This window comes from Aristolochia californica, unplaced genomic scaffold, assembly GCF_029961685.1.
Source record: "Aristolochia californica isolate CCGP_79_NKW_82.1479 unplaced genomic scaffold, dmAriCali1.0.hap1 SCAF_2, whole genome shotgun sequence".
Classification (NCBI taxonomy): domain Eukaryota; kingdom Viridiplantae; phylum Streptophyta; class Magnoliopsida; order Piperales; family Aristolochiaceae; genus Aristolochia; species Aristolochia californica.
In genome coordinates, this window is record NW_027181881.1 from 37,250,739 (window position 1) to 37,322,827 (window position 72,089).

The 72,089-nt window shown below is 39.9% G+C and overlaps 2 protein-coding genes across 2 annotated transcripts; both read right to left on the reverse strand.

Moving 5' to 3' along the window:
- Positions 1 to 13,627: 13,627 nt before the first annotated feature.
- On the reverse strand, positions 13,628 to 15,020 carry LOC137955027 (26S proteasome regulatory subunit 4 homolog). The gene is made up of 3 exons (XM_068801905.1): positions 14,432 to 15,020; positions 13,863 to 13,989; positions 13,628 to 13,775 (listed from the first exon to the last, which is right to left on the reverse strand). The coding sequence occupies exons 1-3, from the start codon at positions 15,018 to 15,020 to the stop codon at positions 13,628 to 13,630; spliced, it is 864 nt and encodes a 287-aa protein (XP_068658006.1).
- A 28,219-nt stretch (positions 15,021 to 43,239) lies between these two features.
- Positions 43,240 to 44,393, reverse strand: LOC137955028 (pentatricopeptide repeat-containing protein At5g57250, mitochondrial-like). The gene is made up of 2 exons (XM_068801908.1): positions 43,901 to 44,393; positions 43,240 to 43,331 (listed from the first exon to the last, which is right to left on the reverse strand). The coding sequence occupies exons 1-2, from the start codon at positions 44,391 to 44,393 to the stop codon at positions 43,240 to 43,242; spliced, it is 585 nt and encodes a 194-aa protein (XP_068658009.1).
- Positions 44,394 to 72,089: the final 27,696 nt, after the last annotated feature.

Consider the following 72,089-nt stretch of genomic DNA (forward strand, 5'->3'; position numbering starts at 1 on the left):
TGTTTTCTGAATGCCCTCGGAATCAGTCCTAGTTAAAATAATATCATCCACATATACAGCCAGAATCACCTTACCTTTTGGTGTATTTTCAATAAATACTGAGTAATCTGCAGAGCATCTGTGAAAGCCGGCCCGTATGATGGCTTCACTAAATTTCTCAAACCATGCCCGAGGGGACTGCTTTAGACTGTATAGAGATTTTTTAAGGCGGCATACGGACTCCCCCTCAACCACATACCCAGGTGGTTGTTGCATGTAAATTTATTCTTTAATATCACCATTAAGAAATGCATTTTTCACATCAAGTTGATATATCGGCCATGATGAATTGGCTGCCAGAGATAATAATATACATACTGAGTTAATTTTTGTCACTAGAGAGAAGGTTTTTTCATAATCAACTCCATAGCACTGAGTATAACCTTTGGCAACAGGTAGAGCCTTATGTCATGCAATTGACCCATGCGTATTATGTTTGATAGTAAAAACCCACTTGCAACCAATAGGTTTTTTACCTGTGGGAAGAGGAACCAGTGACCATGTATGATTGTCATTAAGAGCCTTCATTTCTTCATCCATTGTTGCCTTCCACCCTAGATGTTGTAGAGCCTCCTGATATGACTATGAAACATATATGGAGGAAATAGAAGAAAGAAACTGAAAACATAAAGGTGAGAGATGATGATGAGACACAAAATTTGAAGTGGGTTGAGAAGTAGAAAGTCTAGTGCATGATCGAGATTCTTTCCTTATAGAAATAGGACAAGTATCATATTGTGGTCAAAAAATAACTAGTGATGAAGGACTCACCTCTGGTGGATCTATTAACTTGGCAGGTGTGGTGTCGGCCACACTCTCTGGGGGTTGAATAATCCCTATATCACGAGGCACAACTGGTCATGGAGAACCTGGTACTGAGGACAGACCAAGAGGAGTGATATTAGAATAAAATGAGGAGCCTTAAAAAAATGTAACATCCCTGGACACAAATAAATGTTGAAGAGGACTATAACAAACATAACCCTTTTGTGTGCGAGAGTATCCCAAAAAGATACACTTGATAGATTTAGGATCAAGTTTGTTGTGTCTAGGTAATGAATTATGAACAAAACATTGACATCCAAAGACTCTCAAAGGTAATGCAAACAGATCATCATTTGCTAATAATCTAGAGTAAGGAGATTTATTACCAAGAACGGTGGATGGTAGACGATTTATAAGAAAGCAAGTCGTAAGGACGGCATGAGGCAAATAAAAGTATGGAACTTTTATGGCATATAATAAACCTCGAGCTACCTCAAGAATATTACAATTTTTTCGTTCGGCTACACCATTTTGTTGAGGAGTGTAGGCGCATGACGTTTGATGGATAGTGCTATTTTCTTGACAAAAAGAGTCAAGGTCTTTGGAAAAATATTCTTTGGCATTATCAGACTAGAGAATTTTTATTTTCTGACCAAATTGTGTGAGTACCGTAGCATGAAATGACTAAAAAATAAATTGTATCTAATAGTGCTCCGTAAAGACAAATAACCAAGTTGTGCGAGTGAAATCATTAATAAATGTAATAAAATATTTTTCTTGAGAAATATTGGAAACACTCAAGGGCCCCCAAACATTAGTATGAATTAATGAAAATAGAGTGACACTTATGACTTTGGGACGAGGAGAGTATGTACTCCTTTGATGTTTACTCAATTGAAAAACCTCACAATGAAATTCTGACCTTACTTTAAGAGATGGAAACATATAATAAAGAAACTACGCAGATGGATGTCCCAACCGATTGTGCCATAACTCTGTCTCATTTTCAGTGGTAGAAACCATATTTATTTTTGGCATGTCCAAGTAGTAAAGCCCCCCTTGTTCATGGCCTCTACCAATCACCTGCTTCGTTATATATCCTAAAAGACACATGAAGTGGGTGAGAAGGTAACTGAGCAATTAAAATATTTTGTCAGCTGACTAATAGATAATAGATTCAAAGGGAAAGTAGGAACGAAAAGAATATCAGTGAGTGGAGCTTATGGAGTGAAAGAAGTGAAATATTTCTCTTGGACTTTGGTTTGAGAACTGTCAGCTATGGTAACAAACTTGTGTGAAAGACTCAGAGATAGAGAATGAAATAAATTTTTGTTACCTGTAAGATGCTCAGAGGCTCCTGAATCAATTATCCAAGATGAAGATGACGCAGATAGCATACCTAAAGCGGTAGTGGCAGCAATAGTTGCAGAGGAACTAGGAGAAGAACCTAGCATTGTCTTCATTTTATGAAATCTATCATAGTCTTCATCAGTCATATTTTTTTGTGTTGCTTATTTTATGGGATGTTCTTCTTTCGTATCACTTATAAAGGCTTGATTAGCCCTTGTCAATTCTGACTTTGTAGGGATCTTCCTGGACCATGGATCTCGTCACCCTTCTTCCCTCTCTTCCCTCTAGATTTACTGTTGACATTGGAAGAGAACCCCTGTTCTTTGAACATGTAATGGTGGAATCGGAATGGAATGGATTGAGCTTTGAAGGAAGCTCTACCTAGACCTCTGAGGGAGAATCCAACCTAGACCTCTGAGGGAGAATCCGACCTGGCTAAAATTAATTTACTCAATGCTTACCTTCCTTCCTTCATCTCACGTCCCTTATCGGGAATTAGGGAAAACACACCAAAGGTTATAAGTACAACAAATTACAAATAAAGCCCTAATGAATTGAATTACAAATAATTTAATTCCTACGCCTGTTGGACTTATTTAAAACCAAATGATGGGAGCGAAAAAAATAAATACAAGTTGAAGGTGTTGAAGGCGCTCGTCCCAGTGTTTGCTATACACCAATATATCATAAAAAAAACAAGAAAATATTTCTGCAAGAGAGAGCTAAATACCTCATTCATGAGGACCTGGAATGTGGATGGTGCATTGGAGAGACCGAAGGGCATGATGAGGAACTCGAAAAGACCATGGTGCGTGCGGAATGCGGTCTTCTCCACATCTGAAGGAAGATCTCGGATCTTATGATAACCTGACTTCAAGTCTAGCTTGGTAAATATAGTGGCGCCATGATCTCTCAACATTCTTGTCCCTCGACACCGCAACAAAATGGGATTACTGAGCACAAAAATCATCACCTTCTTGATATGGTCTGCGCCCTTCTCCTTGAGTCATCCGTTCCTCCCCGGTTTTGGTGTGAAACACTCTCTACCTCCATTCATTTAATCAACCTCCTGACCTCACCTACCTTGCATTGTGTCTCTCCATTTGTTAAGTTATTTGGTTATTCTCCGTCATACACTGATCTTCGAACGCTCGGTTGTGTTTGGTTTGTGAATCTACCTGATCATGAACAACATAAACTTACAACCCAATTAGTTATGTGTGCATTGCTTGGGTATACCATTTCTCAAAAAGGCTATGTTTGCTATGATCCCCAGGCGTGTTGAGTCCCTGTTTCTCGAAATGTGGTCTTCTTTGAGAATCAATATTTCTTTCCATCTCAAGTTACACTACCATCTGCATCTCTGCCTAGTCTGTCGAGCTTTGATGAGCCTCAACCCACTTCATCACTGCCCCCTCCCAATCCCAACCTGGCGCTTGCTCCTAATCATCCATATGCTCCTGCTCCCTTCACTCTTTTTAGATCTACTCGTTGGTTTCCCCTCCCATGTATCACTTTTGGCTACTTTATCTTCTATTTCCATTCCCTCTTGCTACAAACAGGCTTTGGCACCTGAGTGTGGGCAAAAGGCAATGAAAACAAAACTACAAGCGCTAGAGGAGAATCACACTTGGGACATTGTGACTTGCCCCCCAGCTATTCGATCTCTAGGGAGTAAGTAGGTATTCTCTATCAAGCTGCGTTCATATGGATCATTGGATTCGATACAAAACCCGCCTTGTAGCCCTAGGGAACAGGCAGGAATATGGGATTGATTATGAGGAAACATTTGCGCCAGTTGCCAATGTTGAATTTATGGAGAAGTGAAATACTTCATTGACATCAGTAACTTGTTGTAATCAGAGTACATGAACCTCTATTTATAATAGAGGAAGGTAGTAGAGTCCAATTACAATAAAACTACCCTTGTCCCAATTACACCCAAACTCTAGCTCTTAAAGATAAGTCCAAACATACTTAAATAACTCAATATTGATAAAAGACAATCAAACTAAAACTCTTATTGGTCGTGACCCTAAGATAAAAATACTTTTGTGAGTCCTTCTTGATCTTCCAATTGATGTGATAAGGATGCCAACTCATGGTAATCATTGTGGGTCCTACTTTTGATGGGCTTGGGCCCATCTTGTGGGCCTTCCTTGGTCTTGTGGCCCATATTATAATATGCTTAGATATGTGGGCCTTCCTTGGTCGTGTGGGCTTGATCTTAACTTCCAACACTCCCCTTCAAACTGGGGGTGAGATAACAACATCAACTCCCAGCTTGCTGCAAATGATGTCTAGAATATTTTTGTATAAAATGACACATCTTCCAATATGGCCTCATGTCATCATTTACTTCATCCCCGTCAAAAAGATGAAAATTATTTGTGGTTGGGAGTCCACGATGGAAGAACTTCATCCCCTTAAAAAAGATGAAAATTATTTGTTGTTGGAAGTCCATGACGGAGGAACTTCATCCTCGTCAAAAAGATGAAAATTATTTGTGGTTGGGAGTCCACGACGGAGGAACTTCATCCCCATAAAAAAGATGGAAATTATTTGTGGTTGGAAGTCCATGACGGAGAAACTTATGATTACATATACATTATCCCCCCCTGTAATGGCTTTTATGTCTCCTACCACATGAGAGTGTTGTCCTATGGTGGACACTTTAGAGCTTTGGGTCAAAGGCCTATCCCAAAATGACTAGTCACTTAGGAAAACTTTTCTCCCAAATAATAAATACATGATCTTTATACTCACCAATGTATGTGGGACTATCCTTTGAACACTCCCCCTCACATGTATGCACGTGGATAATTTGGGTAGAGGCCCCTCACATGGTGGCACATGGATAATTTTGGGTGGATGCCCACATATGAGAACCTTGCTCTGATACCATGTTAACTTTGGGCCAAAGGCCCTATCCTAAAATGACTAGCCTTCCTTGGTTGTGTGGCCCATCTTATTATAATCTTAGATATGTGGGCCTTCGTTGGTCGTGTGGGTTTGAGCTTATCTTCCAACAGATTTTTTGAAAACGAGTATGGACAAGATGTCTTTTTAAGTGATAAATATGACACTTATCATAAGCAAAATTTAAGCCAAGCTTGGGTGAAGAACCAGCCACGAGTTCTTCATTTTTTTAAGAAACAAAAAAGTATTTGAATTGATATTGAATGAGTAATCGATTTACTCCACTTAAGGCACAATTTTGTGTGTGTTTGGAGAATAGGAACTTATCTTTATTTGAAAGTGGATGGTATTTGAAGAAGATTGTTCAAATTTGATTAAGAGGATTATTTTCAAATTTGAACTACGGATTTTTTCAGCAAGCATGAGCTCCCAAGATTGAGGTCTCAGTTGGAATACAAGTTCGAAGTGTTTTGAACCCTTTAAAAAGTCCCTCTTGGGTTAAAATTCGGATTGGGAGGAAAATTCCCTTACTTGGGTTACCTAATTTTTTGGACAGCATTTGATTGCTTTAAATGGTTCTCAATCTTAACAAAGTAACCTTACTTCACTCCCAATCACCTCTTAAATAGTAGATTATAGCAATTGGCGCCACCTAAATTGGGATTTTAGTTTGATTGGATCTCAATCGAAATTATAGCTTTTCTTGTTTATGTTTTGCTGAGCATTTGTTAAATTAAGATGACTGCAAGAAATAAAAGTAGTAAGAGTGACATACTCAAAATTAATACCATTCCCTTAAGAGGATTATCCAATTATCTTAGTTGGTCTCAATCAGTTAGAAAGTTTCTTATTACTTGAGACTTTCTTTGTCACTTATCAAAGCCTTGACCACCGATTGATGAAGAAAGTCAATCCTATCTAAAGTGGGTTAAGGATAAAAATTTGGATATTAGTCAACTTATTAGTAGTATGGAAGAGTATGTAGCCAATAATAGTCCTCTTAGAGTTAGCCAAACAGATTTGGGACACTTGTACTAACTTATAATCTAGTATGACAATTTTACAAAAGTTATTTGAGACAATATTCATGAATAATTAGCTCGGTTTGGAGGTTTACTTCAAAAAGGGAAGTTTGAAAACCCTTGGTTAGTTTCTAAGATGTTGCGGTCCCGGATCTAACACAACGATTCATAGGGGAGAAGAAGATAGAAAGAAAATCAAGCTGAAGGAAAGCTTGAAAACCCTTGGTTAGTTAAGGAGAACACACACCTTCGAGCTTGTTTAGGAGAACTCAACCCTCTGTTTAACCTAAATTCAGACTTCCCTTCTCATTCCATTTCCTCTCTAAATAGGGTTCATATCCTTAAGGTTCAACAGAAAATTATAGATTTGACCCTCCGTGGCATTTAACTTGAAAAGCAAAATGTTCAAGGGAAAATTATAGATTTGCCCCTCCACGGTATTTTACTTGAAAATCAAACTTACTGACTCAGCCATGGCATCGGTACATGTTACTGTCCCGAATCTGACACAAGGAAGGAGAACTCAAACCTCTGTTTAACCTAAATTCAGACTTCCCTTCTCATTCCATTTCCTCTCTAAATAGAGTTCATATCCATAAGGTTCAACAGAAAATTATAGATTTGACCCTCTGTGGCATTTAACTTGAAAAGCAAAATGTTCAAGGGAAAATTATAGATTTGCCCCTCCACGGTATTTTACTTGAAAATTAAACTTATTGACTCAGCCACGGCATCGGTACATGTTATTGTCCCGGATCTAACACAAGGAAGGAGAACTCAAACCCTCTGTTTAACCTAAATTCAGACTTCCCTTATCATTCCATTTTCTCTCTAAATAGGGTTCATATCCATAAGGTTCAATAGAAAATTATAGATTTGACCCTCCATGGCATTTAACTTGAAAAGCAAAATGTTCAAGGGAAAATTATAGATTTGCCCCTCCATGGTATTTTACTTGAAAATCAAACTTACTGACTCAGCTATGGCGTTGGTATATGTTACTGTCCCGGATCTGACACAAGAATTCTTTGGGAGGATCCGAGATCTGCCACGGGTTACGGGTCTTCCAGGCACTATAGGGATAATAGGAAGACATGGGGAAGATGAAGATTAATGGAGGATGAAAGAATACGTGGGTTTTTGAGGACAACCCTAACCTCGGATCTCACCTCTTTACGCTAGATTTAACCTAATTCTTAATACTTCAATACTTTTATTTCTCATTACTCTTACCCCTTAAATAGGGTTCACCCTGTTAGGTTTATAATAAATATTCTGGCAATACCCCTATAAATAAAATATTCCAAATATACCCCTATGACCTAAAACTGAAATAAAATAAAGTAAATTAAAGAAAACAACAAAAATAATGATGTTATTGCGTGCATAACCTTACACCCCCAGGAAGACAAGCTTGTCCTCAAGCTTGGAAGTAGTGTCTGCGAGCCTGTGCCGATGGCGCCATCCCTGCACAAGTGTCAACTACGGTATCGGAGAGCCTCCAGCCAGAGAAAGATTTTTTTTTTCCGTGTTGAACTGGTCCGAGTTGGCCTGGGTTGACTCAGTTCGGTCCGCCCAGTCCGATGCGAGAGTCAGCGCAGTGCGCTGACTCTGATTAAATTTTCCTAACTTAAGAAAATTTAATCGGAACCCGTCTTCTTCCTTCGACAGCTCCCGAACAATGCGGTCGGTGGATCGTTTCCTCACGGCATCGACGAAGGCGGTCGATGGACGTCTCCTTCCTCTCTCACGGCACCGACGGAGTCGCCTGATTTTTCAGTGGCGAATCGCAGCCCGTTGGGGCTTTGCCGCCTGGATAATTTTCGAGATAGAGAACTCTCAGAAATGTGTGAATCATTGTTGCTCAGCTCCCGGAACCGAGATCCCTTGCGGAAAAGTAGCCTACGACGCTGACGAAATCTCCTGCTTCGCCGATGGTGAAGAGACGCTTGTTGGGGCTTCGCCGTTGGGAGCATTGTCGAGATAGAGAACCTCTGTTTCTCAGCCCCCCAGAACAGAGACCAACGGAAATTTCCCCTACAGCGCCGAAGAAATTTCCTATTCCCCTCTGATTTCGGATTTGAGGTCACCCCCAAATCGTCAAATGCCGATGATTTCAGAATTTCCTCTATTTGGAAATCACCTCCCCGCTGCAGCTTCGGTTCGGAGAGACACACGGGGTCCATTGGGAAAGGGTGAGTTGAATACCCTTCCATTTTTGAAAAATCAGTGTCCCTGTCGTTTGATTTTGGACGTTTGGGGAGCTTGTCTGAGATAGAGGACTCTCGGATTTCACACTTCTTCTGTTCATCCCAGAGAGCTTCTGTTGCGTCTTCTGTGCTGCTGTCGTGCTCCGAGAATTCAGGTCATGTGACCTATTTTGTGGCAGCGCATGGCTCCCTTGTCCAACATTCATGCAAATTTCATACAATGCTTGTGCTTCTCCAAATTCTTTGCATAGTTTGTCCGCGGAATTGTATACCTTCTCTATGCGAGCTTGTACCTCATGCAACTTTCTGTCGAATATCTCTTGACATGCGTCAATAAACTCCTGCAACTCCCGTTCACTTTTTCTGGTCTCCATCATGGATGAAGAATTCATCCTTGTGTTCCTGCTTTGATACCAGTTGTTACGGTCCCGGATCTGACACAAAGATTCTTTGGGAGGATCCGAGATCTGCCACAAGGATTCTTTGGGAGGATCCGAGATCTGCCACAAGTTACGGGTCCTCTAGGCATTACTATAGGGATAATAGGAAGACATGGAGAAGACGAAGATCAATGAAGGATGATAGAATACATGGGTTTTTGAGGACAACCCTAACCTCGGATCTCACCTTTACACTAGATTTAACCTAATTCTTAATACTTTAATGCTTCTGTTTCTCATTACTCTTACCCCCCTTAAATAGGGTTCACCCTATTAGGGTTTACAATAAATATTCTAAAAATACCCCTATAAATAAAATATTCCAAAAATACCCCTATGCCTAAAGCTGAAATAAAATAAATTAAATTAAAGAAAACAACTAAAATAATAATGTTATTGCGTACATAACAGTACATGACTTGGCCTGTTACTAGCTTCATAACATTACACCCCACCTGGAGAACGGGCTTGTCCTCAAACTTGAAGGTAGGGATGCATGCCAAAATGCCTCCACCTCTTCCCAAGTAGCAGGTGTGTCAATTCAACTGCTGAAGCTGTCTCATGTACTGCACCTGCAATGTCTTTGGACTTGTAAATGTTTTACCCTTTCCTGGTAAATTATCCATATTATGGATGGAGCAAGCAGGTGATTGTGGAGGATGCATGGTTGGCATCCCATTGCCAAACCCCATTGGATGCCTTGGAATCGAAACATTATTGGCAGTAAGAGCATATGTGGATCCCACAATTGAAAATGGCCCTGATTGAGGTGTGTATCATGTTTTCACATCACTCGAAGAACTCCCATGGGGAGTATTGTCATTATCAGATGGAGAGGATGATGCACCATTCTACTGTTTTGCTATAGGAGGTCATGGCTACTGTGGGCCTCCTATGTCATTTGGCTTCTGCATAGCAACAATCTTAGATCGCCAAAGTGGTAGGAGTTGGGCAATTGGATTGGCATTAGCGGGAGAATAGAGATCAATATTATTCTCTATTGGAAGATGGGCTCCAACCCACATGACCAAGGAATACCCACAAGATGGGCCCAAGCCAATAAGAAGTAGGATCCACCATGATTACCACGAGCTGGCATCCTTATCACATAAGTTGGAAGATCAAGACAGACTCACAAAGGCATCATTATCTTATGGTCACACCCTATAAGAGTTATAGTTTGAGTTATGTTTGATCTGATTTATCTACAAAGATAAATCGATATTTGAAGTAGCAAAGGTCAGATTGAAATAGAGGTTTGAGCAATAGTACAAAACCTCAACTTCTGAGGTATTTTATGCTATAAAGAAAGAGACTTTATATGGAGAACTATATATCAAAAGAAATATATGTAAGTTTATTTTCTTACCTATTCAACCAATTCTTGGTATGATTTTTTTATAAGGAGATACTATTCTTGGAAGAGTCAACGGTCATTCTAGAAAAAAGGAGAAATAGTACTTAGTTGGGCTAGAAGACAAAGACCAAAATTATCAGATTAATTATCTTTTGATAATTATATTTTATGAAGAGAAGTTATACTTGGATGAAAGGTATTTAAGTCTAGTTTTAGACGAAGAAATATTTATGTGAATCTAATCTATATTTAAAGATATATTCACATATGAAGAGTTAAAGGTCATGTTGGTATTCTATTGCATTAAAAAATCCGAATTTAAGCCCACTGTTTTGCGTCACTTTTTGAGTTGATATATCAGGAAAATAACTTCTCCCTGGTTTGAGGGCTTCTCTAGACATCTCTATTATTTTGGCTTATGACTATATCTATGATATTTGGTTCAAGTTGGGATCACAACCATTTCCTCCCAGCTTGAGGGGGAGAAGTAGAAGAAGTACAAGGAAGAAGTATTTAATTCCATATGTTGTGGATAAGTTTGAAGTGACCAAAATATTCAAGGAAGGGGGAGCACAAAAGATGAAGCATATGCATCTAAGAAAAAATATTTATATCGGATTATGATTATTTCATGGGTTCTTCTACAAGGTTTATTATTTTGGTTCTTTTTATATGTGTTGGAAGATGGTTGTGTTACATTACATCTACTACTATTATGTCTCTTTGGATGAGACACTATTATTGAAGAAGAGGTGGCCTTAGTACCTTTTCTCATACCATAATTTATTTGACTCTAAAAAGTATCACGGTTGGGACACCATGAGAGTCGGTGCCTAGATTGGGACACTGTGATAAATTTAACTATAAAAAATATCATGCTTGGGATACCATGAGAGTCAGTGTCTGAATTGGAAGAGTCAACGGTCATTCTGGAAAAAAGGAGAAATAGTACTTAGTTGGGCTAGAAGACAAAGACCAAAATTATCAGATTAATTATCTTTTGATAATTATATTTTATGAAGAGAAGTTATACTTGGATGAAAGATATTTAAGTCTAGTTTTAGACGAAGAAAAATTTATGTGAATCTGATCTATATTTAAAGATATATTCGTATATGAAGAGTTAAAGGTCATGTTGGTATTCTATTGCATTGAAAAATCCGAATTTAAGCCCACTGTTTTGCGTCACTTTTTGAGTTGATATATCAGGAAAATAACTTCTCCCTGGTTTGAGGGCTTCTCTAGACATCTCTGTTATTTTAGCTTATGGCTACATCTATGATATTTGGTTCAAGCTGGGATCACAACCATTTCCTCCCAGCTTGAGGGGGAGAAGTAGAAGAAGTACAAGGAAGAGGTATTTTATTCCATATGTTGTGGATAAGTTTGAAGTGACCAACATATGCATCTAATAAAAAATATTTATATCGGATTATGATTATTTCATGGGTTCTTCTACAAGGTTTATTATTTTGGTTCTTTTTATATGTGTTGGAAGATGGTTGTGTTACATTACATCTACTACTATTATGTCTCTTTGGATGAGACATTATTATTGAAGAAGAGGTGGCCTTATTACCTTTTCTCATACCATAATTTATTTGACTCTAAAAAGTATCACGGTTGGGACACTATGAGAGTCGGTGCCTAGATTGGGACACCGTGATAAATTTAACTATAAAAAATATCATGGTTGGGATACCATGAGAGTCGGTGTCTGGATTGGGAAACCATTATAAATAAACCCACTACGCCCCCCCACCCTCCCTTTAGCTTTTATTACTCCTACCACTTAAGAGTTGTTGTCCTATGGAGGGACATGGTGGTGGACATTTAAGAGCAATGCCGATAGACACTCTACCTACAGAAGATGGAGTTTTTCCTACATCTAGCATTAGGACTGGAGTATGAAGCAATGTCTTACTGGCTAGGAGTAATTTTTACTCTCTCTTATATTATGTCAGTTGGGCCTCATGGAAGGATGCAACAACGTGATGGGGAGTGTTGGAAGATGAAAGCATATTGGAAGATGTGCCATTTTATGAAAAAAATTATATACATCATTTGCAGTAAGCTAGGATTTCATGATGTTTTCTCACCCCCAGCTAGAGGGGGAGTGTTGGAAGATGGGCTCCAGCTCACACGACCAAGGAAGGCCCACATATCTAAGAGTACTTTGTAAGATGGGCCACATAAGCAAGGAATACCCACAAGATGGGCCCAAACCTATAAGAAGTAGGATCCACCATGATTACCACGAACTGACATCCTTATCACATAAGTTAGAAGATCAAGACGGACTCACAATGGCATCATTATCTTATGGTCACGTCCTAGAAGAGTTCTAGTTTGAGTTATGTTTGTCTGTTATCTATATTGAGTTATTTAATTATGCTCAAACTTATCTTTAAGTATTATAGTTTGGGTGTAATTGGGACAAAGGTAGTTAGTTTTATTGTAATTGGGACAAAGGTAGTTAGTTTTATTGTAATTGGACTATACTACCTTTCTCTATTATAAATAGAGGTTCATGTACTCTGATTATAATAAATTAATGAAGTCAATGAAATATTTGCTTGAGGAGGTATAAGTTCAATTGTCTGGCCTTGACCCATCTGCTTCTCACCATGACCAAAATGATCAGTAGGCTTCTTATAATTGGATAGTTGCCGTTGATTGGCGGCCCGGAGAGACATGAGCTCTTGCATCTTAAGATTGTGCATACGGATTTCCTAATCCTTCGTAGATGGGCCCAACATTATTCCTTGAGTCATTTATTGTAGTGGATTTCACTGAGCCTTTTGCTAAGCAGTCTAAAAAGCATATTGTAGGTAGGCCTGACAAACTGCATTCTAAGCATGTTGTTTTGGCCCTGAAACCTTATGCTGGTTCTCCTCACGAAATTGAGAAGATCCCTGTTGTTGAGACAAATCCATGAATTTCCTTGACTGTTGAGGAATACAGTAGCTTCGGATGATGAAGGAAGGCCACCAGTACTGCCGATAACTCCAAGAAGTTCAGTTTGTGACAAAAGAAAAGTGAGTTGCTGCTGCACCCGAAGATGCATTATCTTCAAAGAAACTTCCTGCTTCTCGCTACACTTCCAGACTGAGCTTTGTGAGCCCTGATAAATATCCGAGTCCACTAATGGCTCAGAGGCTCGTTCATCCATCCAGTTTAGATTCACATTGTCTTCCATCTTGTACTACTGCCCCTAAATTTCCTTCACATAGCAGATGTAGGGCCCATAAATTTCCATGTTGTTGAGCTTGACAGTTTTTCCCGACTGAAAGCGCTGTACAATAATTGGCAGAACACTAGGGGCCTCCTAGATGGTCAGCTGCTGCTCGGCCCTTTCATAGGATTTGCATCTACCACAGGGATGCTTGTTTTCTCCTTCCAAATTTTAAGTAGAGGTAAATTGCTGCAGTGCTACTTCAAGAGTTGCCCTACTTCCATCTATCTTCAAGGTAAGATCCATCATCCTTTCATAATGCTCCGACTTCCCTACGCACCTTATGCACTTTATCTTTGACTAAGATTATCACCCATAGTTAATTGGATCAGTGTAGTTTCTACTGCCTTTCGACTCCTGGCATTAGGCGTAGCCTCTTTGAGACAGGCAGATGGCACTGCATCCATTGCAGTCCTTTTATTGACCTCTTCTTCTTGTCTGTGCCCAAGATTAGTTATTTTGACAACAGATGGTACCGAATATACTTATAGTGGTATGTCCCATGAAGCAGAGAATTTTGCATGCCTTGCTTCAGCAAGTGGAAGTTTTCCCCTTGCTCTGGAGTTCAACATTTTAGTTGTACCTCCCATATCAGTTGGCACAATTTCCAACCAGCTGCCAACACTTAGCATTTCCACATCTATCTTGTAGGCTACATCAAATCCAACACTAAGTGGATCTCTGCATAACCCCTATGCTGCCAAATCAGCAGGTCCCTCTCTGGATCCACTCTTGTCCTTGTCAAAAATTTTCAAAGCCGTATATCAGAGATCTTCTTTTTCTACTCTATTCTGATGCGTCGTTCCTGTTATCAATTCAATATAATCAATTGTACCATTTCCCTCCACCTCAGCTGCTTCCATTAGTTGCCTAAGTTCAGATTCTGAATGGCATCATACCTCTTTGTGCCCATTACATTTATTTCATCAATAAATACAATAGAAGGAGAAAGATCATCAACCACCCTAAAAAGCTCCCTAACCCATTTTGGGCCATCACCTAGATATTTCTGAACCAACTCACTACCAACAACACACAAGAAGGTGGTAGTGTTGAATTGGCCACTATTTTCGCAAGTAAAATTTTGCCAGTACCAGGCTCTCCATAGAGCATAACGCCATACAGAGGCTTGATTCCATTGGCTTCATAGAGCTCCGGATGAGTTAGAAGAAACTCAATTGCTTCTTTGATTTCTTGTATTTGTGCATCTAATCCCCCAATGTCAGCATATGATTCCAATGTAGCCTTCTCAACCTTTATAACTGAAACCATAGGGTCCACTTCATCTTGCAGAAGCCCAACAACAGAAAGAACCTTATTGTGCATAAGAATAGCACAACCTGGCTCAACCTGATCCTTATCAACAAAAGAAATAATCCCCATGTAATAATCTGGACCGATGGAGGATGACACAATTGCGTGTTTCTCATCGATAAGCTCCTCATTATCATGAATTAGGAGATTGAACATACCTGTCTGCTCTGATAAATCCAAACTTTCCTCAGTACCTTCATTCGGATGGTTGTGAACACGTTTGGTCTTTCGGTGATCTTCTTTGTGGCCCTCAAGAACAAGATTGAAACCCTCAGACTCATCACACAATCTAGGGTTACCAGTGAACTCACCAGCGGAAGCACAAGATTCGTTCAAATCGGCATCAACGATTCCAACCCTGAACTTCATTTTTAGATTATTGTGGAAAATAGAGTCGACATTCCAGGAATTTTTGTTTTCCTCAATGGTATTGTGCTCCTCCGCTTCCGGCAATCCGTGGCCTTGTTTAATCTCCCGACACGGTATTCGATCGAAAAGTCAAATCTCATCAACTTACTGATCCAATGCTGTTGGGGCGAAGTCGTCAGACATTGTTCCAATATGAATTTAAGGCTGTAGTGATTAGTCCGGATGAGAAAGGCACGACCCCATAAGTAAGGGTGCCAGTGTTGGACCGCCTTGGCCAACTCAATTAATTCCCGTTCATACGCTGCGAAGTTGTGATGACGAGCGGCCAACTGTCGATTGAAATACGAAATTGGATGTGACTGGTGCTGTAAGACTGCCCCCAATGCCTCCACCAGAGGCGTCACACTCAACATCAAATAAATCTTCAAAATTGGGAAGTTGTAGGACGGGGGGTTGAAGCGAGAGATGCTTTGAGGGCCTCAAAGGACTCGATGGCCGCCTCATTCCATTGAAAGGAATCTTCTTCAGTAAAATGGTCAAGGGAGCAGCCAAAGGCCCGTAATTCTGAATGAATTTACGGTAGTAACCAGCTAGACCCAAAAATCCCCATAGAATAGAGCAAAACTGCGGTTGCGGAAATCATTAATTACCCGAATCTTCTCTGGATCAACCGTGACACCCTCATGTGATATAATATGGCCTAGATAAGCCACATGTGAAGCCACAAAGGAGCATTTGGATTTCTTCAAATAGAGTTGATGTGCCCGTAGTAGTTAAAAAATAATCCATAATTGAGCCAAATGCTCTTCGGTGGACTTGCTATATACGAGAATATCATAAAAGAAACAAGAACAAACTTCCAAAGATAATGGCTAAATACCTCATTCATCAGTGCTTGAAAAGTGGAGGGTGAATTTGATAACCCGAACGGCATGACCACAAACCCAAAGTGACCATGATGTGTGCGGAATGCTGTCTTCTCGATGTCAGAGGGGTGCATATGGACCTGATGATATCCAAACCGTAAGTCCATTTTGGTAAAGATCCACGACACATGTAATTCATCCAAGAGCTCTTCGACTACCAAAATCAGAAACTTATCCTTCACTATCTGCTCATTCAACTCCCGATAATCAATACAAAACTGCCATGTTCCATCATGTTTCTTCACAAGCAGGACGGGTGAAGAGAATGGGGACCGACTGCTACGGATAAGGCTCTGTTGTAACATAACCTAGCACTAGGGCTTGATTTCATCCTTCTGTAAGTGTGGGTATCGGTACGAACGCATGAGCACCACATCAGAACTTGGTTTTAAATAGATCTTTTGATCACAGTGCCTCAAGGGAGGCAACCCCAAAGGTTCATGGAAGAAGTCAGAAAACTCCTCTACAAAATTTTGAATAGTGAAGTCCGGTGGGTCCTGTGTGTGGATGGTGTGGATGTTGTGGGCTTTGTCCACCTGACAGCCCTGCAAGAGAACTTGACCACTGCCTAAGACAAAGCTCGTTGTTAAAGCCAAAAAGTCCCACAGAATGGGTCCCAATGTTTGCAACCATTTAATGCCTAACACCATATCAAAACCAGCCAAGGGTATGACAAAAATTCTGCATTAAATAAAGTAGAGCCAATGGAAAAATTTACCACCTTGCTGATCCCATAGCTAGGGACTTTCTCCCTATTAGCCACCGAAACGGTGGCTGTCGGATGAGGAAGGATCTGTAACTAAAGGTGTTACGCTGCTGTCAAGCTCAGAAAATTGTGTGTACTACTTGAATCTACTAGTCCCACTAGTTCCCGGTCGAGGACTTGAGCTCTGACTTGCATAGTTTTGGCAAATTTCTGCCCCATAATAGCATGCAGAGAAATCGCCGATGGTTCCTCCTCATTAATATCTTCCGTCTACTCAGTATCTTCTGATTCATCCACTTCGAGCCAAAACAACCTTTTACATTAGTGCCCTGCCCGGTACTATTCATCATAGTTGTTGCATAGAGTCTTGGACCTCCGTTCAGCCATCTCCGTACTTGTCAATTTTTTTATATACTGAGGTGGAGGATGACTAGAGCGCGTGTCAGCAGCCCGAGCAGCAGGCGGATTGTGTCTGGTAGAAGGTAATGCTGGAGGTAACACCTGAGACGAAGTATTTTGGCACCCTTGACAAGTAGAGGAAGTGTTCCTTTCCCCTTGCCACTCTGGCTTACGTTGTTGAAGCCATTGACATTGTTCCATTGCCCGAACCAAGTCTAAGGGAAAAAGAAGTTCTACCTTGATCCTTAGAGTTTCAATGAGGTCTGCTGTAAATAAGGGAACCTGCTGGTCGACTTGTACCAACCGGCCAGCACGAACCAATTTTTCTTGGAACTATTTTTTATACTGTTCAATAGATCCAGTTTGTCGCAATAGGTCGAAATCTCCCAAGGGGTTGCTGTGAGCGGGGCGACCAAAACGAATTGTACATAAATCTTTAAATTCTGCCCACTACACCACTTTTTCAAGTTCCACCTGGTGGAACCGTAGTCGAGCCTCCTCTAACATATGGAAGGAGGCAAGTTGCACCTTATCCTACTTAACCGTCCCTTGATTTAAAAGAAATTCTTGAATCTATATAACCAAATTAAAGGATCATTTGACCCAGTAAAGGTAGGAAAGTCTAAATTTTTATACCTTGGTATTGTGGTTCCTCTCTGCGGTGCCTGGACAGCAGTTCGCCCAGCCAATTGCCCCTCTCTTGGGTTGTGCGAGTGAGTCATCTCTCTTGCCTATGGATTAGGCTGCCTCTCTACCAATATAGTAGCCAACATGCTAGATATCCGTTTGATTTCCATTTCCAACCCAGGTATTTTTCCTAATAGTGGTTGTGCTGCATCCAGGTTATCTTCCATCTTTGACATTCTGATTTGAAACTCTTCATTGTTGGATGTATCCCCCATGTTACCATCTCTGATAACAAGTTTTATGGACCTAGCCAATACTACCCAAAAGATCAGCCTGTTAGGTAGCGGAAAGCCAAGTACATAACCTAGGACCGTTACAGTGCACTAGTTCTCCCCCCTTGCCAACCACTCCTATTCTGAATGTGTTGTCTTGCTTCCATTGCCCGAGCCAAATTCATAGCTCAGCCCAGTGCGTTGAGCTCCATCTCCAACTTCATGAATCATTAAGCTCTGGTGTAAACAGATTTACATGCTGGTCTCTTCGAAATAGGTGGCTTGCTCAGGCCAGTTTTTCGTGAAATTGAGTTTGGTATGCTTCCACCCAACCTGTCTGTCTTAACAAAACCAAGTCTCCCAAAGGGTTGCTGCAAGTTGGAGGTCCAAAGCGTATCATGCACATCTCTTTAAACTCTTCCCAATCTACGACCAGGGGGTATAATTCCACTTGATGGAACCAGAGATGTGCTTCATCCAGCAAGTGGAAAGCAGCGAAGCTCACTTTATCTATGTCAGATGTGCCTTGGTGGGCAAAAAATATTTCACATCTATGTAGCCAGATTAAGAGGTCGATGGACCCGGTGTAGGTGGGAAATCAAGTTTGGTGTACCTAGGTACTGACCCTCCACCTTGTACTAGTAGACCATTGTGCCCATAATGTTGTTCTCCTCCTCTGCTATAAGAGTGGTCTTGCATCTTTCGTGTGATGTCTGGGGGTCGGTTTAATCTAGACACAATCTCAGAGACTCTGCTTGTGATTTGTTCCATCATTTCTATCATTCGAGCTGCATTGTCTACCGTCAATTATCTGGCAATGTTTCTCAGCTCTTCACTTTGGGACAATCCCCCATGTTACCTTGCTTTGATACCAAGATGTTAGGGTCCCTTGTCATAGATCGTGTAACAGGCGTGGCATGGATAGATCCAGAGCTGAGAGGGTAAGTTCTTCCACTGCTGTGGTTGGTTAGAGCTGAACAACAGCACCCTGTTGTGCTCGACTAGATCTGAACAGCAGCACCCTGCTGTGCTCAGCTAGATGTGAACAGCAGCACACGGCTGTGCTTGCCTGGAACTGGACAGCAACCCACTGGTGTGCTCGGTTAACAGAACAGTAGCACCCTGCTGTGCTCGGCTAGATCTGAATAGCAGCACACTGCTGTGCTTGGTTGGACCTGGACAGCAACCCATTGGTGTGCTCGGTTAACAGAACAGCAGCACACTGCTGTGATCGCTGGAACGGGACTGCAACACCCTGCTGAGCTCGACTAAAAACTGAACAACAGCACCTAAAACCAGTGTACGAGTGCAGTGCTGCTGGTCTGGGCTTGCACTCAGAAAAATGGGAAAGGGAGAGGGAAGAAGGAGAGATCAATGGGGATAACCAGAGCTCAATGGGGAACTCCCACCCTGAGCTCGTCAAGGAGAACTCGGGATCATGTTTTTGGGCCAAAATAATACTTGTCTTTTCATATTCCATCTTCCCTCCTACATAAGCTTGACTCCAGCCAGAGTTTAGGGTGAAAATTACAAGAATGCCTCTGTGGCATATTTACTCCTAAACTGATATAAAGTGCAGTAATATAAAACTAAAGTCTTAGTACTTAGTGACTCAACCACAGTGTTGCTGAGTGACATGGCTCGCTATCGAGTTCCAAATTATTTTCCTAGCATAGAAAATCTCCAGTCCAAGTATGGGATAATATTATCTCAGAGAAAGTATGTCTTGGACCTCCTCGAAGAAACATGAAAAATAGGGTGCCGCCTAGCTGACACACCAGTAGATACGAATATTAAATTATGTGCCAGTTTTGGAGAAGATATTGATATTGGCAAATATCAAAGACTTTTGGTCAAACTTTTCTAGCTCACGGTAACTAGACCAGACATATCATATGCCGTAAGTGTGGTGAGTCAATACATTCATAAACCACAACTTACCCATTGGAAAACCTTGGAAAGAATATTAAGATACTTAAAAGAGCCCCATGAAGAGGATTACTTTATAAAAAAAATGTCTACTTCAACATTGAAGGTTTCTTAGAAGCAAATTAGGCCGGATCACTTGATGACAGGAAGTTCACTTCTGGATATTGCACTCTTGTTGGAGGAAACTTGGTTACAAGGAGAAGCAAGAAGCAAATTATGGTTGTGAGATCTAGTGTAGAAGTAGAATACACGGCTATGACTCACATAGTCCGTGAACTCCTATGGATCAGGTCCCTTATTACCAAATTAGGATTAATAAAGAATGTTCTATGGGTCTATATTATGATAACTAAATAGCTATTCATATCACTTCAAATATGGTCTTCCATGAAAGGATCAAACACATTGAGGTGGACTACCACTTTATACGAGAGAAATTTCAAGAGGGTATAAGCTCCCTCAGACATGTTTCAGCACAAGAGCAAGTATCAAATATTCTTACTTAACCAGTTATATTTAATATCCTATCTTTTATATGCTGCAAGTTGGGTATTTATGATGTTTTCTCTCCTCCCGCTTGAGGGGGAGTGTTAGAAGATGGGTTCAAGTCCACACATCCAAGAGGTGGTATATCGGTAAATAAGAAGATTTCTCATAAAGATGGCAAGAAAATGTAATTACTTGTCTATTTATTTATCTTCTCTTGTAATGTTGTAGCCCTAAGGGCATTTTAAAAACTATAAATAGAGGCCCTTGGCTAAGAGGTAAAGTAGTAAGTTCTCTCCTCACTTATTAATCTCGTCCAAACTCTCCTCTCCCTTCTATTGGACTCCGATCTCTAAATTGTCTCCTTTCTCTTTTCTTCTCTTCTTCCTCTCCTTCTCCTTCTTCTCCCCGTCTTTGTCTCGAGATCAATATGAAGGACTCCTAAATTCTACATATAATAAGGTGAACCATAAACTTCTAGAGATGAAGGAGGAGAACATACCTCGGGATCATCTGAAGACTCTACCTATGATTGATCAATGGGTGTTGAGAGAGGGTATTCAGAAGATTGGTCCATGGTCTAAAAGTCATTATCCACTGAAATAAAGGTTTTGGCATCATTATAGATGATGAGAAACCAAAAGGAGAGCAAGCCAAAAAATAGGGTTGATTCTCAAAAGCGAAAACATTGGTTGAGATAAACATTTTCTCCAAGGATGGGGAGTAGTAGAAACACTTGAAAGATTTTGGATCAAGTTTACTATGTTGCAAGGAGGTAATATGAACAAAGCATGTACAACCAAAGACTTTCAAGAAAACGAAAAAGGATCATCATGTGGAAACAATAAGGAGTATGGGGATTTATGACCGAGAACAGAAGATGGTAGCCTATTTATAAGAAAACATGCAACAAGGATGGCATGTGGCCAATAAAAGTATGAGACATTCATGGTATACAATAAACTGCAAGCTACCTCACGAAGATGATTGTTCTTTCTTCTGCTACACCATTCTGCTGTGGGATATAGGCACACGATATTTGGTAGATAATGCCCTTATCTTGACAAAAATAGTCAAGGTCTCTGGAAGTATATTCTTTATCATTATCAGACCCAAGTACTTTGATTTTCTGACCAAATAGAGTGACAACCATAGCATAAAAGGATTTAAATATAGATCATATTTAGATCGTTCTTTAAAAAGAAATAGCTATGTGGTACGAGTAAAATCATCAATAAATATAATAAAGTACTTGACATGGAAAATATTTGAGACGCTCAAGGGTCCCCATACATCTGTGTGGATCAATGAAAAAGGAGCAACACTTTCTAAGTTCTAAAGGAGGTGAGTATCTAGTCTTATGGTGTTTGTTTAGTTGGCAGACTTCACAATTTAAATTTGATCTATCCTTAAAAGTAGGGAAAAGATGATGAAAAGATTGTGTGGATGGATGTCCCAACCGATTGTTTTATAGACTTGTCATAGTTTCCTTAGTTGAGACAGTATTTATTTTAGGTACGTCCAGGTAGTAGAGCCCCACTTATTCATGACCTCCACCAATCACTTACTTCGTTATAAGACCCTGAAACACACAAGAAGTGCGTAAGAAGGTAATTGAGAATTTCAAATATTGTGTTAGCTGACTAACAGATAAACGATTCAAGGGAAAGGTAGGAACAAAAAGAATATCTATGAGCGGAAGTCATGGTGTAATAGAGATGGATCTTTTCCCAAAAATTTTAGTTTGGGAGTCGTCAGCTATAGTATCAAATTTATTCGAGAGACAATGAGAAATTGAGTGGAGTAGATTTTTGTTACCTATGAGATGCTCAGAGGCCCCTGAGTCAATTATCTAGGATGAAGAGGGGGAAGTGCCAAAGAGCATACCTGAAGTGGTGGTAGCAGCAGTAGTTGAGGAGGAACTTGGAGGAGAGTTCATCAATGTTTTCATTTTCTGGAATAAGTCATACTCATGATCGGTAAGGGTTTTATTTTCTGTTGATGGGGTAGACCAGCCCTCCTTTGTATTACTTACTAAGGCTTGATTATCCTTCATCCAATCCAGTTTGCCATGGATTTTATAACATGTATCTATAGTGTGGCCTTATTTCCCACAATGGGTGCATTCCCTATTAAAGCATGTATCTATAGTGTGACCATATTTTCCACAATGGGTGCATTTCCTACCATCTATTCTGAAAAAACCATTCCTTCCACGTCTTCCTCATCCTCCTCTATAATTTATTCCACGACTTCGGCCGCGATCGATTGATATTCCCTTATGCCTAGAGCACATAGCGGATAACACTTCATTTATAGTAGGAGAAGAAGAGTCTGAAATACAAAGTAATGTTGCACATACATCATCAAAAGTGGGAATAGGAGAGGTGCTAAGGAGTTGAACTTTAACAAATTTGAGATATGGCTTAATGTTTGCAAGGCAAATGGCAATGGCTAAGGCTTCCTTTTGCTTGTCTTGGACAAATACATTGGTGGAGGTAGGCTGAGCTAGTTTCCATTCTTGAAGAAAGCCTCTAAAACGAACCAAATATTCATTGATATTTTCTCCTTGTTTAGTGTTAAACATTCTTTGGAGGATATCATATGGCTTGTGTAAGTTGTCAGAGCTAGAGTACAACTTAGCACATGTCTCCCAAATAACATTGTTGGAGACAGGTTCTTCCATGTTGTTGATGAGCCAACTAATAACAAAAGTGTTATTTTTTAACCACTTAACATAAGCAATATCTTCTTCATCAATAGGCTGCCCAAGTTTGGTGACGTGACCAAGTAGATCATTTGTTATAAGGAACCATCAAATCGATGTGGACCAGCTCAAGAAATTTGATATCACTCACAAGGGTATGGTGGTAATCTTGAGAATATGTTAGGGTCCCGAGTCATGGATCGCATAACACGGCGAGGGATGGATGGATCCAATGCTATGAATGAGAGGGCCCACTGATATGCTGTGGTTTGGTTAAGGAAAAAGAGCCCTTCGGTCTGGACAAGGCTGAACCCTTCCTGGTTTCCACCCGTCTCGACAGCAGCTTACTGCTGCTCCTTGGTGAAATGATTTTTATTTAATTACTGTATGTTCGTCAATGGGGGAGTCGCGGTTCGCTGGAGGTTTACCAGATCGGACGGATTCCTTCCTGCTGTTTTGGTGGACTGGAAATCCACCCTGGTCGTGCTCGGTGGCTGGACAGCGTGGGGCTGCTGGTGGTACAACGTCTGAACAATAGCCCCCTGCTATTTCGGCGGAAATTCGACAGCACCTCCCTGCTGTCGTCGTGCTCAGGAATAATCCACAGTACGCACCTTCGGTTTCCTGCTCTACTGTAGGGAGGCTACAATTCCCTGCTGCTCTCCAACCACCTCAGCAACTACACACCGAGGTGTTGTTTTGTCTTTTAAGTTCCTTGTTTCTGCAGTAAAATTCCACGAACAGCAGCACCTGAAACCAGAGAAATTACAAAAATGCCCCTCAGACATATTTTAGTAGAAATATAATACAAACAGAAATATAATTAAAGGATTCAGTGCCCAGTGACTCAGCCACAGTGCCGCTGACTTACACGGCTCACTATCGAGTTCATAACATCACTCTCCCTTTGGTGAAAGAGCTTGTCCTCAAGCTCGATAAATAGGGCCTCAACTCCGGTAATTGTAGGGCCAGAGTGAAAGCTAAAACCTGCTTGAGGGCCATAATAGAAATCGTGACTGCATCCACCCAGATGAAGGCGTGGCGCTTGAGAAGATTGGGCAATGGACTGGCTAGTGGATCGTAATTCTTTATAAATTTACAATATTAGCCTGCTAGCCCCAAAAATTCTCGTAAGGCCGAAATGGTGTGTTGTTGAGGCCAGGAGGTGATTGTTGCAATTTGTTCTGGGTCCATTGTGACGCCTTTTGCTAAATTGATGTGGCCAAGAGAGGCGACTTGGGCCTTCCCAAAGGATCATTTGAAGCGTTTGAAATCCTTGTAGTCCACACAAAACCGCCATGTATGTGCCATCATGCTTCTGAACAAGTATAACCGGCGAAGAGAATGAGGAACGGCTGTTGTGGATAACGCCTTGTTCCATATCAAATTCGGCGAGAGGGATGACCAAAAATGAAGTGGTAAAGTGAGTGTTACCAATGGAAAATTGTACCTTCTGGCAGACCCCGTAGCTCGGAACCTTCTCACCATTGGCCACTGAAACTGTGGCAATGGGGTGCCGTTGAATCCCAAGTCGGAGGTGTTTCACCACGGTCATGCTGAGGATGTAATGTGTGCTGCCTGAGTCCACTAATCCCACCAGTTCCTAGTCAGTAACCTTGACTCTGACTTGCATGGTGTTGGCCGACTTCTATCTGGTAATGGCATGTAGGGAAATTTTTGGTTTGGCCTCCTCTGGAGTATCTGCTGGTGGTTCCTCTTCCTCTGCCCATGCTTCTAATTCCAACCAAAACAATCATTTACATTGGTGGTCCACGTGGTAAGGTTCGTCACAATTGTAGCAGAGGTTCTTTTCTCTTTTGTCAGCCATTTCCATCCCTATTAATTTTCTAATATATGGGGGGGTGTTGATGCTTTTAAGGGCTGCTGCCATAGGATGTCCAGGCATAGATTTGGGTGGTGACATTGGTGGCCCTATCACCGGAGGCGAATGACTCCTCCCCGCTTGCCCCTCGGGTGCACTAGTACTCCCCCCTTGCCAGCCACTCCTCTTATTCTGGATTTACTGTCTTGCTTCCATTGCCCGAGCCAAATTCATCGGTCGCCCCAAATCAGTAGGTGCATGGAGCTCAACCTCCAGTTTCAATGAATCAATAAGCCCTGTTGTCCCATGTGGCTTCAGTAGGGTCAATCTCCGCCCACTGGACTAAAATCTCCCACGAACCGTGGACACGTTGAGCCTACAAAACAAAAGCTGGAGTGGGCAGTAAACAACCATCCTCCAATGGTGGCAAGGGTGTATGAAACAAAGGCGAGTCTCCCTTGAATGTCTTCAAAAGGGAGACGTGGAAAACATCATGAATCTTGGCATCCGGGGGAAGTTGCAGCCTATAAGCAACACTGGCAACACGATCCACAATATGAAATGGACCATAGAATTTCGGAAAAGTTTATGATGCTTGGCGGCAGCAAGAGAGAGCTGGCGGTAGGGTTGAAGATGAAACCATACATAGTCCCCAGGTGCATAAGAGAGGTCCCGATGGCCCTTGTCATATATCTGCTTCATCCGAGACTGGGCTTGCTGCAAATTCTATCTGACCAGTCAAGCATACTATCATGTTCGCACAAAGCCTGATCGAGAGCTGCCACGCGAGAAGACCAACCACATAAGATAAGAAGAGGGGGGGGGGGGGGGGGGGGGGGCGGAGTTTCACGACCATGCACCACACTGAAAGTTGTAGTCCGGAGGGCTGTGTGGTAGGAGGTATTGTAAAAAATTCTGCCCAGGTTAGCCAACGGACCCAACTCTTCAGATGATCTCCCACGAAGCAACGCAAATACATCTCAATGGTCTGATTGACCACTTCCGTTTGTCCATCCGTTTGATGGTGGTAGGCTGAAGATAAGGCCAATTTGGACCCATGTAAACGGAAAAGCTCCTTCCAAAAAGTACTAGAGAAAACATTGTCGCGGTAACTCGTAATGGATTCCGGTAAGCCATGGAAACAATCTGGTCCATAAAAATCTTAGCCATGTGGGGTCGCCATATAAGGATGCGACAGAGGAAGGAAGTGGCCATATTTTGAGAATCGGTCCAGCACAACCAAGATAATAGATTTGTCGAACGACTTAGGTAGGCCATCAATAAAATCCATGGAAACATCCGCCCATACCTGAGAAGGGAGTTGGAGAGGCTGAAGCAACCTGGGTTCAAGGACTTAGTTTTGTTTCTTTAGCAAACCTGACAAGAAGACACATAATTAGACACCATGCATTTCATACCTGACCAGTAGAAGTCACAGTTAAGCCTGAAGAGTGTCTTTTGCTGGCCTTCATGAGTGGCGTCGTGATAGGTGGAGAGGATGGTGTTGAGCAATGCTGAGGTAGGTCGTATATAAATATGGTTCTTGTAGAGAATTAGGCGGTCTTGGATTATCCACTTGCTGCCCATGGCTTGTTGTTCAATTTGTACATATAGGTCAATGAGCTCAGGAGTTTGCTGAATTTCGTTCCAAAGGGAATCCAACAAAAGGAACTTTGGTTGACTGATGGCATGGATCTGTGGCTCGAACACCTCCCGTCATGATAAAGCATCGACCCTCCTATTGAGTTGCCCCAGTTTGTATTCAACCATAAAATTGAAACCCATCAATTTACTAAGATAATGCAGTTGGGGGGAAGTCATGATGCATTGCTCCAATAAATACTTCAAGCTGAAGTGGTCTGGAAGTGTCAACCCCAAAGATAGGGCCGCCAATGCTGAATTGATTTAGCAAGGCCGATAAGCTCTCATTCATAAGCGGCCAACTTGTGGAGCTGTGCGGGAAGGTGTCGGCTGAAATATGCAATAGGATGGCCCTACAATTGTAAGACTGCGCCAATGCCACCCTGGAAGCATCCCATTAGACAATAAACTGTTCTTCAAAATTTGGAAGTTGGAGCATAGGGGTTGTGGCTAAGGCGTGCTTCAACTGGGCAAAGGAGGAGGCAGCATCTTCAGACCAAGTGAAGGAGTTACGCTTTAGTAGACACGTGAGGGGAGCAACTAGCGGGCCATAGTCTCGAATGAACTTCCGATAGTACCCAGCCAGGCCTAAGAATCCCCGTAAGGCGGTGACTGAATGTGGAGGAGGCCAGTTGACAACCACCTGAATCTTGTTGCTGTCTGCCTGAACCCCGGAGGCAGATATGACATGCCCGAGATAAGCCACCTTGGTGGTGCCAAAGGAGCACTTGGAGTGCTTAAGAGATAGATGGTGTGAACGCAGCACTTGGAAGATATGGCACAAATAAAAAATGTGATCGTCCCACTGCTTTTTATAGATCAAAATGTCATCAAAGAAAACCAGAATGCACTTTCGTAAGAGAGGGCGAAATTGGAAAGCCCAAATGGCATCACGAGGAATTTGAAGTGGCCATGATGTGTTTGGAAGGTTGTCTTCTCCACATCTGAACGGTGTACCCGAATCTGGTGGTAGCCGGATCTCAAATCCAGTTTAGTAAAAAACTGTGCTCCATGTAATTCATCCAACAGTTCATCCACCACTGGAATAGAAAATTTATCCTTGATGGTTTTGGCATTCAGCTCTCTATAGTCCACACAAAAACGCCAAGTGTTGTCTTGTTTTATGACTAATAAGACTGGAGAAGAGAAAGGTGACCTGCCGGGCTGAATAATGCCTTGTTGTAACATTTGTTGACACTGCCGCTCGATTTCATCTTTTTTGTAAATGGGGGTAGCGGTATGGACGCACCACTACTGGCTTAGTTCCCAATTTTAAACGAATCTGATGATCACAAGCTCGGATAGGTGGGAGAGTTGTGGGCCCCTAAAATAAATCTTCAAATTCTGTTAGGACTGAATGCAACTCACAGCGGTCGGAGTCCAGAACTTGTAAATGCTGGAGAGTACAAGATGATGGTGCTTGAGTCCCATGAAGGATAATGGGTTACTGGGCAGAAGTAAAGCTTATAGTGAGGGACTTAAAATCCCATAAAATTAGACCCAACTACTGCAGCCATTTGATACCCAATACCAAGTCAAATCTGACGAGCAAAATGACCAAGAAATCTGCCACAAATTGGTGTCCTTCAATAACAAAGGGGACTACTGAACAAACTCCAGCACTAGAAATCTTGTCACCATTGGCTACAGAAACCAAAGTGCCAGAGTTATGCTGAATATGCAAACCAAGTTGTTGTGCCGCTGGATGGCTGATGAAGTTGTGCATGCTGCCCGAATCAAGGTCAGCAAGATGAGGTGTTGGAGGGTGGTGCGGACCTGCGTAGTATTTGTATTGTGCAACCCCATCATAGCATGTAGGGAAATGGCTGGTTTGACCACCACTGGCTCTTTGGCTTCCTCCAGTGGTGTGCTGTCCTCTGAATCATCCACCTCTAACCAAAACAGACGTTTGCATTGGTGCCCAGGAATGAATTGCTCATCACAATTGTAATAGTCTTTTGGCCCTCCTCTGTTCCCTCTCTGCTCATGAAAGGCGGCGAATGAAGGGGTGGAGCGGCGGTGACTTGTGTGTCTCTGGTGATTGAGATTTGTTCTATCCATGCCGCGTAGGGAAGCTAGGGGGGTTTGGCGCACCAGTGGCCACACGGCCTGCCCATGGGGGCCGATGCACCATAGACTCTTTCAAGACCCTCTGTTTGGCGTCAAGGTCACGTGCTAGATTCAGAGCATGAGCTAAGTCTGGTGGGTCATATAATTCCACTTCCAACCGAAGTGCTTCTACTAATCCCGCAATAAATAAATTAACATACCGATCAAGACGAACATACCTGCCATTCCTGAAATTTTTTCTGATAAGCTTTATTGAACCGGTTTGTTTTAGGTTCACCAAATCCCCCAGAGGGTTACTTCTAGCTGGGGGCCCAAACCTCAACATGCAATACTCCTTAAAAATGTCCCAATCATTGATGTGGTGTTCCGATTCAAATTGGTGGTACCATAACTGTGTTTCATTGATTAGGTTGAAGGTAGCTAAAGGGACCCGGTCATCCACTTTGCTTCTTTGATTCGAAAAAAAAATTTCACACCTATGTAACCATATTAAAGGGTCGGAGAACCCATCATAAGTGGGGAAATCAAGCTTGGTGTACCTGGGAACGGTGGTGTGGCTTGGGCTGTGGACACCCCTGCTGGTCGGATGGTCTGCTGGAACTACTTGGAATAGCAGCATCCCTAGCAAGCCACTCGCCAATTCAAAGATTGAGTTGTAGAACAGTCTCCCGGAGCTCTAGAAAATCAGTGTGGAGTGTTGCATTCTCTGCCCAGAGTGCTGCTGTTTGGTTTTGTCCTTCAATACGAATTTTCTCAATAATATTTCGCAAATCATTCGGAGAAGAAGAATCATCGACAGTGGTTCTGTCTGATACCACATTGTTAAGGTCCCTCGTCATGGATCGAGTCACTCGGTGATCTCCTAATGGTTCTAGATTGGAATTCGTTATTGAGTGAGGCTTGGGATTTTTTGAACGACCTATGGTTGAGAAGAATCAAGCTTTCGAAGGAAGCTTGCACCTTGGACCTCCTTAGAAGAGAGAGTATCTTAGACTAATGATCAAGCTTTTTCCCATTCAAGACATCGTTCCCCTTATAAGAGAGGACTAGGGTTCGATTAAAATCAAAGGCCAATAACAAGACCCACAAAAAGAAAGAAAATTACATCTAAACCAACCACATGCTTAACCTAGAAAATTACATGATTTACCCACGGTGTCTTCTAAGCACTCGACCTACTATGGAGTCCATTACATTTAGACCATACAAAGATTTTTTTAGGCGGCATACCGACTCCCCCTCAACCACTTACCCAGGTGGTTGTTGCATATAAATTTCTTCTTTAATATCCCAATTCATAAATGCATTTTCACATCAAGTTGATATATCGGCCATGATGAATTGGCCGCCAGAGATAATAATATACGTACCGAGTTCATTTTTGCCACTGGAGAGAAGGTTTCTTCATAATCAATTCCATAACACTGAGTATAACCTTTGGCAACCAGTCAAGCCTTCAGTTGTACAATTGACCCATTTGGATTATGTTTGACAGTATAAACCCACTTGCAACCAACGGGTTTTTTATCTATTGGAAGAGGAACCAGTGACCATGTCTGATTGTCATTAAGTGCCTTCATTTCTTCATCCATTGCTTTCTTCCACCCTGGATGTTGTAGAGCCACCTGATAAGACTATGGAACATATATGGAGGAACTAGAAGAAAGAAACTGACAACATAAAGGTGAGAGGCAATGATGAGAGAAGTAATTTGAAATGGGATGAGAAGTAGAAGGTCTAGTGCATGATCTAGGTTCTTTCCTTATAGAAATAGGACGAGTATCATATTGAGGGCCAAAAATAACTGGTGATGAAGGACTTACCTCTATTGGATTTATTAACTCGGCAGGTGTGGTGTCAGCCACTTGCTTTAGGGGTTGAATAATCTCTGTATCATGAGGCACAACCGGTCGAGAGGAACCTGGTATTGAGGATAGACTAGGAGCACTACCAAAATAAAATGAGGAGTCTTCAAAAAATGTTACACCTCTGAACACAAATAAAAGTTGAAGAGTGGGACTATAACAAACATAACCCTTTTGTGTGCGAGAGTATCCCTAGAAGATTCACTTGATAGATTTAGGATCAAGTTTGTTGTGTCTACAAAATGAATTATGAACAAAACATTGACATCCGAAGACTTTCAAAGGTAGAGAAAACAGATCATCATTTGATAATAATCTAGAGTAAGGAGATTTATTACCAAGAATGGAAGATGGTAAATGATTTATAAGAAAGCAAGTCGTAAGGACTGCATGAGGCCAATAAAAGTATGAAACTTTCATGGCATATAATAAACCTCGAGCTACCTCAAGAATATGATGATTTTTTCTTTCGGCTACACCATTTTGTTGAGGAGTGTAGACGCATGATGTTTGATGGATAATGCCATTTTCTTAACAAAAAGAGTCAAGGTCTTTAGAAACATATTCTTTGGCATTATCAGACCGAAGAATTTGTATTTTCTGTCCAAATTGTGTGAGTACCATAGCATGAAATGACTTAAAAATAAATGGTATCTCAGAATGCTCCTTAAAAATAAACAACCAAGTTGTGCGAGTGAAATCATCAATAATTGTAATAAAATACTTTGCTTGAGAAATGTTGGAGACACTCAAGGGTCCCCAAACATCAGTATGAATTAAAGAAAATGGAGTAACACTTTTGACTTCTAGACGAGGAGAGTATGTACTCCTTTGATGTTTACTCAATTGACAAACCTCACAATGAAATTCTGACCTTACTTTAAGAGAAGGAAACATATAATGAAGAGACTATGCAGATGGATGTCCCAACCAATTGTGCAATAATTGTGTCTCATTTTCAGTAGTGGAAACCATATTCATTTTTGGCACGTCCAAGTAGTAAAGTCCCCCCTTGTTCATGGCCTCCACCAATGATCTGCTTCATTATAAGATCCTGAAAGACACATGAAGTGGGTGAGAAGGTAACATAGGAATTAAAATATTTTGTCAGCTGACTAACAAATAATAGATTCAAAGAGAAAGTAGGAATGAAAAGAATATCAGTGAGCGGAAGTGATGGTGTGATAGAAGTGGAACCTTTCCATTGGACTTTGGTTTGAGAACCGTCAGCTATGGTAACAAACTTGTGTGAAAGACTCTGAGATAGAGAATGTAATAAATTTTTGTTACATGTAAGATGCTCGGAGGCTTCTGAGTTAATTATCCAGGATGAAGATGAGGCAGATAACATACCTGAAGCAGTAGTGGCAATAGTAGTTGCTAAGGCTAGGAGAAGAACCCAACATTGTCTTCATTTTCTAAAATAGCTCATACTCTTCATCAGTAAAAATTTTTTGTGCTTCTGATTTTGTGGGCTGTTCTTCTTTTGTACCACTTACCAAGGCTTGATTAGCCTTTGTCAATTCTAACTGTTCATTGACTTTATAGCATATTTCTTTATAATGGCCATATTTTTCACAATAATTGCATGCCTTGGAATCCTTGTAATAACATTGATCTATAGTGTGGCCAAATTTGTTACAATGAGTACATTCTTTCCCATCTGCTCTACCAGTACCAGTCCTTCCACCTCTTCCTCTGCCTCCTCTATAACCTCAGCCTCAGCCTCAGCCTCGACCATTATCAGATGATGATCCTCTATGATCGGAATACATAGAGGATGATACTTTAATAGTGGGGGAAGAAGTGTATGGAATACGAAGTATTGTTGCACATACATCATCAAACTTGGGACAACAGAAGCACTCAAAAGTTTACTCTTGGCAATCTCAAGATGGGATTTAATATTTTCAAGGAAAATAGCAGTAATTAAGGCTTCCTTCTGCTTGTCTTGGATAGAAATATCTCTGGTTGAAGGCTGAGCTAACTTCCACTCTTGAAGAAAGCCTCTAAAGCGGGCCAAGTACTCATGGATATTTTCTCCTTGTTTAGTATTCAACATTATTTGAAGAATATCATATGGCCTATGTAGAGTATCCGGGCAAGAGTACAGTTTAGAACATGTCTCCCAAATTTGTTTAGCAGTGTCGAGATGAATGACATTGATGGAGACATGTTCTTCCATGCTATTGATTAGCCAACTAATTACCAAAGTATCATTTTTCAACCATTTGTTATAAAAAGAAAATCATCTTCATCAATAGGTGGTCCTCAGGTGGTGAGGTAACCAAGTAGGTCTTTTGTTATAAGGAACCTCTGAACCGATGTGGACCAACTCATAAAATTTGATACCCCACGTAAGGGTATGGTGATAATCTCAATATATCACTTTTGATATTCATATTCTCTTCCGCCATGATAGGCTCTTCAAAAAAAAAACTTCTAACAATAACACCAAGTAGTATTCTTCAAACAACTCGATGTATGGGGAGTTTTAGCATTGATGCTAAATTATTATTCTGATTTTATTTCTCTAATACCACACATAAGAGACTCAATAACAATCTTCTATATCAGGGGACTCTTGTTCCCATGAAAAAAAAAATTCCAACAATCTGATCATAGACTGGTCTCGGTTAACAAAATTTCCAAACAGACAAAACTGTTTTGATAGCTTCTTCTAGATAGAGAGGCATGCATATCCACAACATAATAATATGAAAGTATTCACATACTCATCTTTAAATCATCTTCTAAATTCATAAACCAGTAACATGAAGGAATCAAATTTAAGCGCTTATCTCACAGTTTGTGATATTCCTTCACAAAAGAGCCTTCTTTGAGTGGTATTGATCATCACATCTTTAGAGAATTCCTTTTGACGAGGGATCCTAAATTTAATACTCTGATACCATGTTTAATTTATGATCCCTTTTCCATAATTCCAAGCAAGAGAAAGAAGAAAGAAAAAGAAGAAAAGGCAAGAAGATCTCTCGAGTAGAGAGAAGGAAAAAGAAAAGAGAAAAGAGAAGTGGCGCCAAGCAAAGAGAGAGAGAGAGAGAGAGAGAGAGAGATTAACTCAAGAAGGAGATGTGTAACTTGATTAATTTAAAATTAAAATACCTCTATTTATAGTAGAGGAAGAGATAGAGTCCTTATACAATTAGCCTTTCAATCTCCTAATTACATTCCAACTCTAATTCTCTAAGATAAGTCTATCAACACAATCTACTAGAAGACTAATATGAGATGAACTAGAACTCTTTCGTCATTCACGTGAATATATGGGAGGAGGAAAGCTCATGGCCTTATCCTTGTAGGTCCCACATGATCTTCCAACTCATATTGATAGGGTTGCCAGTTCATAGTATCTTTGTGGGTCCCACTTGATCTTCAAAACTTCTAACTCATTTCAACTTGTGCTTCTTAACTCCTTACCTCGTGCTAGCTTGGGTGAGGACTCTTCTTGGTGTCCCATACCTCATGGTAGATCCAACCAGCTCGTGCATCATGGTGGGTCCCATATTGTAACAATCGTCCGTAGATGATGTTATGCTTGAAGCTATTCTGAAACCTATTGGTTCAGGATTTTTGTTTCTAGGTGCTATGCACACTAATTTTTTAAGCCATCTTGTTATGTCAGGGAGACCTAAATGTAGTGGAGTTTCTAAATCTGATAGATAGAAAAACTCATTCATTTTATGGAGTTCAAGGGGTAAAAGGTTTTTTATACCTTGAGTTCATTGTGTTAGAACCTAATTGTTCTTTTAATACTAAGATTTCTTCTAAGATATCTTGTTTTTTTTTATCTTTGTTTAGATTTTATAAACTTTGTCTGAGTTTTGTTAATTCTTTAAAGAAAATAGGACTCGTTCCTTCATCTACCTTTTCTAGAATTGATTCTAGAATATTTTTGCATTTTAAAACTTCTTTATGTCTGAATTCATTATATAAGAAGTTTATTTTTGTGTGAATGTTGTCTACTGTAACTTCTATTTTTGTTAAAGTCTTGCAACCAGATTCTAACGTTTGTTGGGGATAAGTCACTATTTTGTACAGGAGCCAAGTCTTTTGTAAACTGATTATGTTCCATCATCTATATGAAGTTGAACATAGGCATTTGGACCGGGGTTTACTATTCCTTCAAATATGGAACTAGTAGAAGCTTTACTGGTAGAGGATCTATCTAGTTTGAAGGAAAAATTGTTTCTGGTGTTTGTGATTACTAGTTTTCCTTCTATCTCCTTTATGGTTTTTTGAGATAAAGGTAAATGTCTTGGTGCCATTGGTTGGACAACCAATTCTGTTGGCCAAGTTAATTCTCTTGGGTTGAGTTCTCCAACCGTTATGCTTTTTGAATATCCAATGTTTTTGGATAATTCTATGATTGTCATTGAATCTTTAATTGGAACCTTTCCAATGTTGATTCCTCTAGCTACTACACATACCAGTATGTGCATAACTCTTCTTCCTAGTTGAATTCCCTTTTTTGACCAGTTGTCTGTGTAGATTTTTAATGACAAAGTATCTTGGATATGTTTGTCATCTAGATCTATCTGAAGATTGGGCCCAGTCATAAAGGATACTGGGCCTAATCTTAAGTTTACTCTTACTTCTAGAAGAGCTTTTTCAAAATTATTTTTTACTGAGTTATTGACAATTGTTGTGATAAAAGGTAAATTTTGGTGGATTTAATCCTATATGTTCTAATCCATAATGGACATATTTGAATCTCTTTAGCTTGGCTAAGTCAGATTCTAATAATAATCTATAGAACAGGTATTGGAATCAATATCTTGACTTTCTACTATTAGTTCCTTTTGAAAGTCAAAAGATTTCTTTTGGAATTCTATCCAATCTATGTTATAGACTTCAATTATCCAAGGGATACTAATTGTCCATTTTTGTCTATCCTGCATGAGATTAGGATGTTCTTTATATTCTCCACTAATTTCATGATGAACATGAACACTACTTTGTCATCTTAGGAAGTGTAGACACGACACACTCTCATCTAATTTTTGGAATAAGACTATCAATAGTCATTCCAATTGATGAATTGAGATCATAGGGGTAGTATATTGTATAACTAGATCCCTAAGTTCAACTTTATCTATTAGAATGTTGATTTTGGTCAATAGTTGGGTCCTATCGACATTCTACAGTTTTTTAGTTTCAGCTATATAACAGCTTAAATTTCTTCTTTACTAGCTTTTGTTTTTAAAACCTTAGTTTTTAATTCTCTGATGGGTTATAGAATCCGAGAATTTTTAAATTGATTTTCTACATAGATTTTTAGATCAGTTAGAGTGTTTACCATTGGTTTGGTAAAGTTTTCTTGTAATTCTTCTAGATGAGTTATTAGTTCTTCTTCAAGAAATTTCATTACATTTTTTATTTCGATTTCTAAGCCAGGGCATAAGAAACCAACATATTTTGTAAAATATTTTTTTCTATAGCTTTTCAAGAAAAAGTTATGGTGTATGTCTCCTACTAAATCAACGATATTGTTTAATACCGGATTTTCTTTGTTATTCCATCTATGCAGATAACCTAGAATATGACATACTTGAGTTTGTCCTATTTTGAGCATAGTGCTACTTGAAGTACCGTTAAGTCCCTTTTGACTCATAAATTGAGACTTTTGATACATTTATATCAAATGTTTGGGATTTGACCTGAACTAGGTTGTAACTATTGAGAGTATGTTTTCTAACTAAACATTCTAATCCTAGGATCTGATACCATTTTAACATTATTGATAGTAGTTCCCTTTTGCATGAGAAAATGGATACGTGACATTGTTAAACCAGTGGTACGAGCCTTTTCAAAGCTCCTTCAGATCATTAGCCTTGTGGTCTTGGGTTTCCAGCCGATATACCCGTTTTTATTTCTTTCTAAATTTTGAACTATCAATGATAATTTCCTATTATCTTTATATGCCCAACATGTCTTCTGCTGCTACTTAATATCATTCGGGTTTTGATCCTATTCTTGTTGTCTTATCACTATGTTGGATAAATTGCATTTAGCAACCTCGCGGTTTTTAGAGGTCACTAAGCCGTACATGCTAACGGGTGCGGCTCCATAGCTGTTTCACCAATGTAGAGTACAACTCCATTTCATTTTCTACCTCGGAGCGTAACCCAAAAAATTAAGAAACCAACAGTCTCCTTGTTGGACATATTCTACCCTATGGTAAACTACTTAAACACTATTCATATAAAGACTTCCTCAATCAGCATACTGACTCCCCTCTTGACCACAAAACTAGGTGGTTGATGCATATATCTCTTCTTTAATGTCTGCATTTAAAAAGGCATTTTAACATCCAATTGATATACCAGCCAAGAGGAATTAGTACCTAGAGATAATAAGATGCATACCGAGTTTAATTTAGCTACTAGGGAAAATGTTTCCTCATAATCCACTCCATAACACTGAGTGTACCTTTGCAATGAGTCGGGCTTTTGAGGCAAGCAACAAAACCATCCAGATTGTGCTTGATAGTGAAAATCCATTTATACCCCAAGGGTTTATTGTCGGGTGGAAGAAGAACTAGGGTCTAAGTCTTTTTTTCATATAATGCATGCATTTCTTCTTCCACCCTGGACGTCTTGTTAAGTTGTGGAGCCTAATCAACGCCCAATGCTACGTCGGTACAGGGATTGACCTTCGGGTAACGTCATTGTGGGGGTTGAAAGGAGGCCAAGAAGCCCCCTTACCGGGGAGTATGGGGGCGAAGTCCCCACCAGATCCATGATATATAGACTACTGTTTCATTAAGGGTAGTTTGGGATTTCACACTTGTAATCCAGTTGCTCTAATTTTCTCTTTATATTTGGGGGTACCGCTTTTAGGGTTTTATCGTTCATTGAGGAGCATCTTGAGTTGTGGCCTGAGAGAGAGGTTAGAGAAAACATTTGTAAGTGTGTAAAATTTCTCTTGTAAATTATTTCATCTTCATAGTAGATTACTGCAGCGATAGAAGACAGGACGTAGTCTCACCTTAAGGCGAACTTGTATAAATCTTGTTGTTGTTTTTCGTGCTTGCTTTTTCCTTTCTCCCACAATTATTATCATTGCTCTCATTAGTTTGTAATTAAGGCATCTAATTCCTAACAAGTGGTATCAAGGCTTTGGTTCATGATTAAGAGCAATGGCTGGTAGAGAAGGATCGACACTTGGAATCAACAAGTTCAATGGTATGGATTTTGCATTCTGAAGGATGAAAATAGAAGATTATCTATACAGTAAAAAGCTGCACGCACCACTTTTGGATATGAAACCAGAAGGTATGAAAGATGGTGAGTGGAATCTTCTCGATAGACAGGTGTTGGGAGTAGTCCAGTTAACATTGTTGAAGAACATTCCTCACAATGTGGCGTTAGATAAAACCACAACGGCGATGATGAAGATTCTGTCCGACATGTATGAGAAGCCTTCCGTAAATAATAAGGTATATGTCATGAAAAAACTCTTCAATTTAAAGATGAAAAAAAACACATTAGTGGCATCACATTTGAAATATTTTAGCAGGATTGTCAATCGATTGACCTCCATTCAAATTAAATTTGATGATGAGGTTTGTGCTTTAATTCTTTTGGTGTCTCTGCCAAATTGTTGGGAGCCTATGAGGGTTTCAATCAGCAATTCCATAGGCAACAAGAAGCTGATTTTTAATGATGTTGGGGATACCATTCTTATTGAGGAAGTTCGTTCAAAAGACTCTAGAGAATCATCGACATCTAACTCTACCCTAAGTGTCGATACTAGGGATAGGAACTTCGAGAGAAAATCCAACAAGGGCAATGGTAGAGGGAAGTCAAGGAATGGTAGAAGCAAGTCCAAATTTGGAAGGAATGTGGAATACTAGAATTGCAGCATGTCTGGTCACATAAAGAAGAACTGTAGAGCACCAAAGAAGGATGAAAAGAAAAAAGATGCAGCAAATACGGTGACTGAAGAGTTACAAGATGTTTTACTCTTGTCGGTTGATATCCCTATTGACTCTTGGGTGTTAGATTCAGGTGTTCTTTTCACACCATCGCACACCGCGAGATCATGGAGAACTATGTTGTTGGATATCATAGGAAGGTGTATCTTGCTAATGGAGAACCTTTGGATATTATCGGTATTGGAAATATTAGTTTGAGGATGTCAAACGAGTTAGTGCGGAAAATTCACAAGGTGTGACATGTACCAAAACTTATGCATAATTTGATTTCATTAGGGCAGCTTGATGATGAAGGTCATAATATGACTTTTAATGGTGCTGCCTAGAAAGTCACTAAAGGAGCCATGGTTGTTGCATGAGGAGTTAAAATTTGAACTCTTATCAATTCCAGTTGTAGAGACATGGTTGCAGTTGCTGATGTTGTTACTGTTTCTGATTTGTGGCCTTATAGGCTTAGTCACTTGAGTGAGAAGGAAATGAAAGTGCTTTAGTCCAAAGGGAAGCTACTAGGGTTGAAAACTATAAATAACAGTTTGTGTGAAGACCGGGTTTTTGGCAAGCAGAAAAGGGTTAGCCTTTCAAAGGCTGGAAAGGAGCAAAAGACAGCAAAATTAAAGTTGGTTCACATAAATGTGTGGGGGCCTTCAACTATTAATTCCCTTGGTGGTTCTAACTATTATGTGACATTTATTGATGATGCAAGGAGAAGGTATGGATTTATTTCTTGAAAAAAAATCTGATGTCTTTGACACATTCAAGAGATGGAGAGCAATGGTTGAGAATGAGACATATTTGAAGGTGAAGTGCTTGCAGTTAGATAATGGGGGAGAATACATAGATAATAATTTCAAGTGGTACTATGCTGATAATGGAATCAAGATGAAGAAGACCATTCCTAGATAACCTCAACAGAATGGTGTGGCTGAGAGGGTGAATAGGACTTTGAACTAGCGTGCTAGGACCATGAGATTACATGCAGGATTTCAAAAGATGTTCTGGTCTGAGGCTATTATCACTGCTGCCTATTTGATCAATAGAGGTCTCTCAACACCATTGGATAGCAAAATACTAGAAGAGATCTGGAGCGGCAAAGAGGTAAACCTTTCTTTCTTGAAAGTGTTTGGTTGTGTTTCTTATATTCAAATTGATTCTGCTATTAGTAGTAACCGTGGTGCTAAATCTAAAATATGTTTCTTTATTGGCTATGGTGGTACCGAGTTTGGTTATCGCTTCTAGGATGACCAAACTTGTAAGGTTATCAGGAGCAAAGTTTGAGAGTACAAGTGATGAAGCCAAGAAGTCTAAAGTGATTCGGTTGAGAGATCTTTCAATTATTGATATGGAGAATATTACTCAAGAAGACCAAGAAGACATACCCCTAGAAGTAAATCAGAATATTCCTATGAAAGAATTCAAGAGATCTGCCAGAACTAGTAGACCACCACAGAGGTACTCCCCTGCACTGAATTATGTTTTGGTGACTAATAAAGGTAAACCAGAGAGTTATGAGGAAGTTGTGCAAGCTGATGAATCAACCAAGTGGGAGTTGGCCATGCAGGATGAGATGAACTCACTGTTATCAAATCAGACATGGCAGTTGACCAAGTTACCAAAAGGGAAGAAAGCCTTACAGAATAAATAGGTGTACTGAGTAAAAGATGAACATGATGGTAGGAAGCGGTACAAGGCAAGACTGGTGGTAAAGGGCTTTCAACCAAAAGAAGGCATTGACTACACTAAGATTTTCTCTCTTGTAGTAAAATTGTCTACTATTAGAACAATGCTTGGACTAGTGGCAAATGAAGACTTTCACTTAGATCAGTTGGATATAAACATAACTTTTCTTCATGGTGATTTGGAGGAAGAAATTTACATGATGCAGCCACAGGGTTTCAAAGCACAATGAAAGGAGAAAATGGTGTGCAAACTTCAAAAGAGCTTGTATGGTCTTAAATAGGCTCCAAGACAATGGTATACGAAGTTACCTTTATGAGTAGTATTGGTTTCATGAGGTGTCAGGTGGATCATTGCTATTATGTGAAGAAGTTTGATGACTCGTACATCATTATACTGCTATATGTTGATGACATGTTGATAGCAGGTGCTTGCAAATAGAAAATGGATAAGTTGAAAAGGGAGTTGTCCAAGAAGTTTGCAATGATGAATTTGGGTTCTGCAAAACAAATCTTTGGGATGAGAATTACTAGGGATATTGTTGTCTTGAAACTTTCACAAGAAGAATATGTGAAGAAGGTGCTAAGCATATTCAACGTGAATGATGCAAAACCAGTGAGTACTACTTTGGCTAGTCACTTTAGGCTATCTAAGGAGTAGACCTTCTACAAAGTAGGAGAGAGCCTACATGGCCAATGTGCCTTATGCTTCTACTATTGGCACTCTCATGTATGCCATGGTGTGCACTAGACTAGACATTGCTCATGCAGTGGGAGTTGTGAGCAGATATATGAGTAACCCAAGTAAACAATATTAAGAAGAAGTGAAGTGGATTCTTAGGTATTTGAGAGGCACTGCAGACTCAGCCTTATGTTTTAGAAAGTCAGACCTGGGATTACAGGGTTATGTAGATGTTGACATGGTTGGATACATTGATGGCAGGAAGAGTACCACTGGATATGTATGCACATTGGGTGGTACAACAATTAGATCGGCTCTTTAAGATGGAGGATTAGCACTTGAGAAGATTCAATGGAGGCAGAATTTGGCTGATATGTTGACAAAGACTGTTAGAATTGAGAAATTGAAGTTGTATGCAACTTTAGTTGGACTTCTCTCAGAGGATTGAGAACTTGTTGTCATTGCATATGAGATATTGACGATGGATTAGTCTCCAAGTGGGAGATTGTTAAGTTGTGGTCCCTAATCAATGCCCTACGCTAAGTCAGTACGCAAATCGACCTTCGCGGTAAGGTCATCATGGGGGTGAGAAGCCCCCTCCCGAGGGGTATGGGGGAGGAGCCCCTGCCATATGTACGATATATTGACTATCGTTTCATTAAAGGTAATTTTTGGATTTCACACTTGTAATCTAGTTGCTCTAATTTTCTCTTTATTTTTTGGGGCCTCACTAATAGGGTTTTATCATTCATTCGAGGAGCATCTTGAGTTGCAGCCCAAGAGAGAGGTTAGAGAAAACACTTGTAAGTGTGTGCAATTTCTCTTGTAAATTATTTCATCTTCATAGTGGATTACTATAGCGGCGAAAGACAGGACATAGTCTCACCTTGAGGTGAACCTATAAAAATCTTGTTGTCGTTTTTCGTGCTTGTTTTTCCTTTCTCCTATGATTATTATTATTGCTCTCGTTAGTTTGGAATTAGGGCATCTAATTCCTTACATGTCTTAGATCCTCCTAATATGACTGTGGAACAGAGATGGAAGAAATATATGTAAGAAATTGACAACATGAAGAAGACTATTGATGGTGAGAAACAAAATTGGATATAGGGTGAGAAGTGGAGGGCGTAGTGCAAGTTCGATGATCCTTCTTGATACGGTCCCATATTTGACATGGCAATTCATAGGAGGAAGAAGAGAAAGACAAAACTTAAGCCGAAGGGAAGCTTGAAAACCCAGGTTCTTTGAGGAGAACACACTGAACTCGTTGAGGAGAACTCAAAACTCTTGTTTACTCTAAATCAATGTTTTTCTTTTTATCATTACTCTTACCCCTTAAATAGGGTTCACCCTTACAAGGTTTAAGATAAAATATTAAAAAAATACCCCTATAAATAAAATATTACAAAAAATGCCCTTGTGGCCTTTTCATTCTTTAACTGAAATAAAATAAAGTAATTTAAAGAAAAATAATTAATTAGACTCTAAATAACTTAATAAGGTTATTGTGTGCATAACATTACACACACCTCCCCTGGAAAAAGAGCTTGTCCTCAAGCTCGAAGATAAAGTCTATTTGCCGACGTCTCCACCTGTTCCCAAGTAGCATCCATAGTATCTGTCCGCCCTCGGGTCAACAAAACTGGAGTATTCCACCTGATTAGACAATTTTATTTATTTATTTATTTTTTACACTGTCAGCATCACTTGTTGTAGTAAACCCCAATATGGATAAGCAACCAAACAGCAGGTTGAACTATCACCTACACCAAACTAGCAACTTCTACTTTGACATTAACAACCCTTGTGTGATCTACCCCAACGATTGCCTCAATGGCAAAATGCAGCATATCCCCGGTAACCTCAGTCTTTGGATCCTGTCCATGTTCAGCAAATTGCCCAACATTCTTGACTAAAATACCATGAGCGTAAGTAATGAACAAACGTAGGTAAGTGACCTCATCTAGTCCAACGTCATGAGTTTCCATTGTACCAAATAGTTCTAGTGAAGTTGTGCATAACCCATGTGCTGCAAAACCAACAACTTCATCTATGGGATCCCTTACTATCCATTACGATGGATTCATTCACATGCATGAGGCTTAACTTAATAAAATCGTGCCCAAAGTTTTCATACCTGATGAAGTTCGCACAAACAGCAACATACTTTTGCTGTTGAAGTCTTTGCTGCAGCTGCAGACCAATATGGTGTAGGCCTATGTTGGTAGCAGCAACGTTGAGGTAAATCTACTGAAAGGACTCACAAAGAGCAAGTAGTGCGCTCTGGTGAATTTCTGTAGCAGCAGCGTGGAAGTTAGCATTCCTTGCAATGTATGGCATTGTTATTCCTGTCAAAAGGACAACAAGGATTGCTTCAACTACCCCAGCTGTCCCAAGGCGATGACTAGTAGCTCCCTTTGTTAAAGACAATGAATAAGCCGCTAAAGGTGAGAAGTTCTACTCAGTTGTATCCTTTCTATCAATACGAATAAGCAACCAAACAGTAGTAGCAATTTGAAAAGTCGTCATCAGCTTAGTCATCATGTATCCTGTTGAGCATGCCAACATGTATCAGCACAGCAATAGCAGCAGCAAAAAAAATTTGACTGGATCCATCCCACATGTTCCATATACATCCAATAACATTGCTCCCTTAACCTTGTTGGCAGCATCTAATGGTCCACTGACAGCATCTATTTTTTTCCACCGAGGAAATAAAGTCAGTCTGTCAAAAAAGAAGAACACCTGCTGCTGCAAAATCCTTTCTCTCTGAAAAGCATTTTGTCATAAACCTGACTTGTGAAATCTATTCTTCCCAAAAACATCAAACACCTTAGCATAGGATTCCTATACTCCACATTTATTTGAGACATGTCATCAAGCAGCTTGATGGCCTCGAGAATAATTCCATGATCTGCTAAACCATCGAAAAAATGTGTTAGGGACTCCATTTCAATCTCATTCCATGTTTTATCTATCAACTATGCTATTAATGGACTTTGGAGCATCTCTTGCATAATGGGTCTTGCTTCTTCCATTCTACCCTTAGTAAACAGTCCCCTCACCAAAATAAGAAAACCCAAAAAGTCAAGTAAAATTCCCCGACTTCGGTACTCACCAAAAAATGCAATTGCAGCTTTCATGTCACCTTTGACAGAATAACCACCAAGCATAGAACTAACTGTGAAGGCATCGGGTATTTGGACACTTTCTTCCATGTGAATACCAAGATCAAGTGCATGCTCAATTAAGCCATCATTGCAGTTACCATTGATTAATGAATTGTAGACACATGTATTTGGAATCAAACCCTTGAGAACCATTCTTTTATATAATTCATTTGCATCTTGGAGGAGTCCTTCTCTATATACAACATCTTTCAAAGTTGAATATGTAGCAACAGAGGGAAGAACATTAATTTTCTTTAATGAATCAAACAGCCTAAATGCTTGCACCAAACATCCCTCATGGCACAAACCATTAATCACTGCATTATAAGTAACTATATTGGGATGGACACCCTTGGCTCTCATCCTCTCACAGAGAACTAAAGCCTCTTTAAGACATCCTTTTGTACAGAGCCCATCAATCACAACAGTAATAAAAAGCATCCCCCATCATATTTTTCACCATTTCCAGAAAACCCAAACTGCTAAGCAGAGAATTGCAGTACTCCCCCTGTCTACCAGACATTTCATCTTACAACTGCCCATCATCTTCCAATTTTATTATCTCCTCTAGATTAGCTCCAACCCGTCTATCTACTAGAGCCTCTTTCTGCACTCTAATAAAAGCAGGCAGTGGACAATTCGTCCTACTATTCAACCCAGCCACAGAAAAATCATGTATCCACAAGACCATTTCCAGCACACCCAAACAAATTTTATCTCCAGTTTTTCCCACGTTGGCTACCTTCTCAAATTCAGAACTCCCACCGAACTGAAAAGAATTCCACAAACAGGGCCCGAACAGCATACATGGGACCCAAAAAATTAAGCCCAATGTTGGAAAATTGATAAGGAACAAACTCACTGCTACTATTCTCATCAATGGAAAATAAAACATCACCCATAGAATTTTTTCTTCCCTTCCCGGAATCCCAAAAAAAATTTCATGTCGTATTTTAGACATACAAGCCAGAAATCCGTCAACAATGGAGGAATCGTTATGTTGCTCTTCTTCACGGAACAATACCAATGCTTATGGAGATGTATTTTGTAAAGGATTGAGGGATTTAAGAAAAGAGAAGGCGAATCTCAGAAGTTGACCCCAATTTTTGTTGAAGTGTCGTCCGGAAGCCAAAGCCCACCAGAATTTTGTCCGAAGGAGCCCACAGAGCCTCCACGTTTTTCGATTGTGAACAACAGCCCTTTAGGGCTTCACCGCTTGAAGAATTTCCTAGATAGGGGGCTCTCAGATTTTTTACGTCTCCTGTTCTAGGAGACGTTTTTCGTCCCGTGAGAAAGGGTCCCTATTGCCTCTATGTGAGCCGCTAGAGATGCCTCGGAATGACGTTGGCAATTTTTGCGTCTCCTATTCTAGGAGTCATTTTTCATCCCCATTGCTGGAATTCCCCATCGTTGCCATTCCCCTTTTGAGCTTGTGTAATTTCTGGTTCATAATTGGGATTCGATCCAACTTTTGTATGATTTGAGCGAACCTTCTCTCGTTTTCTATGTATGCCTCTGTGTTCGCATTCAGCCCTCTAATCAACAACTCTCTTAATTTCCCATTGCTGGAATTTCCCATGTTACGCAGCTCTAATACCAGTTGATACGGTCCCAGATCTGACATGGTGATTCGTAGGGAGGAAGAAGAGAAAGACAAAACTCAAGCTGAAGGGAAGCTTAAAAACCCTAGGTTCTTTGAGGAGAACGCACACCCTTGACCTCGTTGAGGAGAACTCAAAACCCTTGTTTACTCTAAATCAATGCTTACCTTTTTCTCATTACTCTTACCCCTTAAATAGGTTTCACCCTTACAAGGTTTAAGATAAAATATTAAAAAATTCCCTTGTGGCCTATTAATTATTTAAATGAAATAAAATAAAGTAATTTAAAGAAAAACAATTAATTAGACTCTAAATAACTTAATAATGTTATTGCATGCATAACACTTTCATAGAGTTATGGGTCGAGTATCAAATTGTGGGCCAAATACAACAAGGGAGGATGGGCATATCTCTGAGGGATTCGTAAACTCATGGGTGTGGTATTGGCTGATGCTTCAAGGGGCTAAATTAGATTCACATCAAGTGGAACAACGGGCTTCAAAGCTAGACTGAACTAATGAAAGACTTGGAGGAGCATCTTTTGAGGAACAAAAAGATGTGTCCTAAAAAAATGATATCCCTAGAAAAAATTAACTTTCTAAGAGAAGGATTATAACAAACATAACCTTTTCGGGTACGAGAGTATCCAAAAAGATACACTTAAGAGAATTAGGGTGAAGCTTACTCTTCGAAGGGGATGTGACATGAACAAAACATGTGCAACCAAAGACCTTCAAAGGAAGGGAGAAGGGGACTTCATCTAGAAATAACAATGAGTATGGGGATTTGTGGCTAAGAACTGAAGATGGTAGCCTATTAATAAGGAAACATGGAGTAAGAATGGTATGAGGCCAGTAAAAGTAAGGCACCTTCATAGAGTAGAGTAGGCCACATGCCACCTCGAGGAGATGTCAGTTTTTTTATTTCGAGTACAACATTTTATCCAGAGGTGTAGGGATAGGATGTCGGATGGATAATGCCATTATTCTGACAAAAGGATCGAAATTCACCAGATAGGTACTCTTTGGCATTAGCCTAACGAAACACCTTTTTTTTCCAAATTGAGTGGACACCATGGCATGAAAGGACTTAAATATGGAAAAATTCAGACCGTTCTTTTTATAGAAATGGCCATGTGGATCAAGTGAAATCATCAACAAAAGTAACAAAATACTTAACTTGAGATATGTTCGAGACACTTAAGGGACCCCACACATCAAAAATGAATTAATGAAAAGGGAGCAACACCTTTAAGTTCAACTCGAGGAGAATATGTTGTCCTTTGGTGTTTGCTCGACTAATAGACTTCACAATTTAAAACCATTAAACTTTTCAAATATGGAAATCAGTGCTGAAGTGATGTTGTTGATGGATGTCCAAACTGGTTATGCCACAATCTTGCCTCTGTCTGAGAATTGTAAACCGTAGTTACCAGAGGCAAGTCTTAGTAATAAAGACCCCCTTATTCATGGCTTCCACCAATCACCTGCTTCGTTCTTAGATCCTGGAAAACACAAGAAGAATGTGAGAAGGGAAATTGGGGGATCTATCATCTATGGTAACAAATTTGTCTAGTAAACATGGAGAGATGGAATGTAATGCTCTTATTACCTATAAGATGCTCGAAGGCCCCTGAGTCGATGATTCAAGAAGAAGAGGTGGAAGTGGTAGAACTCATACCTGAAGCAGTGGTGGCAATAGCAGTAGTTTAAGATGCAAGAGAAGATACCATCATATTCTTCAATCTTTACAAGATTCATAATCTTAATCGGATATAGTTGTCTTTTCTTCTTGTGACTCAAGTTTGTCTTCATTTTTATCACTATGAACCGAGGCCCTATTGGTAGTGGCCTAGTCAGGTTTTCCATGCAATTTCCAATAAATCTGGTTGTTAGACCTCGAAGGTCCAAAGCTAGTCCTACCAACTCTTGCTCATCATCCTATGTAATTTCTACCACGCCCTCTAGTGGTAGAGGGTGCACCCTTATTACCTGAGTACATAGAGGAGGATACCCCAGTGTGAGTGGTGGGAGAATGGTCTAGTATCCGAAGTAAGGTGGAACTTATGTCATCAAAGGATGGAAGTGCCAAGGAGCTGAAGAAGTTGAGTCTTGGGCACTTCAAGGTATGGTTTGATATTTGCTAAAAGAATAGAAGTGTTGCTAAGGCTTCCCGCTACTTTTCTTGAACTCCTATAAAATCTCTATAATTTCTACAGCTCTAAGGCTCTTCATACCTCAATACCCACTTGAAATTAGAGAGATTTTATAGTGGGTATGATTGTAGAGAAGATGTACCTCTTCTTCTTCCACACATGCAGCACTTCATACCTCCAAATAAGGAGGCACTTTTAGACCAATAGATGGAGAAAATTGACCAAGTTTAACTAAACAAAGAGATAAATAATAATTCCTCTATTAACATATATGATTAAGGGAACTTTCAAAAGACTTTGATTAGGAAAATTTTTAGGTGGAATATAGTAATAAAACTTTCTAAAAACATAGTCTTGAGTGAGACAATTCTTTTTTTAACACAAATGGAACAATTTGGAAAGAAATTATTCAAGAAGGAAACTTCAGAATAAGGGAGATTTAGGACAAACGTATTTGAAGTTTATATTGAGGAAAACAAGGCTTTCAAATTTAAAATTTTTAGAATTTGTTAAAAAAATAAAATATTGAGGAAATAAGACTTTCTAATTTAAACTCATGTAGGGACAAACTTCTCTTAAGAAAATCATGTAATATGAGATCAAAGAAAAAAGACTCTGAAGGAAAGAAAGATTCTCAAGTTGGTAAAATCTAGAATAAAGTTTGAAAACAAATAAGAAACTTAATCAAACCAAGATTAACAACTTGAAAAGGTGAATTAAAAATGGGTTTTAAATTCATATTTTTGTGTGCAACAGGATACTAACATGAGCTTTGATTTTTCTAATGTGGATATTTATCTTTAGAAAGATCGTATTGAAAGATCGTTTGTGTCTTAGAAAATAGAGTTACAGAGATTTCTCTTGGTAGATATTTAAAATTTTGGTCTTTTTGACACAAAATGTCCCACAAATTGAAGCTTTTTATTGCTCAAAACTTTTCTATTGCCCAACTTTCGCTACTTTAGATTGTTGATTTCTCTTTGTAAAAATAGTTGATTGGAAACATTATTTTTGAGTTGGAAGCTAAAGTCAAAGATCTTTTTAGAAATATATAATTTAAGATATGAAAAGTGTAGTAAGATACTGCGAATTCCAATGAAAAATAGGAAATGGAAAAGAAGAACACTAAAGGTAAAAATGAAAAAATCTTTTCTTCTTTTTTTTTTTCTTTTTCTTCTTCTTCTTCTTCTTCTTCTTCTTCCCTTTTTTCTCCATATTCTTCTCCTTTTCCATGTTTGATTCTTGCCCACTCTGATACCATGTTAAGTTTCAAGGACAAAGCACAAAAGACAGAGAGAAGAAGAGAAAACATGGAAAGGAGAGGTGAGAGAAGAAAACATATGTAAATTGATATGTGAGGGAAAGTATATGAGAGGTGTTATGATCTCTTACATTGATTCATGTCCTGTTATAAAGGAATTCAACTTGAATCTTACTAAAACTAAACTTTCCCAAAGTTCTCAATTATACCCAAAATATAACTGAGTACGCTAACGTAAAGAGACAAAGCATAACTAGGAAACATCCTCCTAAAAACCGGCTTTTTATTTCTTGTTGGATTCTCTTGTGAGACTTGTCTTGCATTAGATTCACCTTAGACTCAATGAAACTCGTCAGATATGCTTTGCAAGAGACTTGTTTTAGATGCCTTGATATAGTTTCTTTAACAGTGGACAGAGACTTGCATCGGTCAACCTCCTTCCTAAGATAAGGTTCAATTCAAATAGTGCATGCCAATAACTAGCTCTTGAATGCTACTATTGTGGCATTTGAATGTAAAAAACAAGAACTTAAAATATTTTCATGCGATTTTTTATCAAGGATTTGAAGATTTGATGAGATAAAAAAATTATTTCAAAACTAAAGGTGCAATATTAGATGGTTGGAAATTCATTGTTAATGTGATTTTTCTTTTACCTCATTTCAATCAAGAGACTGTAATATGATGGCGATTCTCCAACGCTCGCATATAAGGTCAAATTATCAATAGGAAAAGCTCAATCTATCATTTTACTTTTAGATCTTTGATTGTCTTAGTTTTGGTTTTGTTACAAAGATACCACGAGCTGGCATCTTTGTCCCATGAGCTGGAAGATCTAATGGGACCCACAAGAATATAGCACGAGCTGGCTCGTGAAGAAGGATTTGGGAAAGACAGGTTTTGGGTAAGTTAGAATTTGAGTAAGTTCTAAATTGAGTTGAATTATAGTTGTAAAGTGTACATAAATTATATCACTCCTCCACTATAAATAGAGGAGCTTGTATTCACAATAAATCAATCAGAACAAGGAGTTCTCTCCTCTTTCCTCATTCACATGAAAGCTTCTCATCTCTTCTCTTCTCTTCTCTTTAGTTTTCTTCTTCTCCTCTCTCTACCTGAGAGCTCTCTTTCCCTCTTCTCTTTTTCTCTGCTCTCTCCCCTTGCTCGAGTTATTATTCATGGGGTCCTAAATTCAACATGTTATCAGAGCAACCAATTTAGGGTACCCATTTCAAATGAATGGTCTAAGAAGATATGATCATAAAAGGCTCTTCATGAAGCAAGATTGAAGCTCAAGAGATAAATTTTTTTGTTTATGATATTACTGATTTATGTTACTGGTTTTTGGATATTAAAAGGATGGTTTAGAGAGGTTTTTATGCATGTCTTCATCTCATGAAGTTTTGGAAATATTTCTTCATCTCGGATTAGATGAAGTCATAAAGACAGTTTTTTTGTTGGTTTGAAAATTTTGTTGACCAAGACCAGTTTATGTTGAATTTTTTTATAACTCGATGGTAACGAGATTCCCAGATAAAGAAGAATGATATTGAGACTTTTAAGAGTGATTATTCAGAAAATTTTCAGAAATATGATTATTTAGCTTTTATGCTAAAATGTTATGGTCCCTAGCCATGGATCGAGTAACTCAACGTGGGATTGTTGAATCCAGCACTGTAATAGAGCTGTTGCTCTCGGTAATGAGGAAAGAGTTTCTTTTCTTTACAGCTTGGTTTTTGTTCTTGGTAATGGTTGAGAAACCCTTGCTGCTCTCGGACAGGAGAGGGATTGGCCTGGCTACTCACTACTGAGTGAGATTAGGGCCTTCTTGCTTCTTGCTGCTGCTCACAGTTGAGAGGGGTTAGGGATCCCCAATCTTGCTACTCACTGGACTAGAGGCTGAAGCACATCTATTTTGGTTTCCTCTCGGTATTGGACTGGAAAGCCCTTACTTTGCTCAGAAAGGTGGAGAGAAACCCTCTCTTACTGCTGTGAACGAAGGAGAGGCTATAGCCTCTGGTTTAGCTCGAAAAAAGGGAAAGAACTTCCCCCCTTGGTTTCGAAAAGAACAAGATAAAATAGAAATCAAGAGAGAAAGAAGAAGAACTAGATTCAAGAGAGAACCTATACCTGGAGCTCGTTAAGGAGACCTCCCAAACCCTAGATCTCTAGATCTCTTCAAGGGGAACTCCAAACCCTGTTTAACCTACTTCAATGCTTCCTTTCTTCTATTCCTTTGCCCTCTAAATAGGATTTGACATCATTAGAGTTTAGCTGTAATTTTATTGTGTAATAAGGACTGGATTGCTGGTATTTTCCTTCTTTACCAAGTCTAATAGAATAAAACGAGGGTGGCTGATGGCATAGAGAAGCGATGGAATCTCCAAACGTCGTGGCAAGGCATCGACCACCTTGTTTAATCGTCTAGCACAGTATTCCATTATAAGTCTAATCCCATCAATTTACTGATCTAGTGTTGTTGAGGAGAGTCGTGAGGTGCTGCTCCAACAAATATTTAAGATTGTAATGATCAGTGCAAATGCGAAATGCACGGTCCCATAAGTACGGTCTGCAATGTTGGACAGCTTCGGCCAACCAGATTAACTCGCGTTCATATGCTGGCAATTTGTGATGTTGTTTTGCCAACTGTCTGCTGAATATGCAAAAGGGTGAAAGTGTTGTTGTAGAACGGTCCCAATGCCCCCACCTGATGCGTCACACTCGACCTCAAATAAATCTTCAAAATAGGGAAGTTGCGAAATGTGTTATGCACGCAATAACATTATTATTTTAGTTGTATTCTTTAATTTACTTTATTTTATTTCAGTTTTAGGTCATAGGGTATTTTTGGAATATTTTATTTATAGGGGTATTTTTGGAATATTTTATTTATAGGGGTATTTTTAGAATATTTATTGTAAACCCTAACAGGGTGAACCCTATTTAAGGGGTAAGAGTAATAAGAAACAGAAGCATTGAAGTATTAAGAATTAGGTTAAAACTATGGTAAAGAGGCTTGAGATCCGAGGTTAGGGTTTTCTTCAAAAACCCACGTATTCTCTCATCCTCCATTGATCTTCGTCTTCCCCATGTCTTCCTACTATCCCTATGGTAATCCTTGGAAGACCCGTAACCCGTGGTAGATTGTAGATCCTCCCAAAGAATCCTTGTACCAGATCTGGGACCGTAACAACTGGTATCAGAGCAGGAATACAATGGGTTATTCTATATCTCAAGAAAGATGGATGGCTATGGGTAAGAAATTGGAAGAAATATGAGCACGGTTAGATGCTTCCATTGAATGTTATGCAAGGGAGGAACTCATTGCTGTAGCAAAATAGGTCACACAACCTCAAATCTCCCACCACATATGCGCACAAGAGGTAGCAGAAGCTATCTCGGACAGGGCAACAGGCCAAGGGCCGGACAAATCAAAATTTTTGTCCTATTTACCGGCTGAAGCACTTGTGGAAGGTTTGGGGGTGACCCCAAACCCCTTATCACGGGAAACCAGAATTCCACATGCGAAGGCAATAAAATCGGCTAGCGGAGAAGCCCCTAAGGGGTGTTGTTCACCATCGGAGAAAGTTCTGTGGGCACCCAACCGCAACACCTTTCCACCGGGGTCCATCAATCTGGCAGCCGGCATGGCACGGAGCACATGGGGGGAGAAAGGTCGACAGGAAAAGGGGTGCCAGAACGCCTCTCGAACCAAGCAATGGAAAATCCTCCAGCAAGGACACCTCAACGTCCTCCTGTGGGCCACCGGAGGAAGAGGAGGCGCTGTCGGTGCCATAGGCAAAATTTCCGCAAGGCGTCTCTATTCCAGAGGGCTGAGAAACAGAGATTTTTTTTCTCGACAATGCTCCCAGCGATGAAGCCCCAACGGGCTTCTCTTTTCCATCGACAAAGCAGAAGATTTTGTCGGCACCGTAGGCGACTTTTTTGCAAGGCATCTCGGTTCCGAGGGGCTGAGCAATAACGATTCACACGTTTCCGAGAGCCCTCTATCTCAGAAACTATCTAGGCGGCGAAGCCCCGATAGACTATGATTCACCATCGAAAAATCAGACGACTTCGTCGGTGCCGTGAGAGAGGAAGGAGACGGCCGCTATCATCAGGATCGGCAGGAGGATTCGGCAGGATTCTAATTTTCGATGAATCGTCGATGAAATTGCCGCCGAAGGATGAAGATGATGCCGATTCAAATTTTCCTAAGTTAGAAAAATTTCATCTGCATCATGCACCGGACCAGGGTTCCTGAACCGAGTCAACCCAAGTTAACTCGGACAAGGTAAAAAAAAAAAGAAAAACTACAATTTTGGGCTCAAAAGGGGGGTCCTAGCTATCACGAATGCTACTTCAACACCGGTAGAGACGTCGACATACAGACACTACTTCCAAGCTTGAGGACAAGCTCGTCTTCCAAGGGGGGTTTAATGTTATGCACGCAATAACATTATTATTTTAGTTCTTTTCTTTAATTTATTTTATTTTTTTCAGTTTTAGGTCGTAGGGGTATTTTTAGAATATTTTATTTATAGGGGTATTTTTAGAATATTTATTGTAAAACCTAACAGGGTGAACCCTATTTAAGGGGTAAGATTAATGAGAAACAAAAGCATTGAAGTATTAAGAATTAGATTAAATCTAGCGTAAATAGGCTTGAGATCTGAGGTTAGGGTTTTCTTCAAAAACCCACGTATTCTCTCATCCTCCATTGATCTTCGTCTTTCCCATGTCTTCCTACTATCCCTACGGTAATACTTGGAAGACCCGTAACCCATGGCAGATTGCAGATCCTCCCAAAGAATCCTTGTACCAGATCCGGGACCATAACAGAATGGTGAGCTAATTTTAGATCTGAGAAGGACTGTTTTGCCTGATCATTCCAAAAAAAGGGATTTTTCTAGAGGAGATTTGTCAATTGTGCTGCTAACGGTCCATAATTCTTGATAAATTTTCTTTAATATCCTGCCAATCCCAAAAACCCTCTCAAAGCAAAGGTATTCATAGGTTGCGGCCGATCAGCAATGGCTTGAATTTTTTTGGAATCAATCGTGAGCCCATCATGGGAAATAATATGGCCGAGATAGGCCACATGTGGTGTCGCAAATGAGCATTTAGATTTCTTTAAATTTAATTGATGTGCATGTAACAATTGAAATACTAATCTTAAATGCTCTAAATGTTGAGTTCCAGAATGGCTATAAATGAGTATGTCATCAACAAAAACAAGTACAAATTTGCGGAGAAAGTTGCGGAATACCTCATTCATTAATGCCTACAATGTGGAGGGTGCGGTGGATAAACCAAATGGCATGACCAAAAATTCAAAATGGTTGTGATGAGTGCAAAAGGCAGTTTTCTCGATGTCGTTTGGATGCATACGAACCTGATGATATCCTGAGCGCAAGTACAATTTGATGAATATATATGACCCATGTAATTCATCTAGAAGCTCCTCCACCACAGGAATAGGGAACTTGTCTTTTACAATTTGTGCATTCAAATCTCGATAATCGACACAAAATTGCCATGTACCATCATGTTTCTTAACGAGGAGGATTATTGACAAAAATGGTGAACAACTGCTACGAATAAGGTCTTGATGTAGCATGACTAGGCAGTGTCTTTCGATTTCATCTTTTTGGAGGTGTGGTTACTGATAAGGTCGAACTACCACCACTTCTCAGCCCTATTTTAAACATATCTGATGGTCATAGTGCCTCAAGGGAGGCAACCTGGAGGGCTCTTCGAACAAGTCCGAGAATTCATCTAGTAGATGTTCTATAGTGCTGTCTGGATTGTCCTGTGTGTGAAGCGTCTGAATGTGATGTGGCTTGTCGACATGACTACCCTATAATAGTACTTGTTGTCCGCCCATTTCAAAACTCATAGTTAAAGCAGTAAAGTCCCATAAAATAGGTCTAAAGTTTGTAACCATTTAATACCCAATACCATATCGAACCTAGCTAAGGTATGACAAAAAATTCTAATTAAAAGAAAGTCATATTGATTAAGCATTTTACTTCTTTACTGATGTATTAGATAGGAAATTTTTCTCCATTGGCAACCGAAACAATTGCTATTGAGTGTGGAAGTATCTATAGTTGAAGGTGTTGAGCAGTTGTTAAACTGTGAAAATTATGTGTACTCCCGAATCCACAAGGCTGACAAGGTCCTGGTCCATCACCTGAGTCTGGATTTGCATAGTTTTGGTGGATTTCTAGCTGGTAATGGCAGTCAGAGAAATTTTTGGTGCATCTTCCTCAATAGGATCATCAATTTATTGTGGTTCTATGATTTCAATGACTTCTAACCAGAACAACCTTTTACACTGATCGCCTACCCTGTATGGTTCATCACAGTTGTAACATAAGTTCTTTGCCCTACGTTCAGCCATCTCCAAACTAGTTAATTTTTGAATATATTGGGCGGGTGGGTTGTTGGGCCGTGTATCTGCTGCAAGAGTAGTAATGGGATTATTTGTCACCTGGTGTATCTGCTGCAAGAGTAGTAATGGGATTATTTCTGACCTGTTGCCCTATTGGAAAAGTTATTTGAGGGGTAGTGTTGCGCCTCCCTTGCCAATTATTGCAAGTGTTCTGGTCCATTTGCCAAGTTGTCCTCTTGTTTTGAACTTTTTGTCGAGTTTCTAATGCACAAGCTAGATTCATTACTCGAGCTAAGTCAGCAGGTGCATGGAGCTCCACCTCTAACCTTAATGACTCATTAAGGCCTGTCATAAATAAATTGACTTGCTGGTTGACGTGAACCATCTGACTGGCTCGTGCCAATTTTTCTTGGAATTATTTTTGATATAGTTCCACTAGGCCAGTTTGTCATAACAACACCAAATCCCCCAAGGGATTACTGTGGTCTAGAGGACCAAGCCGTATAGTGCATAATTACTTGAACTCTTCCCAATCCAGCACCGATCTATCTAACTCTACTAGATGAAACCAGAGTTGTGCTTCATCGAGCATGTGGAAGGTGGCCAGTACCACCTTATCAATTTTTTATGTTCTTTGATAGGTAAAAAGCTTTTCGCACCTATGTAACCAAATCAAGGGGTCATCTGACCCATTAAAATTAGGGAAATCAAGTTTTGTATACCTTGGTACGGTGCCTCCTTGGTTGAAATTTCCAGTCTGGGCAGGAAAGGCAGTGCGCCTTGCAAACTGATATCCCCCTCTGCTATATGAGTTTGTTATGGACTCAATAGCACACCAAGTCACTCAGAGGAGGAGACAATGACTCACCAAGTCACCTACTTTTACTTTTATTACTTATGTTGCTTTTAATTTCGAATTTGATTGATTATGTAATAAGACTTGAAAGTAGGGGTATAGTTGGGATTTATAAACCTAACCCTAACCTATCTTGGCATGAATGACCCTATTTAAAGGGTAAGGAATGAGAAATAAGGTAAGTTCGGATTTAGAGTAAAATAGAGTAATTAGGTTCTTGCTAGGCTCCCTATCCTAGGGTTCTTGGCGTGAACTATCCTTGGTGGTTTGATGCATCCATTGGGGAGTCTTTGAGGAGACTGTGGAAGGAAAAGGAAGAGGAATCATCCTTCTCTTTCAAACTGCAATAGTTATCCATCTCTTCCATGAACCAGTAGTGAGGGAAGGAGGTTTTACGTGAGCCTTAGCATCAAGAAAGAGGTTTTCAAGTTGCTGATTGAAGGAGGTCTTCAAGAGGTATTTTTATCTATCTTTTTTGAGTTTAGAAGAGCTACAGACTGCCTTCTTTACATACAGCATTGGTAGTTGCATGAATTCAGAAACCCTACTCATTGATGTGTATAAAATGGGGTTTCATAATTGGATCCTTAAACAGTTTCTTTATTGATTTGGTGCATCTATAATTGAGAAAAGGAAACTCCTTTTCAATTATAACATGGAGGGAAGTAAAAGAGAGTTTATTTTCACAAAAACGTGTTGAGAAACCCTCTAACAGTGCTGAATCCTTATTTGACTCGCCGAGTTACTAGATCCATGGCTAGGGACCATAACAACTTGGCATCAGAGCAGGGTAACGTGACAGATATCAACAACCATGAATTGCTTGAAGCTATCCTCAAAGCAATGCAGATAATGAGAAAAGATTTGCTGAATTGGAGGAGAGGTTCTCTAAGGTTGATATCGGTATGGAGACCTTGAATGGAAGATTGGACAGCATGGAGACTAGTTTGACTACTGGAAGGAACACAACTCCAGAGCAAAGAGGAGGGGATCATTCATATAACAGAGGGGGAGATGAGTTTACGAGGTGCACGAGTTTCTCTGGCCATCAAGGACCCTTCATCCCGGGGGGACCCTTCATCCCGGGGGGACCCTTCAACCAGGGGAGAGGTACTGTACCTGGCCAGCAAGGACCCTTCATTCCGGGGGGACCCTTCCACCAGGGAGGAGGCACAGTACCTAGGTACACTAAACTCGAATTTCCCACTTATAATGGGTCAGAAGACCCTTTGGTATGGCTATATCCCTGCGAAATGTTTTTTGCCCATCAACAAGTACCAATGTATGATAAAGTGGGGATGGCTATTTTCCACTTATTGGGAGAAGCTCAACTCTGGTATCAGCAAGTTGAGGTGGATAGACCAGTTGTGGAGTGGGAAGAATTTAAGAATTTATGCTCTCTTCGTTTTGGTCCTCCAGCGTACAGCAATCACTTGGGTGATTTGGTTCTGTTATGACAATTTGGTTCTGTGGAGCAATATCAGAAACTGTTCCAGGAAAATTTAGCATGAGCAAACAATATGGTACGACTGGACCAACAAGTGGCGTTATTTACAGCAGGCCTGACGGAGGCGTTAAAGCTTGAAGTGGAGCTCTATGCACTGATTACATTATCACACGCAGTGAATGTAGCCCGTGATTTAGAACTGCGGCAGAAGGCCCAACACAAACAACCCACATAGTCAGGGGAGAGGAGCACTTCCTCCACCTGGCAGAGTAGACGCAATTATCCTCAGGGGGTTCAGACCACAACACCTCCTCCCAGACACACTCTGAGCACCACTTTACTAGGGGATACGAAATCGAGCAGTCATCCACCTCATTACATAAAAAAATTGACAAGTGCTGAGATGATGGAGAGGCGATCCAAAAATCTGTGTTACAACAATGATGAACCATATCGGGTTGGTCATCAGTACAAAAGATTGTTTTTAATTGATGCAATTGAAGATGATGATATTGAGGTGACAGAGGATATGATACAGGAAGTACTACCGGAAATTTCCTTGCATGCAATTACTAGGCACAAGTCGCCCAAAACCATGCAAGTCAGAGCTCAGATCTTCGATCGGGAACTCATAGGCCTAGTGGACTCACTGAGCACCCACAATTTTCTTAGTTTGACAGTGGCCCAACACCTGCAGTTACAGATTCTTCCCCATCCGACAACCACAGTCTCAGTGGCCAATGGGGAGAAGGTTCCTAGCTACGGAATCAGCAAGGCGGTAAATTTTACTATTGGCACTACTTTGTTTCATGCTGAGTTTTTTGTTATTCCTCTGGCTGGTTTTGATATGGTGTTGGGAATCAAATGGTTACAAACATTGGGACCCATTTTGTGGGACTTTCTGCATTGACAATGATTTTTGTCCTACGTGGTAGCCAAGTGCTCCTACAAGGAAGTCAGATAGAAACACAGCAGCACATTCATTCTCTGACTGCCCCGGATAATTCAGCAGGTAGTATTGATGATCTTATTGATGAGTTCTCCGACCTTTTCTGTGAGCCTACAGGGCACCCCCCCCCCCTCTCAGACAGTGTGATCACCGGATATGTTTGAAACTAGGGTCAGATGTGGTAGTTGTTCGTCCGTATCGGTATCCTCACCTCCGGAAAGATGAGATTGAAAGACAGTGTCAGGCAATGCTACAACAGGGACTTATTCGTAGTAGTAGGTCCCCCTTCTATTCACCAGTTCTGCTCGTGAAGAAACATGATGGGAGTTGGCGCTTTTGTGTTGATTATCGTGAGTTGAATGCGCTGACAGTGAGAGACAAATTTCCCATTCCAGTGGTGGAGGAGCTCCTCGATGAGCTACATGGATCGTGGTTCTTCATAAAATTAGACTTACGGTCTGGGTATCATCAGATTCGCATGCATCCAACAGATATTGAAAAGACGGTGTTCCCAACACATCACGGCCACTTTGAATTTGTGGTCACGCCTTTTAGGCTATCAAATGCTCCTTCTACTTTCTAGGCACTGATGAATGAGGTATTTAGCCCTTACCTACAAAAATTTGTACTTGTTTTTTTTTATGATATACTCATATATAGAAAATCTCGAGATGACCACTTAGTACATTTGAGAATTGTATTTCATTTATTGAGAGCACACCAATTATATTTGAAGAAGTCCAAATGCTCCTTTGGGGCATCTCATGTTGCTTACTTGGGCCACATTATTTCCCATGAGGGGGTCACTGTTGATCCCGAGAAGATTCAGGCCATTAGTGAGTGGCCACAGCCTCAGTCTTGCTCAGCATTACGCAAATTCTTGGGTTTGGCAGGCTATTACCAAAAATTTATTCAGAGTTTTGGCCCATTGGCAGCACCTTTGACAAACCTCCTTAAAAAGAATTCCTTTTAGTGAAACGAGGAGGCTTCCATGGCATTTGACGCACTCAAGAATGCTCTTGCATCTACACCGGTGTTACAGCTTCCAAATTTTGATGATTTGTTTGTGATAGAATGTGATGCTTCTGGTAGGGGCATTGGGGCCGTGTTGCATCAGAACTCCCACCCCATTGCCTATTTCAGTCGACAGTTGGCCTCTCATTATCAAAAATTGGCTGCATATGAACGCAAGCTGATCAAGCTGGCCAAGGTGGTCCAACACTGGCGGCTGTATTTATGGGGACGTACTTTTATCATCCGTACTGATCATTATAGTCTCAAGTTCTTACTCGAGCAGCGTCTCATGACATCACCACAACAACATTGGATTAGTAATTTGATGGGCTTTGATTTCTCAGTGGAGTATCGTGTGGGCAGATTAAACAAGGCGGCAGATGCCTTGTCCAGATGTTTTGAACATCAACAACTCGTCTATGCCATCAGCCAGCCGCATTTTCTCATTCTAGACATGGTCCGTGATGCGTATGACACACTTCCAGCACTACAGAAGCTGCACTGCAAAATTTCCAATGGGGAGATGGATTCTAAGTGGTCCATTCAGGATTCACTAATTTGCTATAAGCAATGGATTTACCTTCCGACCACATCTGAGTTGCTTCCAGCCATTCTCTCGGCTTATCATGATTCTATCCATGAGGGGTTACAGAAGACGTTGTGGCGCATTCGGATGGATTTCTATTGGCCGGCTATGAAGTCCTTCATTACTACATATGTCTCCGACTGTTAGGTATGTCAAAGGAACAAATTAGATCATTTGGGTCCTACAAATCTTCTCCAACCTCTCGCTCTCCCTACTTAGGTATGGGCAGATATTTCAATGGGTTTCGCGGAGGGTCTTCCCCTCTCAGCCGGGAAGTCTGTTTTGTTTGTGGTGGTTGATCGTTTCTCCAAGTATGGTCATTTTATCTTGATGGATCACCCCTACATGGCAGCTCACGTGGCACAGACTTTCTTAGAGCATATTGTACGCTTACAGGGCATTCCTGGATCTATTGTGAGTGATTGGGATGCGGTTTTCACGAGTACTTTCTAGAGGAAACTGTTTCGACTGAGTGGAACACAAGTGAAATTTTCCTTCGCATATCACCCTTAGACGGATGGCCAAACCAAGGTGGTTAATCAGACCATCGAGATGTATCTCTGGTGCTTAGTGGGAGATCGACCGAAACAGTGCGTTCAATGGCTACCCTAGGCAGAAAACTGTTATAACACTTCATTCCACTTGGTCTTTCAGTCCTCTCCTTTTCGGGTTCTTTATGGGAGGGACCCCCTGAGGCTTCTCTCTTATACCAGAGGCACCACCCGCGTGGATGCCATTGATGAGGCACTCATGGATCGAGATCAGGTGTTGAAGACGTTTACAGACCGGCTACAAAAGGCTCAGGACCGGATGACTACGGTTTACAACAAGGGCCACCGGGATGTCTCATATGCGGTTGGGGACAATGTGTGGCTACGTCTCCGGTAGTACCGACAACACTCTCTCGTCGGGCCAGCATGCCGTAAACTATCCCCCAAGTACTTTGGGCCCTTTGCCATTATTCGACGCGTCGGGTAGGTGGCCGTATCAACTACAATTGCTGGACACAGTGAAGCTGCATGATGTTTTTCATGTCTCACTACTGAAACCTCACAGGGGACCAGCCCCTTCTTCTCCACCATTCCTTCCTCAAGTGGACAATGGCCATGCCATTCTGACACCCTACGCAATGTTATGGGCACGTGTGATGAATGACCAGTGGGACATCCTCGTGCAGTGGATGGCTACAGACCCCGAGGCAACGACATGGGAGCGATTAGAGACCTTCAAACAGGTCTATCCAACTTACGAGCTTGAGGACAAGCTCTTTCTCCAAGGGGAGGCAGATGTTATGAACTCAATAGCACAACGAGTCACTTAGAGGAGGAGACAATGACTCACCAAGTCACCTACTTTTACTTTTATTACTTATGTTGCTTTTAATTTCGAATTTGATTGAATATGTAATAAGACTTGAAGGTAGGCATATAGTAGGGATTTATAAACCTAACCCTAACCTATCTTGGCGTAAATGACCCTATTTAAAGGGTAAGGAATGAGAAATAAGGTAAGCTTGGATTTAGAGTAAAATAGAGTAATTAGGTTCTTGCTAGGTTCTCTATCCTAGGGTTCTAGGCGTGAACTATCCTTGGTGGTTTGCTGCATCCATTGGGGAGTCTTTGAGGAGATCGTGGAAGGAAAAGGAAGAGGAATCAACCTTCTCTTCCAAGCTGCAATAGTTATCCATCTCTTCCATGAACCAGCAGTGAGGGAAGGAGGTTTTTCGTGAGCCTTAGCATAAAGAAAGAGGTTTTAGAGTTGCTGATTGAAGGAGGTCTTCAAGAGGTATTTTTATCTATCTTTTCCGAGTTTAGAAGAGCTATAGACTGCCTTCTTTACATACAACATTGGTAGTTGCATGAATTCAAAAACCCTACTCATTGATGTGAGATATAAAGTGGGGTTTCATAATTGGATCCTTAAACAGTCTCTTGATTGATTTGGTGCATCTATAATTGAGAAAAGGAAACTTCTTTTCAATTATAACATGGAGGGAAGTAAAAGAGAGTTTCTTTTCACAAAAAACGTGTTGAGAAACCCTCTAACAGTGTTGGATCCTTATTTGACTCGCCGAGTTACTAGATCCATGGCTAAGGACCATAGCAGAGTTGTCCTCTCTTCTTTGTTCCGGGTTTGAGTTCCTTCCAACAATAATATTTCCCATCATTCCAGAAAGTCTATCGATCTGGAGATTCATATTTGGATTTTTTTCCAACTTCTCCATGATTAGAGCAAATTTTCTTTGATTTTCTGCCTGTGTTTATGCTTGCGCCTGTTGCCCTCTAATCATCAATTCTTTTAACTCACCATTGCTAGGCTCCCCCGTGTTACCCTGCCCTGATGCCATGTTTTTATGGTCCTTAGCCATGGATCGAGTAACTCGGCGTGGGATTGTTGAATCCAGCACTATAATAGAGCTACTGCTCTTGGTAATGAGGAAAATAGTCTCTTTTCTTTACAGCTTGGTTGTTGTTCTCGGTAAGGGTTGAGAAAACTTGCTGATCTTAAATAGGAGAGGGATTGGCCTTGCCGATCACTACTGAGTGAGATTAGTACCTTCTGGCTTCTTACTGCTGCTCACGACTGAGAGGGGTTAGGGATCCCTAATCTTGCTGCTCGTTGGACTAAAGGTTGAAGCACCTCTATTTTGGTTTTCTCTCGGTATAGGGCTGGAAAGTCCTTACCTTTGCTCGAAAAGGTAGAGAGAAACCCTTTCTTACTGCCATGAACAAAGGAGAGGCTATAGCCTCTAGTTGAGCTCGGAAAAGGGAAAGAACTTCCCCCCTTGGTTTCAGTAAGAACATGATAAAACAGAAATCAAGAGAGAAAAAAGAAAAATCAGATTCAAGAGATAACCTGTACATGGAGCTCGTCAAGGAGAACTCCAAACCCTGTTAACTTAATTCATTTCTTCCTTTCTTTTATTCCTTTACCCTCTAAATAGGGTTTGACGTCAATAGAGTTTAGGGCTTAAAAATGACAATTCTTCCCTTGCAGCATGTACCCATACATACTTAATGAAAAAATATACTTAAACGCAAAATAAAATATGAAAGTAAAAGTAATTAACTCAGTGAGTCATTGACGCCTCCTTTGGGTGACTCAGTTAGGTATTGAGTCCTCAACATAAAGCTCTTCCATTAGTTATTTTGGTTAAAGACCTATACTTGGTTTTTTAACAAGTAGTTGATTGGAGATTTTTTGCCTATTATGGCTAAAGAATACAAGGGTCACAAGAGTGATATACTCAAAATGATTACTGTATCCTTACGAGGGGTATCAAATTTTATGGGATGGTCCACATTGGTTCACCAATTTCTTATAACAAAAGACCTCCATGGTCATCTCACCACCTATGGACCACCTATTGATAAAGATGATATTTTTTACAACAAGTGGTTGAAGAATGATACTTTGGTGATTAGTTGGCTTATAAGTAGCATGAAAGAACATGTCTCCAATAATTTTATTCATCTTGATACAACTAAACCTATTTCGGGAAACATGTACTAAGTTGTATTCTAGCTCTGATAACTTACACATGCCATATAATATTCTCCAAAGAATGCTTAGCACTAAGTAAGGAGATAATATCCATGAATATTTGGCTTGGTTTAGAGAGCTTCCGCAAGAATGGAAAATTTCCCAGCCTACTTCCACGGATATCTCTGTCCAAAACAAACAAAAAGAAGCCTTGGTCATGGCCATATGTCTTGCCAACATCAAACCGTATCTTGAAGTTGCTAAGAATCAACTTCTTAGCTCTTTTGTGATCCCCACATTTGATGATGTATGTGCTACATTAATTCGTCTTCCAGACACTTCTTCATCTACTCCTACAATACCATCCGCTATGTACTCTGAGCATGGGGGACCATCATCTAACCATGGCCGAGGCCGTGGCAACTATTATGGAGGAGGATGAGGAAGAGGTGGAAGGAATGGGTATGGCAAATCAGATTGGAAATAATGCACTAACTGTGGGAAATCTGGCCACATTATAGAAACGTGTTATTCAGACAAAGAATGCACTAAGTGTGGGAACACTGGCCACACTATTGATAGGTGCTTCTCAGACAAGAAATGCAACTTCTACGGAAGATATGGCCACATTGCAGAGATATGTCATAAGAAGGCTAATCAAGCCTGTTGAATTTATGATCCCTTTTCCAATATTCCTAACAAGGGAAGAGAGAAAGAAAAAGGAGAAAAGGGGAAGAAGGCTCTCAGGTAGAGAGAAGAAGAGAAGAGGAACAAGGTGTGTGCCAAGCAAAGAGAGAGAGATTTACTCAAAAGAGAATTGTAGAAGTTGATTAATTCTGAATTACTACACCTCTATTTATAGTAGAGGAAGTGATAGAGTCCTTATACAATGAAGCTTTAAATCTCCTAATTACATTCCAACTCTAACTCTCTAAGAAAAGTCTATCATGAAAGGATAACACAATCTTATAGAGTTCTAATAATAGTTGAACTATAACTCTGGAGATAAGGGAGGAGGCCTGCTCATGGCCTTATCCTTGTGGGTCCCACGTGATCTTTTCTAACTCATTTAAGCTTGTGTTTCTTATCTTCTTAACTCATGCTAGCTTGGGTGAGGACTCTTCTTGGCATCCCACGTCCTCATGGTGGGTCCCACCTGTTCGTACACCATGGTGGGTGCCACATTATAACACTCCCCCTCAAGCTGGGGGTGAGAAAACATTATAGATGCCCATCTTGTTGCAGATGGTAGACATAATCTTGTGAGTAACCGGCTTGGTGAGAATATTTGTAACTTGACTTTGTGATGATATATGCTATAGAGATAAAAGACCCGCTTGGAACTTTTCTCGTTTAAAATGGCAGTCTACTTCAATATGCTTTGTTCTTTCATGGAAGACTGGATTGGATGTAATGTGTATTGCTACTTGATTATCACAATATAGATCCATCAGAGCTTCTTTGTAGAATCCTAATTCAGTGAGAAGGGATCTTATCCATAGGAGTTCGCTAATAATGTGTGTCATGGCTCTATATTTTGCTTCTACACTAGATAGTGCTACTATATTTTGCTTATTGCTTCTCCATGTAACCAAATTCCATCCAACCATCATACAAAATCTCGAAGTAGATTTCCTGTCATCTGGGGATCCGGCCCAGTCTGCATTTGAGAATCCTTCAATGTTGAAGTGACCATGATTTTTATAGAGAAACCCTCTTCCTGGAGCTCCTTTTAGATATCATAATATCCTTTCAAGTGCCAGCCAATGACTAAGTTATGGTTTGTGCATGTATTGACTCACCACACTTACTGCATATGATATATTTGGCCTTGTTACACACAGGTAAATATGTCATCCCACTAGTCTCTGATATTTCCCGATATCTATATCTTCTCTAGTACCTGCACATAATTTTTTATTTGAGTCCATAGGAGTGTCTACTGGTTTGCATCCCAGCATTCCTGTCTCCTCCAGTAGATCAATGGCATACTTCCTTTGGGATAGCGCAATCCCATGTCTGGATTGTAATACTTCAATACCCAAAAAATATTTGAGTGGTCCAAGATCCTTTGTCTTGAATTCAGCACATATTTTTTCTTTTATTTCCTGGATGCCCTCAGAATCACTACCATTTAAAATGATATTTTCAACATATACTGCCAGAATTACCTTGCCACTGGGTGTGTTTTTAATAAAAACTGAGTGATCTCCAGAGCATCTGTAAAATCTTGCCCATATGAGGGCTTGACTAAATTTCTCAAGCCAAACACGAGGGGACTATTTTAAACCATACAAAGATTTTTTTAGTTGACATACTGACTCCCCCTCAACCACATACCCAGGTGGTTGTTGCATATAAATTTCTTCTTTGATGTCCCCATTCAAAAAAGCATTTTTCACATCAAGTTGACATACCTACCAGGAAGAGTTAGCTGTCAGAGATAATAACACTCGTACCGAGTTCATTTTTTCCACTAGAGAGAAGGTTTCCTCATAATCAATTCCATAACATTGTGTATAACCCTTAGCCACGAGGAGAGTCTTCAACCGAGCCACAGACCCATCCGGATTGTGTTTCACAGTAAACACCCATTTGCAACAGACGGGTTTCTTATTTGATGGAAGTGGGACTAGAGCCCATGTCTGATTTTCATAAAGTGCTTGTATTTCTTCATCCATTGCTGCCTTCCACCCTGGTTGTTTGAGAGCCTCCTGATAGGACTATGGTATAGATATGGCAGAAATAGTAGAGAGAAATTGATAATATGCAGGGGACAGACGATGATGAGACACAAAATTTGATATGGGAGGAGATGTAAAGGGTATGGTGCATGATCTGGGTTCTTTTCTTTGTGCGATGTGACGAGTATCATATTGTGGGCCAAAAACAACTAGAGAAGATGGACTTACCTCGGTGGGATCCGTAAACTCAGTAGGTGTGGTGTTGGCTGGTGTTTCTAGGGGCTGAGAAGTTTCTGCAGCACGGGACACAACCGATTGAGGAGAACCTGGTACTAAAGATAAACCTGGAGGAGCATTGTCAGAATAGTATGGAATGTCTTCAAAAAATGTGACATCCTTGGACACAAATAAACTTAGAAGAGTGGGATTATAACAAACATAACCCTTTTGTGTACGAGAGTATCCTAAAAAGATACACTTGAGAGATTCAGGATCAAGTTTACCTTGTTTTGGGGAGGAAATATGGACAAAACATTGACACCCAAAGATTTCAAGGGCAGCGAAAACGGATCATCATTTGGTAACAATATAGAGTAAGGAGATTTATTACCAAGAATGAAAGATGGTAGACAATTTATAAGAAATAATGCGGTAAGGACTGCATGAGGCCAATAAAAATAAGGAACTTTCATGGCATATAATAAACCTCGAGCTATCTCATGAATATGTCAATTTTTCTGTTCGGCTACACCATTTTGTTGAGGAGTGTAGGCACATGATGTTTGATGGATAATGTCATTTTCTTAAAAAAAAGAGTCAAATTCTTTAGAAATGTATTCTTTGTTATTATCAGACCGAAGTATTTTTATGTTCTAACCAAACTGAGTGAGTACCATAGCATGAAAAGACTTAAAAATCAATGATATCTTAGAACCCTCCTTAGAAAGAAAAAACCAAGTGGTACTAGTGAAGACAACAATAAATGTAATAAAAAAAACTAACTTGAGAAATATTTGAGATGATCAAGGGTTCCCATACATCGGTATGAATTAATGAAAATGGAGTAATACTTTTGACTTCTGGACGAGGAGAGTATGTACTCCTTTGATGTTTACTCAGTTGACAAACTTCACTATTAAACTCGGATCTGACTTTAAGAGTAGGAAACATATAATGAAGAGATTGTGAAGATGGATGTCCCAACCGATTGTGCCAAAGCCTTGCCTCATTTTCACTAGTAGAAACAGTATTTATTTTTGGCACATCTAGGTAGTATAGCCCCCCTTGTTCACGGCCTCCACCAATCACCAGCATAGTTATAAGATCCTGAAATACACACGAAGTAGGTGAGAAGGTGATAGAGCAATTAAAATACTTTGTCAGTTGACTAACAGATAATAGATTCAAAGGGAAGGTAGGAACAAATAGAATATCAGTGAGTAGAAGTGATGGTGTAACGGAAGTGGATCCTTTCCCTTGAACCTTGGTTTGAGAACCGTCAACTATGGTAACAAACTTATGTGAAAGACATGGAGATACAGAATGTAATAAATGTCTGTTACATGTAAGATGCTCAGAGGCTCCTGAGTCAATTATCTAGGATGAAGATGAGGCAAATAGCATACCTGGATCAGTAGTGGCAACGGTATTTAATGAGGAACTTGGAGAAGAACCCGTCATTTTCTAAAACAACTCATATTCTTCACCAGTAATTTTTTTTTTTTCATTTGATTTTGTGGGCTGATCCTCCTTTGTATCACCTACCAAGTCTTGATTAGCCTTTGTCGAGTCTGAGTTGTCATTGGCATTATAACATATTTTTCCATAGTGACCATTTTTTCCACAGTAACTCTTTTCCTTGTAATAGCATGTATTGATAGTGTGGACATATCTCCCACAATGAGTGCATTCTTTCCACAATTTTTCCATGCTTTTGATTAGCCAACTAATCACAATGGTATCCTTTTTTAACCATTTGTTATAAAAAAAATGTCTTCTTGATCGATAGGTGGTCTACGGTTGGTGAGATGACCAAGTAGGTCCTTTGTTATAAGAAACCTCCGAAGCGATGTGGACCAACTCATAAAATTTGATACCATTCATAAGGGTATTGTGGTGATTATGAGTATACCACCTTTGCTACTCAAATTTTCTTTAGCCATAATAGTCACTTCAACGAAAATAATTCTCTAAAAAAATTATAATCAAAATATCCAAGTAGTATTCTTCAAACAACTTGGTGCATGGAGAAATTTAGCATTGACGCTAAACAATCATTATTCTGATTTTTTTCTGAGTAAATAACCACTCGTAATAGACTCAATATTAATCTTCTATATCAGAGAATCTTGTTCCCATGAAAAAAAAAAATCAACAATCTGATCATGGACTGGTCTTGGTTAACAGAAATTGCAAAGCGACAAAACAAATTTTATAGCTTCTTCTAATTCGAGAGACATTCATATCCACAATCTCATAAGATGAAAAACATTCACATACTCATTTTTAAATCATCTTCTAAATCTGAAAACCAGTAACATGAAGTAATAAAAAAAAATAATGCAGGAACTTATCTCAGGCTTTTTTATCTTCCTTCACAAGGAGCCTTCTATGAGTGGTGTTGATCATATCTTCATATAGCATTCCTTTTGATGTAGGGAACCTAAATTTAATGCTCTGATACCATATTGAATTTAGGATCCCTTTTCCAATATTCCAAGCAAGGGAAAAGAGAAAGAAAAAGGAAAAAAAGGGAAGAAAGCTCTCGGATAGAGAGAAGAAGATAAGAGGAACAAGGTATGTGCCAAGCAGAGAGAGAGAGATTTACTCAAGAGAGAATTGTAGAAGTTGATTAATTCAGAATTACAACACCTCTATTTATAGTAGAGGAAGTGATAGGTCCTTATACAATTAAACTTTAAACCTCCTAATTACATTCCAACTCTAACTCTCTAAGATAAGTCTATCATGAAAGGATAACACAATCTAATAGAGTTCTAATATAAGTTGAACTATAACTCTTCTTCAAGAACGTGGAGATAAGGGAGGAGGCCAGCTCATGGCCTTATCCTTGTAGGTCTCACATGATCTTCCAGCTCATGGTATCTTTGTGGGTCCCACATGATCTTCAAGTCTTCTAACTCATTTTAGCTTGTGTTTCTTATCTTCTTAACTCGTGCTAGCTTGGGTGAGAATTCTTCTTGGCATCTCACTCCTCATGATGGGTCCCACTAGCTCGTGCACCATGGTGAGTCCCACATTATAACAAAACCTTATTAAGTGCTACAAAGGAGGAAGAACCTAACACATGAAAAGAACAGAAAACCCTTAATAATGATGAGTATGAATTATTCCAAAAAATGAAAACACTATTGGTTTCTGTTCCAAGCTCATCTTCCACTGCTGCTACTACCACTGCTTCAGGTATGCTATCTGCCTCCTATTCATCCTGTATAATTGACTCAGGGGCCTCTGATCATCTCACAGGTAACAAAAATTTAGGGGGGGTTAGTCAACATGACTCAGAACATGAACTTCAAGCGCATTACTCAGTTCATGTCCTAATGTCGTTAGGGAGCGCCAAACTTCATGTCATGTACATGATCATCCATGACTCGGGAGTTCATGTCCGCCCGATTTTGAGAATCATGTACATGACACTATCGCGGGGCTCTCTTTGCCGTACACCCTCACTCATTTTCTGCCATTTCGTTCCCGCAGCCCTCTCTCATTCCTACAGCCCTCTCTCATTCTCTGCTCCCTCTCTCGTCTCCACCGTCCCTCTCCGATCTCCCTCTCTACGGCGTCCATCTCTCGCTACGAACGTCCTTTCGGCGTCCTTCTCTCCATCTCGGACTCGCTCTCCCTCTGAACCTCCCCCTCGCTCCTCCCTCTCTCCTATCCCTCTCGGCCTCCCTCACTTATCTCTGTCTCTTCTCCCTTTTTCCTGCGATTTCCCCTATTTCGGTTTCAGTTTTCTTTGATTTTGACATTTGGGCTTTGATTTCTTAATTTCTACTTTGATTCGGCATTGATTTCCCCATTCGGCTTTGATTTCAGCCATCGGCTTCGGTTTTCCCAAAATTTTAAAAGGTATGACTAAACCCTAATTTTTTTTTTTTGATTAAATGTGTATTGTATTTGATTTAATTTTAGTTTCAGTGCCTAATTTGGGGCTATTTATGCATAATTGTGAGATTTAGTGTTACGGTTTAGGGTCTAAATTTTTTATTAGGGTTAGGGTTTAGTGTTTTTAGGGTTTTGTGCTCTGTATTTAGGGGATAAGGATTTATGGTATTGTTAGGATTTAGGTTCTGGAATTAGGGTTTAGGCTTTTTTCAAAAAAATTTCAGTTAAGGTTTATTGGGTGATAGGGTTTAGGTTTTAGGGTTTGGGGCTTTTAGGGTTTTTAAGATCTAGGGTTTTTATTTAACTTATGGAATTAGGGTTTAGGGTATAGGGTTTAGGAGGTTTTGGGGGTATGGGGTCTAGGGTTAGGGTTTAGGGTAATGGTTGTCTAATAAAGTTTTTTCCATGAGAACAATATCGAATTTAGATTGAAAATGGCTGTAAGAAAACAACCAAGTGGTCGATCATATGACTTTTGGAGCTATGAAGAAGATAACAAAATGCTCGATCTTTTAGTCGAGCAGGTATATATGGGGAATAAGTTGCCCAATGGGGTTTGGAAGTACGAGGTATATACGGAATGTGTCAATAAGTTCAATGAAGGCGCAGTCAATAAAAAAGCTATTGAGCAGCTTAAGAATCGAACAAGATCATGGAAGAAAACATACCAAACGGTAACGAGCTATCTCAACAAGCTTTCAGAGGCAGCGTGCATTATAATCCACAAGAGCCGCACAATTTTGAGATGACATAGCGACTTGCATGTGGAATGATAACTGATGATTGTATCTTTTATTCTTTTTGAACATGTGTTGTTCTTTTGTACTAAACTTGTAATTTGATGATTTTAATACTAATCATGAACTGGTTATTACAATAAAACTTTATTACATTAGTAATAAAGTTGTATATTTATTTATATATTATATTTATTTAATTTTATTAGTATATTAAACTAGATATTTAAGTCTGGTAAATAAAATATAGTTACAATATGCATTTGATCAATTGATTAATTTCAATTTTATGGAAATATATTATTAATTAATACTATGCCATATTACGTTTTTAATAAAATAATTCTTTATTTACTCATTATATTTATTTTTTTATTTATTTTATTATATTAATGATTATATAGTGGTAATATTACGTACAAATATATAGTGTAATAAAGTTATGATTAGATCAATTTTTCCTCTTAAATCATTCATATTTAGGCTATAGTATATCATATGTTATTAATAAATTAATAGCTAAACACATTACTTTCGTTTTTGTTATTTATAATGTTATTTATTTATTACTTGTAATTAATCATGTGAGTATTTCATTGGCTCACGTAATTACCATATCAATGCACAATAACATATCTAATTCAATTAATAAATATATTAATATATTTTAATTATACATTATAAGTTATTCGTGTAGTAATAATGATTGTTTTACCTAATTTGGGGTTTGTGGATTATGTTGTAATTCTAAATGTACTATACAGGTTTAGGGATTCTTTTATTTTTTATGTTTTTCTAATGAGTGGGCACTATTCACTAGAAATTGTTTTCCTGTACAT

Bases quoted from the DNA above. Each gene is read 5' to 3' on its own strand.
- LOC137955027 (XM_068801905.1), bottom strand. From the start codon at position 15,020: ATGAAGTTCAGGGTTGGAATCGTTGATGCCGATTTGAACGAATCTTGT. The intron at 13,990-14,431 runs GTACTGGCAAAA...GATTTGATGTAG, and splicing joins TATGCTCTATGGAGAGCCTG to CCTACAAGATAGATGTGGAA. The intron at 13,776-13,862 runs GCATGCAAAATT...TCTTGGGCACAG, and splicing joins CTTCCACTTGCTGAAGCAAG to ACAAGAAGAAGAGGTCAATA.
- LOC137955028 (XM_068801908.1), bottom strand. From the start codon at position 44,393: ATGCTTTTTATTACTGTTGTGATTGATGGGCTCTGTACAAAAGGATGT. The intron at 43,332-43,900 runs GTGAGTACCGAA...CATGCTCAACAG, and splicing joins AGCTGCAATTGCATTTTTTG to GATACATGATGACTAAGCTG.